Source organism: Terrapene carolina, unplaced genomic scaffold (assembly GCF_002925995.2).
Source record: "Terrapene carolina triunguis isolate 2854851 unplaced genomic scaffold, T_m_triunguis-2.0 Scaffold88, whole genome shotgun sequence".
Classification (NCBI taxonomy): domain Eukaryota; kingdom Metazoa; phylum Chordata; order Testudines; family Emydidae; genus Terrapene; species Terrapene triunguis.
The window spans coordinates 42855016-42926113 of NW_020664439.1; the positions used below are offsets into that span (position 1 = coordinate 42855016).

General features: G+C 43.9%; 2 protein-coding genes and 5 non-coding genes across 10 annotated transcripts; 1 reads left to right on the forward strand and 6 right to left on the reverse strand.

Annotated features, from left to right (window-relative positions):
- Positions 1–30509: 30509 nt before the first annotated feature.
- RFC4 (replication factor C subunit 4) lies at positions 30510–49273 on the forward strand. The gene is made up of 11 exons (XM_024205612.1): positions 30510–30583; positions 30941–31091; positions 32028–32106; positions 37995–38074; positions 40870–40989; positions 41882–42025; positions 42300–42420; positions 43792–43917; positions 45687–45767; positions 46989–47105; positions 48831–49273. The coding sequence occupies exons 2-11, from the start codon at positions 30958–30960 to the stop codon at positions 48924–48926; spliced, it is 1098 nt and encodes a 365-aa protein (XP_024061380.1). The 5' UTR covers positions 30510–30583; positions 30941–30957; the 3' UTR covers positions 48927–49273.
- Positions 49274–56952: 7679 nt separating this feature from the next.
- On the reverse strand, positions 56953–65497 carry EIF4A2 (eukaryotic translation initiation factor 4A2). Of its 4 annotated transcripts, none has more exons than XM_024205614.3 (11): positions 65423–65497; positions 64452–64497; positions 64228–64360; positions 63798–63937; positions 62152–62320; positions 61601–61710; positions 61059–61202; positions 60502–60639; positions 60048–60137; positions 59560–59639; positions 56953–57773 (listed from the first exon to the last, which is right to left on the reverse strand). In XM_024205614.3, the coding sequence occupies exons 1-11, from the start codon at positions 65449–65451 to the stop codon at positions 57629–57631; spliced, it is 1224 nt and encodes a 407-aa protein (XP_024061382.1). In that variant the 5' UTR covers positions 65452–65497; the 3' UTR covers positions 56953–57628. The 4 variants fall into 4 exon arrangements, 2 of the variants coding, with proteins under 2 accessions (XP_024061382.1, XP_024061383.1); XM_024205615.2 differs by having other exon boundaries at positions 57683–58728; XR_002908419.1 differs by having other exon boundaries at positions 57686–57773; positions 58625–59639.
- LOC112110558 lies at positions 60212–60339 on the reverse strand. The gene has a single exon (XR_002908421.1). It is a non-coding gene; the product is annotated as a small nucleolar RNA SNORA63 (small nucleolar RNA).
- Positions 60820–61000, reverse strand: LOC112110560. The gene has a single exon (XR_002908423.1). It is a non-coding gene; the product is annotated as a small nucleolar RNA SNORA81 (small nucleolar RNA).
- Positions 61425–61551, reverse strand: LOC112110559. The gene has a single exon (XR_002908422.1). It is a non-coding gene; the product is annotated as a small nucleolar RNA SNORA63 (small nucleolar RNA).
- LOC112110562 lies at positions 61804–61874 on the reverse strand. Its single transcript, XR_002908425.1, has one exon. It is a non-coding gene; the product is annotated as a small nucleolar RNA SNORD2 (small nucleolar RNA).
- LOC112110561 lies at positions 64015–64085 on the reverse strand. Its single transcript, XR_002908424.1, has one exon. It is a non-coding gene; the product is annotated as a small nucleolar RNA SNORD2 (small nucleolar RNA).
- Positions 65498–71098: the final 5601 nt, after the last annotated feature.

Here is a 71098-nt window from a genome sequence, read left to right on the forward strand (position 1 = left end):
CTGCACAGCATGATACTGTATTTATCTTCCTCAGAGGGAAGATGGACTGAGTTAAACCCGTGGTTCCAAACCTTAGGCCCAATTCTGATATGCTTTCCCGGTCATTCAGGATCTTGTCTACACAGCTAAAAGATGCAGTTACTTACGTGGTTCTGTATTTAAGCATTATACCACCAGCTCATGTCAATCTAAACTTCTATTACAGGGGGAGGCACAATATTCATATCCCAGTCTACCCCTCACCCAAGCCAAGAGGAGGCACTAATACAAATCTAAAAAAATTAAAACCTCCCCCCAAGCAGGGTTGTGAGGCCTGCCAGAGATTCCAGAAAGTCCACTAGTGCCACTGATTTTAGATGGAAGGCGCTCAGATACCACAGTGATGGGCAGCAATGTAAAAACCTAAGGGTACATCTACACTTCAAGCTGGAGGTGTGCTTCCCAGCTCGAGGAGACTTGCTCACCCAGTGTGCTAAAAACTGCCGTGCAGCCACAGCAGCGTGGGCGGTGAGATGGGCTAGCCGCCCAGAGGACCCACCTAGAGTTTCAGACAGGATCATACTTGGGAGGGACTAGCCCCTCCCGCCCCTTGCGCTGCCATCAATTTTTAGCAGGCTAGCTTGCTCAGAACAAGCATAGCTATGTCTCCTCAAGCAGGAAACTACACTTCCAGTTCTAAATGTAGCCATACCCTGAGATGGACAGACAGGCAGTGTACAGGTCTTTAAACCCTCTCAAAAAGCAAAGTTCAAGTCTGTGCATCCTGGTGCTAAGTGATCAAACTCATAATAGGGATTAACAGGATTTTTCCAGCCAACCCTGTTGTGCTAAAAAGTTATGCTTCCTAGAGGATACCTAGTCTGTAACACACCTGGCAGGAATTTAGCATCACATGGAGATTAGATCAATTTTTCTGTTTGAAATAACCTTTTCTCTGTACGTTATAAGATCAATAGGACAGCTTGTGTGTGGCATCAGCTTTGTTGTTAGCTTTCATGCAGCAAACACCAATATTGATCAATTTAGAAATGGAGCTCTCCGTTCCAAAGCGAAGTGTATTGTCTAATTGCGAACTTCAGACTCAAAGGGGGGGGGGGGAATATTTAAAATCCTCCTTTGTTGTGATCTGGAGAGTTATTGATTGGTTAAGAGGCAAACGCTTGAGGGAGTAATTATAACCACGGCAATCCCATGAGGATACTGACTCCAGAGGAAATATACATTTTTAGTAGTATTAAGGCTGTACATAAATGACTAGGTTTGGGAGAATTTGATTTTAATTTTTTTTTTATTTCAACACACAATATCAATGTTTATTTTGACGCATGTATATCTATTTAAATGTTCACAGTTGTGCAAAATTGGGGGGGGGTTAAATCAGACATTTAATGACAGTAGATGTGGAGACTCAAAAAGTTAATAGCTATAAAGCTTTAAAACACAAATTGTCAACATATACAAAGTAAATATCCTTAAATCAGACAGGTAAGAAAAAATGCTGCCTGAGAATGTATGTGCCTAGCTCTAAGTTTCCATCATCAATGAAAATAGTTCTGTTTTGTTTGTGTGTACGGTGAAATCAATGTTCATCAACATTTGCCAATAAAAATCTAACCTTTCCAAGCCTATAAATAATCAACAGACAGCAAATCCAAGTTTCTGGTTAATCATCAGGCCTCTGTCGCCCAGCCCTCCCGCCGCTTGTCTGCCTTTAGACTGCCAGTGCTTTCGTTTCTGTCCGGAAGGGGCCTTGCACATTGTGACCACTACCGAAACTGGTTTTTAATATTTATATCGCTGCAGCACCTATCATTGCAGTGGCTAGGCACTGTACAAACACAACAAAAAGATGGCCCTGCCCCAAAGAACTTACAGTTTAAGACAATAATAATAAAGTCACCATCCTAATGCTATTGAAAGGCAAACCATCTTCTGTTTTTAATTTTTGTGTACTTGTCATAGGCTAGGTCTACACTACAGCGGGGGTCCGACCTAAGATACGCAACTTCAGCTACGTGAATACCGTAGCTGAAGTTGCGTATTTTAGGTCGACTTACCTGGCTGTGAGGACGGGGGAAAGTCAACCGCTGCCGCGCTGCCGTCGACTCCGCTGCCGCCTCTTGCCGCGGTGGATTGCCGGAGTCGACGGCAGAGCGATCAGGGATCGATTTTATCGCGTCTTCACTAGACGCGATAAGTCGATCCCAGAAAACCGATTGCCTGCCGCCGGACCCTCCGGTAAGTGTAGATGTACCCTTAGTTACAAGTAACATCTAATTCACTAAAACAGAAAGGCATTAGATAGGGGGGAGGAGGGCAAAGACGGTCTCTCTTTTTCAATTTGCCTACTCCAGGCCTTTACAGCACCTTGTGCATAGTACGTTTCATTGTTTCCCAGTATAGCCAATGTCCTTGTTTGTGTGGGTCTTGCCAACAGCAGCAGGGGAAATCTTTTAAAGGAACCCCACCCACCCCCAACATGACTGTAAAACTTGAGAGGTGGGGCTCAGAGGCAGAGATAAGAAGCTACCTTTTAACCTTTTTAATTTTTAACGGCCTAGATTTGAAAGTGCCATCATATCAACTTTGTATTGATAAATTTCCTCGTTACAACAGTTTAATGAGAGCCCCAGTCACCTGGGCAGAGCCACATTTCAACTTATAAATAATTGTTGTATTTCAACTCACAAAGCATTATGTGAGCCAACTAACCCTCATGCCATCCGTGTCGAGTAGGCAAGGCTCCACTTGACAGATGAGAAGCGCGAAGGCGTTTACTGGCCCCAGGAGTAGCTCTTGGTGGCCAGGCATGGTATAATGTCTCAGTCTGGCACCCTCTGCCGACAGCTGCTCCAGTGGTCTCACCTCCCATGACAGGTCACAGATTAGCCCACCTCTTCTGGGGTAATAATAGCCACACCCAAACTCTACCCTTCCCAGCACCAGCCCTCTGCGTGCTCTTCACCCACCCTCTCCTGGGCTCAGCAGAGCTCCTCCTCATTCTGCCCCGAGCTTCTGCCGGAGGGCCTGGCTCCTCCCAAGCCACGGACTCTCCAGGCTTCTTCCCTGGAGTCTCCCTTCTCCCTGGCCTGCTTTAGGAGTCTCCCTTCAGGGCAGTGGTTCTCACGGGGCGCCCTGGGTGCTGCGAGCAGGTTTCAGGGGGGCCGCCAAGCAGGGCCCATGTTAGACTCGCTGGGGCCCAGGGCAGAAAGCCGGAGTTCCACCGCATGGGGCTGAAACCCGGGGCCCTGAGCCCTGCCACCTCGGGCTGAAGCAGAGGCCAGAGCAACTTACCTTCACAGCGCCCCCTGTGGGACGGGGCCGCGGGCAATGGCCTTGCTTGCTACCCCTTAACGCCAGCCCTGGCTTTTATATGCAGAAAACCGGTAACTGTGGCACAGGTGGGCCATGGAGTTTTTAATAGCAGGTTGGGGGGGGCTCAGAGGTTGAGAACCCCTGCTTTAGGGACATACCAGTTCTTTCCTGCAGGCCCTTCTATTGCTCCTTGCCCCTCTGACTGGGCCTTCTTCCACAGCCCAGCTTGCCATCTCTCAGGGTTTAATTCCCTTTTCAACCCCGCCCCCGTTAGGGCCTACTGCCCAAGGGTGTTCCCTTCCCCTGAAGGCCAGCTTTTCTTCCCAGCCTTCTCCTAGCCTGACCAGGATCCCCAGGGCTTATTCCTTGCCCCTGGGCTTCCTCCTCGCTATTCCTAGAGAGCGACTGCAAACTCTCTCCCTGCAGCCCCTTTTTAATAGTGAAGCAGACCTGACTAAATAACCTATAGCTACCAAAAACTATATTTATATTCTCTCGCTGCCCTGTGGCCAAGCCTCTTTCTGCTACAAACGTCCTCTCTTTATACTAACCAGCCTGCTCCTGCCCCGCTGGGCTTCATGGTCCGTTAAGCCTGGCTCCCGCTCCAGGTGCGGTCAGATAACATAACTGGCCTCTCGGGCCCATTCAGGGACTGTGTAGGGTACACACCCCATCCCAGAACCCAAAGACAAAGGGGTTACAAATCAAAATGTAGGCAAGTCATTTAGGTAGAAATATTCAAATGTGGGGGCTTCTAGTTAGGCATCTAAATTCAGCTTTAGGCAACTAGCGCAAGAGGCCTGACTTTCAAAGATGTGGGACGCTCAGAGTTCTACAATGGTACGGAGGGTCTTGATCTGGGACATCGTACAGAGTTAGGGAACACGTGGAAAGACAGAGAGAACAGATATTGAACAATGCAGAAATAGAAAGAAAGAAAAAAAAAAAGGAGTGAAGTCAGAAAGGGAAGATCTAACAAAAACCAAGGGGGAGACAGCACATTATGTTATTAAACAGAAAACAGATTGGTAATGTTACATTAAATTCAGTGCTTGATAAACAGTATACTACTGCTTTAGTCCTTTAAATTACAAGGGATGTGGCTGGATGGGAGGAGGCGTGGCCTGGGGGGCACGAGTATCTTTCATCCTGGCTAGTAGGTCTAATCTTTGAACTAGTAAGTGTCAGGTAAATTTCCCAAGCCCTGGTGTGTGCATGAATAGAAACTAGAAAGAGACCGTGACATTTATTTTTGGTTGTGTTCTTAATTGCATCAGTGTTCACACCTAGACTTGCTTTGGAAGTAAAGAGCCAATGCAATCACCTATTGCACCACCTGTCCCACAGCACACTCTCAAGCAATAGCTAGTGTCCATAACCATCTGATCCTGGCCCCACTGAGGCGAATGGCAAGACTCTTAAAGACTTCAGTGGGGCTAGGACTTGTCCCTCCCTACCAATCTTTCACTTTGCTAGCAGTGTAATGAACACCCAGTCTGGGGCTGTCTTGCTGCTGGGAATCTGCATATAACAAGAACCATGGGGCCTGGTTCCCCAGTGTCAGTCAGGAGTAACCCCATTGAACTGAATGGACTTACATCAATGTAAACCTGACATTAAGTTAGAGGAGAATCAGATCCCATTTGTCCAGCTGGCAGCGGTTGCTACAGCGTCTTGCATATCAGCATTGTTTGCATTGTATTTATGAATTGGCATAGCAGACTGCTGCTCCTGTATACAGAGCCAGCTGTACAGAATTCATTGCCCGAGCCAAACTGGAAATCGTGTGGCCCAGCCACTTGCAATAAGCAGTAGCTAAACGTTTTCCAGCCCCGAGTATCTTGTTTCCCTAGGCAACCGCCTAAGCTGCAGATATGTCAGAGCCAACCATGCTTGTATGAAATCTGTAACACAAAAGACTTAAATATGTGGATCAACGTTCTGAAAACTTTCATAATTATAGGTGCCCAGATATTATGGTGATGAAGGACATATTGGTAGGTAGATGGATAGACACGCTCTCATAGTCTCATTGGGGGTCTTTTCCAGGCTGAGTCAGGCCCACAATAGCATTTTTCATCCACACATCTCAACAACACCCCCGCCCCTGCATTTTAGCATTGGGTTAACTTTAGAGCAGAGAGATTACAATCAACATTTGAAAAGAAAAGAAAAAAAAAAAAAAGTGTCCACCGATTTTGGGAACCCAGCTTGAGAAACCATGCGCCTGACTTTCAGAGCCACCGAGTATTCACAAATCCAATGGAAACGGGATTATAAATGATTTATCCAAGGTCTCAATGCAAATCAGTGGCAGATCTGGGAATATAACATAAGTCTCTGGACTACCAAAGTGGCACATGCAGCGCACTGTCTCCCAAAGCTGTTTGGTGCTGTGGTTATGGGCCAAGTCAACTGTGTTCTAAATCCTAATGCTTGCCTTTGCCACGGGATAAAGGGCCCAATCTGGCTAGTTGCTGAGTGCCATCAACTCCCATTGTCTCGGACAGGATGGAAGGACTCTCGGCACCCTACAGGATCAGGCTCCAAGCTATGAAATGGTTATTGCCCAAACAATAAGTAATAAGATTCTGTATTATTTGCAGTGCCTACTAGGAGACCAGGGCCCCATTGTGCCAAGCTGGAAAAAGATTTCAAGCCTGAGAAAAGACAATGTATTGAGACTGTCCATGGCTGACTGATACAATTTGGCCAGATAGAAGAAGGCTGGAGAAAAATGTATAGTGGTTTTTAAAAAGCAAAAAACAGCGAGATGCTGTAAATCTCTACGTGCTTTTGGCAGAACATTTTAAGCAGATAATGTGTCAGCAGCAACGTTTTGGGTTTCCTCGGAGGTTCCCTCTGTGAGCTAGTTGTCCATTCTGTGGTTGCACGATCCAGGTCAGGAATTGTGGTAGGCTTCAGCATCACAGTTTGGGTTAATAAACGTGGGAGAGCCAGGAATGACTAGCAGGTCTCTGTTTAAGCTGCTGGATATGGTTAGCTATGCATTCATTGTAACAGAGTCCAGTGATTCCTATCATGCAGTCCTGAGAGAGCGCTATATTCCCTGTGGCATCCACATTCCTCAAAAGGCCTGGAATTGTTGTGACTGACCCTATAGCAGAGGAGCACTGCACATGGCTCCTTTTAGCCCTGAGGGCACAGCTCCATGTTCGCAATCAGAAGAGCAACATGGGATGGTCCTTCTCACCAGGGACTAAATGTGCTAGGCCTGATTTGCCTTTCAGTCACACGGGATGTGGATCAGGAGTCAGGGTCTCAAAATCATTGGAAATACTCTAGTGTAAATGAGAAGAATCAGGCCTGTTGTCAGTTGGGTGCTCCCCAGGGCGGTCAGCACCCAAACTTTAGGGCAGTTGTTATTTTAGAGAGAGGCGTTTTCAGGACCCCGCCAAAACAGATGTGTAGGAGGAGCTAGGCTGCTTTGGATTTTGCAATGCCTCAGCTGGTCCTGTTGAGCAAAATGGATGATGTTGGTCACTCAGCATCCACATGCATTTTATACACAGGCAGCTTGGCCTCCCTCTTGACCATATCAGCTGGGACCTGCAGTTTTTCACTGGCTAGGGAACGTCCTGCTAATAGCTGCGATGGATAGAGGTGGAAAGTGACTGTTTTGTATATTAAACTCTTGAGCTAACCATAGATTTAAGTGGTCTGCATATATCTACGTGGCACTTAACCTGTAATCCAGCACTGCCATCCGTGCTGGCTCTTCTGAGTAACACAGTTTCCAGCTCTGCTTCACTTTGCTGCTGGAAAAAATAGAGAAATTTCCCATTCCTGGGAACAAACAGAAAAAATTCTGCCTCTCCAAGGGAGGGGGGGTATGTTCCTGAGCTCTGTCATCTTTATAACTGTGCAACGCTCCTTCCCACTTTTATTCTCTTCCACCCCCTAGCATTCAAGAGATTTCTGTCACTGAGCGGGTGGAGAATCTGAACACATGATAGACAGACAACAGGGGCTCAACACAGAGCAATTGATTGTCCAGCAGATGATTTGGTTCTAGGCATGGTCACCCAAACCTTATAGTCCATAAGCGTCACAGTCTTGGGAGAAAGGAGTTTCCATTAGTGCTCCTAAAATCTGGTCCCTGCAGCTGTTGCCCAGGCCTAGAACTTCATTCTGTTTATTACATTGCAAGGAATATAGCAATAGAGGTCAGAGGCGGGATGTTCATCCCATCGACCATGTGTTCTTTGGATCTCCCTTTATTAAAAGGGTGTCATATCTACAATGTGGCCAGATGTCCCGATTTTATAAGGACAGTCCTGATATTTGGGGCTTTGTCTTATATAGGCGCCTATTACCACCACCACCACCCCCCCCCTTCTGATTTTTCACACTTGCTGTGTGGTCACCCTACAGATTTATTGCCTTCTGTAGGGCTGAGGGGCAGCTAGATGCCAGGAGGTGAGGGAGACAAAGGGTGTGCTTCTGATCTTAGTTACACCAGTGTAAATCCACCAAAATCAGCATAGGTACTTTGGATTTACACAGGTCTCACTGAGTTCAGAAGTTGGACATGGATCTCCAGTAATACACAGGAGCAGTCACTTCTCAAATGCACATCTCTTATTCTATTTGCAGACATAACATATTCTGCACTCAGTTAGCACATTGGATCAGAGGTACATGGATGGATCTCACACTGACCACCCCACACACTGTCATTCCCCCATCAGGTGGGCCTTCCACAGCAGAACCTGGTATGTGATCGTGAAGGTGCCTCTCCCCTTAGATGAGGCCAAGGAGTCTGTGTTTGCAACAAAATTCTGACTAATAAACCAGTTCCGGCTATCAGCTATAGCAGTATTCCCCTCCCCCATCCCTGGCCATTATTTGCAGGTTACTGTGGTCAGCAGTGTGGGTTCTGCTGTGCTAAGAAGTGGTATTTTCCCATCCATTCATTTTAAAGGGGGCTTTAAAAAAAAAAATAAACAAACCACAATGCCTCTTTCCCCCTCCTCTCCAGATACCTGCACTTCATTTCCAGGTACGTCCGTTTCTTTGCACATGGTGAGTCACATACAATAAAGAGTGATGCATCATATCAGGAATTTTGGTCCATCATTCTCTAGCACCATTTACTGTCTGTCTAGAGAGCGACATCACTGGATTGAACTCATAGTCCCCTGCCCAGAATGAAACAGACCCAATGGTGCAGTGTTATCCAGGTAGACAGAGCCCTAAGCTGGGAGCCTGGAGAACTAGGTTCTGTTCTCAGTTCTGCTAATGACTTTGGGCAAATCACGTCTTTCTGTACCTTAGCTTCCCCAACTGTAAAGTGGGGATGATAGAAAAGGCAGTGAAGCACTATGCCACTGTGAGATATGAGAGCTAAGTAGTATTGTATAACTCAAGCATTCATCTTTCCTTAACTAAGGTCTGAAGAGATGAATTCCTGCAGCCAATACATTTAAGGCTGAAATCGGAGAGAGGGAGCTCATTAATTGTGGTCACAAATGTTTTTAATAGTCATCAAAGAGCAGTGTGCAGAATGTCTCATTGTGGTTTGGATGCTGAGTCACCCATCAGGGCCTGCGTATTGGGGGCTAAGAGACTTCAAGCATGTCGGTAGAAAGGGCAGGAGAGCAGAGCCTCGCCACTAAACTACTCTTAGCTTACTTTCTACTCAGCAAGGCTGCAGCTCCTTCCACTGGCCCTACACTCTCTCCCCTCAGGGAGATGTCCTCTCAGGGGATTCCTTTGATACAGACTGTATTGGAAGGCAAGGAAAGGGATTAAATAAGAGATGAGCCGAGAGATGGAAAAAGGCTCTCCACCTAATGAGCTTTCAGGCATTTTGATTGAGTGCTAAGTGGCATATTTACAATGGGGCTGTTGCTTGAGCTTCTCTCAGACCCAGAGTTTGGAACTGACTGGAGCACTGGCACCATCTCTTTCTCACACTCCCATGGGTTTTAATTACCATTTATACCCAGACACAGGGATGTAGAATAATCACACCTACCCTCGCATCCACCAACCCCTAAACAAGCCTTGAGTTCCACCCGCCCCACCCTCCAGCTCACACTAATGAGCGACATTCAGTGCCCATAGCCCAAGAGAGTTTGCACAAGGTGGTCTCTCTCACCCCACCCATCCACAACTCCCCTCCTCTGGTCCAGACAAAGGTGAGAAAGGGAGGTGCTGGGAAGCTAGATCATCAAGTGAGCCTGTGGGCAGCTGATTTGCTCCAATGATTGTGACCCAAAGTGCAGAGTTTGCTTCCCAAACTGAGCCCCCCGGAGTTTGCACAGCCCCTTCCCGTAAGCTGGGAGCTCCTGCTTTCTACTGCATGAAAGCGTGGGTTCCTGTTCATCTCAAACCGACGCTTAGCAACAGAGCAAGGCAGACAGTTCCTCTCCATTCTTACCTTTATGGATTTTTTTTTTTTTTTTTATGTACATGATATTTCAGTAAGCACGACCATAAAACACTGAAACGGGCTGAGATGAAATTCTGAGCCTACAATGGTGAGTTGGAGGATTTGGCCAAGGTTCTATCAACCCCTTCCCTCCCCTCCCAGTTGAAGATATATGTCCAGCAATTGTAACCCAAGTGTGCAACTTAGGGTATCAAGTTACAGCCCCATCTGCTTTTAGGTGGCCAAAGAGCAGCACCGACCAGCACCACTTTTTTGCCCCTGTGTCTGGCAAAGCACCTTCCTCTCCAATACCAATCTTTATATCACAATTCACATGTACGTCACCTCCAAAACGATCATGGGGCTGCACCATAAATCCATTTGGAGGTAAAAGCTAGTGCAATCTATGGGAGCTCATGGTACCTCACCAGGAGCGCATTACACCAGTGCTCAGAGATTTCCACGGGCTGCCCATTGGTTTCTGGGTAACATTAAGGTCTAATTCCCTAAATAGCCTGGAGACGTCTTACCTGTGCCATGCTGCTGCAGCGGAGATCAGTGTGAGTGACCGGGAGTAGGAAAGATGGAGCTGCCAGCCAGGAGTTCTCTGTGTGGGCCCCTTGGTTTCCAAATTAATTCTGCCCATAGGCCCCAATCCTGCAATGCCTTGCACATAGGTGAACCCTCATGCTCACGTGCAAAGCATTGCAGGATATGGGCTATTGTCTGATATAGCTCAAATCTGTTGACTTACCAAAGCCCATCTGTGGGCATTTGGGAGAGCTGAAACAGTTGAGTGTGTCTGTGCTTGGCTCTGGTTTCGCTTGCTCGGGATGGGAGCTTTTAATTGGCACTACACCTACTAAGTCTTGCCTCTGTCATTATAGTCGTATTCTGTTTTTAGTTAATGGGAAAGGAGCCTACAGTGGCAGGGGTTCTTTACTGCTGTACTGTATTTAAATGTATATGAATAAAAGACATGAAAAAGGTACCGTATAGTACATGAAGGCGAGGTAATCTGGAACAAATATTAGTAAAAATGGTATATGAAGGAAAAAGGATCAGACTTTATTAATGTGAGACAGGAATGGTCCAATATCATAGGGCTGGAAGGGACCTTGAGAGGTCATCTAGTCCTGTCCCCTGCACTCATGGCAGGACTAAGTTATCTAGACCAGTGTTTCTCAAATTGGGGTCTGCGGACCCCTGGGGGTCCCCGAGGGTTCCCTGGGGGTCCGCAGGCCCTGCTGATCCACTCTTCCCCTTCCCTTCCAGGGCCTCCTGCACACTAAAAGTCTAGCGGCGCAGCAGGGCTGGGGCAAGTTTCCTATCAGTCCTGGCTCCGGGCCGCTCCCGGAAGCGGCCGGCATGTCCCTGTGGCCCCAGGGTGGGAGGAGCAGGGGTCTCCGCACGTTGCCGCCGCCCCCAGCGCCGACTCCGCAGCTCCAATTGGCCAGGAACTGTGGCTGCATGGGTGGTGCCTGTGGGCAGGGGCAGCGCGCGGAGACCCCCATGGCCAGAGGGATGTGCACCCAAACTCCCTCCCTCCCAGAGTCCGCACCCCCTCCCACACCCAAACTCCCTGCCCCAGCCTGATGAAAGTGAGTGAGGATGGGGGAGAGCGAGCGACTGAGGGAGAGGGGATGGAGTGAGCAGGGGGTGGGGCCTCAGAGAAGGGCATGGCAGGGGCATGGGCTCGGGGAAGGGGGCAGGGCAAGGGCTGAGCGGATTCAGGGTCCCCAAAAACGTTTAAATCAAAATGGGGATCCTTGGGTTACTAAAATTTGAGAACCGCTGACAGGTGTTTGTCTAACCTGCTCTTAAAAAAAATCTCCAATGATGGAGATTCCACAACCTCTCTAAGCAATTTATTCCAGTGCTTAACTATATGCAAATCAAATTATTCTAGGTTACTGTATAATCTATACATCACTCTTTCATACAAAGCTGCTTCAATTAGTGATGTGTCCCATTGGTTTATGCTAGGCTGTAAATCGGATTCCCAGAGTCCAGTTCCGCTCCTCTGTTGCTTTATAAAGAGTTAGTACCTTTTAAAATAGCTCTAGTTATTGGGCTGAAATATGCCAATTTAGATTACCAGGTTACATGGCTGTAAAGAAATCCCAATGGGAGATTTGGGAAGAGTGCTTGTTTATACCCGTCTCCTTGTGTTTTGAGTCAAGTCCTGCGGGGGAGAGGGGCCCCAAAGCCTAGCAGAAAAGTCACTTCTGTCAATGATAAACAGCACGTGTTTGTGGTGCATCCAATTCCCTGTGCCTGCACCCCAGGCACGCTAGTTCCAGCTCTGAGGGGTTCAGAAGGCCTGGAGAAGTGAAGGCTGCTAGGAAAGGCTTTCACTGCCAAAGACTTCTCTAGTGGTATATCTGCTGCATTGCCAGAGATCCATGCCACCTTCCAGCTCTATACCCTCACCCCCTCCCCTGCCCCAAGCCCTGTAGGGCCCCAACTGCCCAGGGAGTTCATACCAGTGGGCTACCAGGGAGGAGGGAAGTAGGTCCTCCCACTTGGACTGAATTCAGAGGGCATATGGGGTACTGCCCCCTACAGCTGCAAAGCCCTCACCTGCATGTCCCACTCCTCACTGCTTCCCTTCCCAGGATAGAGTCCCCATCCTCTAACTATGGCCGACATTCTTTGATCCTAGGGTGTATATATTTACATGTAACCATATTAAAATGCATCTCTCTAGTGTGGGTATGTGTCCTTGTGCTGTGATTTACACCTTCCAGCTCTAGTGTAGACATACCCGGTATTATTCACCACCTATAAGAAGCCATAGGGAGAGCTGTCGAGACTCCCTGGGCTGCAGCACCAGCAGTATGCAGAAAGCATCTCGCTCTGGGTCTTCTTTACATCAAATGCCCACAACTCCACCGCCAAGCTCTCTTGGCACCTGGCCCAAATCAGCACCTGGGGAGGCTGAGCCCAGGAGATTGGGGTCATGAGGGCAGGAAAGGGGAAGGGATTTGAAGAATTTATCTCCCACTGTCTGTTGTCAGACTGTTAAGTCAATCACAGCCTTGAGATCCATTTGGACTCTTCAGTGCTATTGGTGCCCAAATAACATCCCCTTCCACCTCTGACTGGCCAGAAGACTGTGCCCCATCCTACCGGACACAGACCTGGCCACAGTGATTTACACATTTGTGACCTCCAGATTCAAGTACTGCAACTTGTTATACCAGGGGATGAAGCCACATGCCCTGGAAAAGATTCAACTGGCTGCAAAATACAGGCCAGTGAGGGCACATGGCCCTAGCGCTCTGGTGTCTGTGCCAGCTCCCCACTGAGCACAGAGTGTAATTCGTGATCCTTCCTTTCATTCATTCAGATATTTCTATTGGATTGGCCCTGACTACCTGAGTGATCACCTCTCCTTATGCACCCACAACCTCCCTGACAGCCTACATGCCGCCGGGAAAATGAAACCATGATCGACTAGAGGAAGGTGTCTAAGTATGGGAGGCAGAACTTACACAGGGACCAGCGTATTCAGCTCATTGACACAGGAGAGAAAAGACTATGAGCATCACCAGGACTAAGCTCTGCCATTTAGCTTTCCCTCAGTAATTGCTTCACACACCAACAAACACCCACTCAGCCACAGAAACGGAAACAAAAACACCCAGAAACTAATCAACTATTTCTGCTATTGGCCGGAAAAGGGGGGCGAGACAGCGTGTGTGCTATTGCTAATACAATGTGAGGCCTATAGAAATAGGAAGATGGGCCTTGCCAGACTGGAGCAGACCCAAGGTCCATCCAGTTCAGTATCTGGTCTCTGCCAGGGGCCACGCCAGATGCTTTAGAGGAAAATAGAGTATAATCTGTTCTGTGTTTGTACAGCACCTAGCTCAATGCGGTCCTGGTCCATTGTCACCTTTGCTGTATGTGGTCCCAATTATATGGTTAAAATAAGCAATGAGGCATTTAGGGATGATCAGTCCCTATATGAGGGGAGTGGGTAAAACCCTCTCTAATGGTTCCTTGATGGCAGACAGGCACGTCTAATCTAAAAATTAGTGTTCTACCCTTTTTATAACGCCCCATATTTTACCATGCCTTGCTTGACTATTGTCAAGCCTATTTTTAGCCAATAGATTTTTGGGGCTACTTATAGAACATAAACAAGCAGCATCTTTACAGGCTACACCATGTTTGGGGTTCCTAAGAGTTATAGTAACACAATTCATAGCAAGAATATCCAGAGTGGTGGTTGTGAAGTTCTTGGCCTCAACGGCTTCCTATGGCCCTGAGTTCTGCAGTCTATCGCACACTGCATGAAAAAGCATTTACTTTTGTTGGGTTTGAATCTGCCACCTTTTAATGTCATTGAATGTCTCCTTGTTCTTGTGGTAGGAGATGGAGACAACATGCTGCAGAGTTACCATTTCCACTGGTTCTGGAAGCCGGTTAGCCTCTTTATTCCCCCCCTACATTCCCAGTCAAAATGACCATATAACCAGGGTCCTACCAAATTCATGGTCCATTGTGGTCAATGTCACTGTCATAGGATTTTTAAAATCATAAATTTCAGATATTTAAACCTGAAATTTCACGGTGTTGTAATTGTAGGGGTCCTGACCCAAAAAGAAGTTGTGTGTGTGAGTGGTGGGGGAAATCACAAGGTTATTTTAGGGGTGAAGGGTTTGCAGTACTACTACCCTTACTTTTGTGCTGCTGCCTGCAGAGCTGGGCCCTCAGTCAGCAGCCGCCACTCTCCGGCCACCCAGCTCTGAAGGCAGTAGCGCAGAAGTAGGGGTGGCATGGTATGGTATTGCCACCCTTACTTCTGCGCTGCTGCTCGTGGGGTGCTGCCTTCAGAGCTGGGTACCTGCCCAACGGCTGCTGCTCTCTGGCCTCCCAGCTCTGAAGGCAGCACAGAAGTAAGAGAGACAATATCACGACCCCCCTAAAATAACTTTGTGACCCCCTTACAACTCCCTTTTGGGTCAAGACCCCCAATTTGAGAAACGCTGGTCTCCCCCATGAAATCTGTATAGTATAGGGTAAAAGCACACACACACACACACACACAAAATCAAATTTTACAGGAGGAGACAAGATTTCACAGTTCGTGACGCATTTTTCATGGCCATGAATTTGGTAGGGCCCTACATATAAGTATCTTGGGTAGGTATGGAGAAGAACCCAGAACACTATTCCAGATCCATAGTTTTCAACAGTTCCACATGTTCTTTATTTCCGAGAGTGACTCAACAAAATGTATAAAGTGCATTTGTTTGTTTGAAGTACAAGGTGTTATTTAAAGTCCCATGAATTTGTACATTTTGGGAAATACAAAACAAGCATCTGCAGATTTTATTAGCTACACCGGTTATGTTTACAAGCTTTGCTTACTGTTCAGTTTTTAAAATGCCAGTGAATATCTTTTTAATAGCTCCCCTTCTGTCTTATAATGAGTTAATCTGATTTTGCAATTAAACAGGCCAACGCAGCACAATAGGAGAAAACAAAGAGTGACTGATCTGGGAATAAAAATCCCCACCACATTTTTGCAGATTTTGCAGGGAAACCCCTGCAGATTTAGCAAACATTTCTTTGCAGATTTCTATTATCCCTCTTCATGGGCAATGGAACAAAGGACACGCCCTCTGTCTGCATCAGAGAGCAAGGTGACGAAAACCGATGCTTTCTGGCTGATGCAAAAAGGTCAGTCATCACTAGTTGCTCACCGGGTCTAGAACAGATCCAAATAAGCGTACTTGAAATGAGATCCTGAATTGGATGAATGCTCTGAGATAGTCTCTGAGACCAACGGGAGAATGATCCATGGACATCGTGGTTTTCTTTGACTTGACTTCAGTGGGGAGTAACAAAGGGCTCAATCTGATACAGTGTGTTTAAGGAAGATTGCTTAAGAAGTTAGCATTAAGAGTGCTGTACACCGGACACAGATTAGCAATATTACTATGCTCTATGCAGAGCTGTGATATATATTAAGATAAGTGGTAGTTTCACAGCACAAGACAGATATTGTGACACCAGTATGTGCAAAATGAAATCATCAATCTCGGCCAAATTCCATCTTGGATTATTACATTCCGCTGACCTAATTTCCTCCTGCACATTCAAATGGATGCAGTATCCTCCTTCACTTCCTGTCCTACACTGTAGCATTGCATGGCCTTATGCTACAGCCAAATTTCACCCAACTGCCCTCTGGCGGGGATGGAACCCAGGTGACAGGAATTGACATCCTGTGGTGAATTCATAGACCTGGGAGTCAGGGGATCTCAGTTCTGTTCCTGGCTCTGCCACTGACTCTCAGGATAACCTCAGATAAGTTATGTCACCACTCTGAGCCTCAGTTTCCCCATCTGTAAAATGGATAATATTTACTTCACTGAGCCATGAGAGGGTACAATTAATATTTGTAAAGCACCCTGAGACTGCGGATGAAACCTGTGATATAAGTGCAGGTCCTTTTTTTTAATTTCATGTATAATTTATGTAGCGGGTTATACACATGTTAAGGTTTTAGATCAGTGCTTCCACTACATGAGAAGCTAACAAAGCAGCTCATTTTGACCTGGTCCTCATTTTCAGAGGCGATGAGCACCCACAACCTCACCTGAAGTCAAAGGGTGCTGTGGATGCTCAGTATCTCTGTAAACCAAGCCTCTATGGTATAGAGGGGTTTAATGGAAACATAGGGTACGAGTTCAGTTGTTTCCTGGTTAAGCTGATGACATCTGTCCTGGTGGCCTCGCCTCATTACAGAAGTCATTTTAAAGAATAACATCTTGTCACAAAAGTGGGACACTTGGTGGGTGTGCCCATCTGCATACCAATGCCCAGAGAGCTTTTTCCATTCACAGCAGAGCTGGGAACAAACTGCCAGGCGTGAGTGGGATTGTGGGGGCATGGAGGTTTATTCCTGTGGGTTTTGCAAGCCGGAAAAGTGAAAAAATTCCCACACACAGACACAGCCGCTGTCAGCCCCAGACCCCAAGCGTGGGTTCTTCTCTCCATCAGAACGAACAGCTTCTCACCCATCTACCCAAGGAACACAATCTTGCAAGGTCACAAGTGTCGCTCATGGAAAGTGTGTAATTTTTTATTTTATTTTTTTTTAAATCTATATCTGTTCTTGAAACAATTTCTGCAATGAGCTCTGGTGACATTTCCAGTGCTCTCTGGACCCTAAGGAGAAATGCTAGAAGAAAATATACAGAGTGCACCAGTTCTAGTAACCTTAGGCCCCTTTTTGTTCTCATCAATACCAGTGTAGAGCAAGAGTAACGCCACTGAAATTAGAGAAAGCACACTGGAGCTAAACAGAACAAACACAGAATCAGACATCTGTTGTTCAGCACTGAGAAAAAGATGCATTACAAGGTGCAGGTCACCAACAGGGTACATGCAGAGGTAAACTAGTCACGGTGCCCTACATATTTGGACACTGATCCTGCAATGGGCTTTAATGCATTGACTCTGTGCAGGTACGGGGCCAACTGCATGGAGCTCACAGAAGAATCAGGGCTTGTGTTTGGAAACACAGAATCCCTGGAACCAACACTTAGGAGACTTAAATCATCCTTTCAAGGCAGATAAGCCGATTTCCACGTAGGAGGTGACTTCTAACCATCAGCGAGGAGTATGGTTCTGAAACAGCCTTCCAATACGAGTTATGGGGGCAAAAAACCTAACTAGTTTTAAGATGGAGTTTAATAAATTCATGAATGGGATTACAGGATGGGATTTCCTGTGATATCGAGTCCTGTACCTGCTGACATAGAGAACAGGACTGGAAGGGATTTCCTATGTTCCTAGTTTCATATGCACGTGACACTCCCATATGAGACATTTAAAAGCTGAGGTCTTGTCTACTTTGCCTGGACATTAAAGATCCCATGGTACTTTTTGTAAGTAGAAGGAGCTAACTCATATCCAAGTTTCCTCTTCCGCCACTTCTCACTATTGTGCTGGTTGAGTGCTGTATTTCCACCCCAGAAATAGCTGCATTGTACCGGGGTTGAGTGTCAACAAGTGTGAATAGTGCTTTGGGTCTCTTTGGGATGAAAGGTGCTACAGAAGTAGCAAATACTATTAAGTGTATTCATAATGGTAGCTGTCCTGCTCTTGCATGGGATGGAAAGTTCTCAGAGCTTTGAGAGGTTCTCAGTGCACTGAGATTGCCCACAACCACCGCCATATAAAAAAGACTTTTTGATTTAATAAGCGGCTGCTGATTCAGCTAACATGACTCACATTAGAATATGTGATTCAGAAAAAACAGTGCATCAGAGGGTTATGAAAAATGTTTTTTAAAAAAAGATGGATTTTGTTTTTTGATCACTTCCATTTTTGTACAAATATATTTTGGTTACACTATTTTATATAAAATTTGCACTCTCTATGAAAACATTCAGATCAGATTTCCATGCCCTGAACTATTCAGAAGCAGAGAATTTAGCTCTAGTACTCAGAGAAAGGTTTAGAAATCTGAGTTTTATTCTCCCACAAGCACTGAGTTGCTGCATGATCTTGGGAAAACCACTGAATTTCTCTGCACCTGGGTAATATAGATGTAATACACCCCCAGCTGTTAGGAAACATGTGAAGATTAATTAGTGTTTGAGAAGGGCTTTGGATGAAGAGTGCAAAGCAATAGTCTTACCATTAATGGTCAAAGCAGGTTCCTACATTTCTGAAGTCCCCAAAATGAGGCTGACATACCTCTAATTTACATATTAGCAAATCTTGGCATTCATCTTCAGATGTATCAAAGGTTCTACTTTTGTGAGGGGAGGGGGAAGAATTAAGTGATAACATAGCAGATGGGGGTTTTCAAGTGAGCCTAAGGAGACAGGGGGAGGGGAGGGAATTGATCAGTGCTTAAATCCCATAAGCACCTTTGAAATCCCAGCCTTACAAAATAATATTTGCCTCAAAATTAATGCCAGAGTCTTTAATTGTATTTTTCTGATTGTAAGATTAATTATGTATTGTCTGAATTTGTGTCAGTTACATAGTAGCTTTCACATACATCTCTGTCTTCTTGGTCTAATTCCTGATCCTGCAAACTCTTCTGCAAGGCCAAACCCTAGCACCCCCATCAAGCCACAATGAAGCCAGGCACAGAGGCCCATCCATGTGGAACACATTACAGGACTGGGGCTTAAATTTATACATTTTAAAATAATATAAATTCTATATGTAAACTTGCCTAATGCAATAATCAGCACATGCCCACCACCAACCGTTTAGCTTCTACAAGTAGGGCCAACGAACACACAGAAATATTTGAATCTAAAGGGTTATTGTACATTACTTGAAAGCCATGCTTTGAAACCACCGTATTTTAGTGCAGATATTATACAAATTCAATGTGCTTTCAGTGTCCTTTGCATTCATAATACATAATCCATTACAGAAATTGACAGCTATAAAAATATGCCTCCATGCCTAGTCAATTAAAAAAGAAATGTTCTCTTTGCCTAGTTTAACTGTCACAATCAGCTTTTACTCAATTGTATGCCTCAAAATAAGGGTACAAAAAGCATACTCCACTGTCTTATTAACTTGATTATTTTCATCAGATAAAATTCATGTTTTGAAACATTGCAGGTGAAGTAGTTAATGGGCAGTTTCTTGCACTTGCTTGCTCATCATTGTCAACACCTGGATAGCAGGTTAAACCACCACTGCCTCTTAACGCAGAGTGCCCAAGGTTCAGTGCATCACAGGATTATTAATCCCTCAAAGATTAACAAAAGAAAAACTACCAGGCGCCTGGGATCGAAAACAGCTCTCATCCAACTGCCCTACGGTCTCCCAGAACCCTTCAAACTGCACTGACAGTAACAATACAGAAACACACTTTAACTGGCTGCAATTTTAGTTTCACAAGATAGCGCTGGGAAGACTAGCGCGATCCATTTTATAGAGAGCCCCTAACCCAGCCCCTATAGCATTTCATCCGCAGACATTACTACCCGTGTAGATGTAATGCAATTCAATTCACAATTAGCACATATGCATTTTTTAAAAAGCCCAAAGAATTGCACACTGGACAAATGCATTAACCAAAAGATTTTTTGATGGCAGGATTTTTGCAATTCACTGCTTGCTCCGAAATCCCCCGCAAGGTGCGTGTCACGCACAGCTGCCTCGCCTCCCAGCCTGTGGAGGAGGTGAAGGGAAGTGAGCCCAAAATCCATGCAAAAGGTAGGGGGGGGGGAAGAAAAGATACCTTACCCACATGAGTGATGACTGTGGCCAGTCGCTGGGTTAGCTCCTGATGTGACATCTCTTCTTCTTTTAACCAAAAAAGCATTTCACAGAAGCGCTGCACAGCATAAAAAAAAAATAAAAAATAAAAGGCAACTGGAGTGGGAGGCTACACACACAAAGCAAGTACCACTCCCAGGGTGGGATTCTTCCAAGCTCCTTACATCTCCTGAGCACTGGCCAGCTCCTGCAGTTTGCAACCCTGCATGCGTGGGAATAACCGCCTAGCAAAAGTTCTTTTACATGAAAGGTAACAAAATAAAAAAAGCAGCGTTAATTGCTTCTGGGTCCCCCCCCCCCTTAAGAATGAGGCAAGGAATAAAGAGACAAATCAGCAGCGAGATACCTGCCTCCAGGGAGGCTTGGGGATGATAATGCGTTGAGTCAGGAACAAATCCTGGAGCTATGGAATAGCGTAAAGAGGAGTGGCGCTTGCAAAGGGAAATCACACCATTGCAGCCTGAGGTCAGCGCTCTCCTTTCCCAGGCGTGGCTGGGAGGAGACTGAGAGCCCCTGGCGCTTCTCTGCCCCCACCCTCTCTACCTTTGGCAGTGAGAGATGTATGTCCATTTTAAGTCTCCTGCTTGGTTGACCTTAAAGCGCGCACACACACTGAGCCTAGGGAGTATGTTAAAATCCTCATCACGTCTCTTCAGGAAACATTGGACAAAGAGAGAGGTGCGGTGGGCTGTTTAAAACGTGAGATCATGCTATGGATCCGAATATTCCTCAGCCCGTGGGTTTGGCAGGATTTTTAAAGGCACCTTCACCATTGCAGAGAGTGAACAAAGCACCAGGTGAGGACAGGGGGCAGAAACTCAGCCCCTACCCCACCCTCCTGCGAGGTGATATTGACAAGCCCTGTGCCTTGGCTTTTCCTACCAAAATCCTCCATTGATCCAAACCAGCCCAATGTTATTCGCTGCTCAGGGAATTTTCCCTGGGGAGTGGGAGGTTAATCTCAAAAGGCCCTGGTTTTAGAACGAAAGAAAGAAAGATGTGAAATACCAGTTTACAATGGAGAAGCCGCTTCACATGCGAAATAAATATAAAACACCGAGGGAGCATTTACATTTGCTCTTCTGATGGCCGTGTAATGTTATCTCCCATCCTGAGACTTGCAGGCTGGTTTTGCCAGCATCTCCTGTTCCACATGTAGGTAGAGCCCTGCACAGATACAAAATGTGTATCCACATCTGATCTGCCGCATCCGTAGCTATAAAGCGGATATCCGCGGATTTGCAGGGCTCTACCTATATAGGCATTGGCTGGTATAAATAAACCAAACTGGTGCCTACAGGGGGCCAGCATCTTAAGTCCAGAAGCAAAGCTGAGACCTCTAGATGGTGCAAGGGCAAAGAAGCTGTCTAGTGGTGGACGATAATGAGCCCCCTGAGTGTCTAGCTGCCCTTTAGAGCTGCAGTAATGGATAGAGAAGCCTTCAGCAGTTTCTGGTTATGGAGCCCAGCTGCTAACCGAGAGGAGTAAAAAGGGGAAGCAATGGCCCAAAAGCCACAAAACATGATCCCCCTGCTGCAGGCAATACAAAGTCTGTGCAGGGAAGTTAGAACTCTCTCCCCTTCCAATCAGTACATTTTCCTCCTTCAAAGCCTGCCTAGAGATCAATGTAAATTGAATTTTACTGGGAAAATGGGACAGCTGAATCCAAATTTATTAGCTATTTAAAGATGGAAAATATGGAATGTGTTTCCTAGAGATGGGTCCCACTCACAAGGTGTGGCTGCAGATCACATTCCAGATTTTCCCAAAACTCAGGATTATTTGGATCCAGGGTTTTTGTTTGGACCCACCTCTTTGCAAACTGTTAGAACATGTAGGTAAAATGTGCCAATATCAGCTGCCACCTACCAGATCTCCCAACAGTCTTGGGTTTCGCAGGACTGTCCTGATTTGATCCCCAAACCCCTCTGTCCTGTCGAAGTAGCTCCTGTCCCCCAGGGCTGGCTGGGCTCGGCTCCCTGCTGTGGGCATTGCAACCGTTACCTGGCCCCTGCTGATGCACAGGGTCGCACTGCGGCTCAACTTTGGCCTGCCTCCCCATCTGGCCCCCTGGATGGGGAGGTAGCCAGGCCACATCTGATTAAGTGGGGTCACAACCTGGTGGAACAGGAACTGCAGGAGTTCCTGATATGGCATGAGCATGGGGTGGGCTTGTTCGCTCTTCAACTCCCCCTCTTTGGACCTTCCAACCACCAGGCATCCCACCCACACCAGGAACAGGGCCTGCTTTAGCCACTTGAAACATTGGGAGCAATGAAATACATCTACGTGAGCATACATGTCAGATTACAAAACCGTTCATGATTAATGTTTATTTGATGTCTTCATTTGCACAGCAGCTACAGTGTTAGGGTGACCAGATAGCAACTGTGAAAAAACGGGACAGCGGGTGGGGGGTAATAGGCACTTATATAAGAAAAAGTCCCACAAAACGGGACTGTCCCTTTAAAAGCGGGACATCTGGTCACCCTATACAGTGTTGCTAGGGGTTTTGCATACAGGTAAGAAGGCCCTGTCTCTGCTAATGGAATTTCTGTAACTGTGGCAGAAGTGGGGTGCTCTGTAATAATCTATGAATAGTGTCTTGTTGACGTGGTTATTGGGATATTTGCTCTATGAATATGTTGGGTTATTTTAATAGCAAGGTGTTGGAGAAACAAGCAGGGACCCAGACAATGGCTCAAGATAGCTACTCATTTGCCAACACTTAATGCAGGAGCCATTTGCCTTCATGTCCTATCTCCAACCCCCTATGGAGCTCACCAAACTGGTTTTGGGCAGCACGGTCCAAGCCCGGGAAATTGAGGAGAACAAAGGTCCTGATTCCTGACTAGTTTTAAAAGGACTCCATCAAGCAGGGAGGAGACACAGTTGTCAAGGACCTGTTTGGGAGAACAGACTGACAGCCAAAAGCACCCACCAGGGTGTCTGAAGAAACCAGGCCTTCCTAGGGTCCCTTCACAATGTAGAAGCACTTAGGTAAGACAGACTTGTGTGTAGACCTTTCATTGGTTTAAAATCCTTTTACTCTTATGTTCTGCTTTGTTCCCACTGTTAAGATTAAACAATACTTGGGTTTGAGAGGGCTGTCTGGGCACTGTATTGTTCACTGGTCACAGCTCCCAAAGGGAAGAATAGCAATAACGTACCCAGTCAGGCCTGATAGATAGACATGGGTGGTCCACAAGGTACTGTAGATCAGGGCCAGGTCTAAGAGTGGCAGCATCATAGGACTCCATGCCAGGAGGGGTGAAGGCACGGGGCCTGAAACCTGAGGGGCTGCATTGAGAGAGACCAGAGAGGAGTCAGAAGTGCAGCTGGCCCGGTATCATGACAGTAACTATCTCCATCCTTGGGTTGGTCATGGGGATTGAACCCTTCCGCACCAAAAAACACGGACTCCCCCTCTATGGGATAAAAGTCTTCTCTGGAAAGGATGGTTTAGCAGTGTCCATTATGATGATTTCTATGATAGTTGTGAGTAGATGCCCGACTGAGACTAGGGCACTCTTGTGCTAGATGCTGTACAAACACACAGAGACAATCCCTGTACGGGCTAGCAATCCACAGGGGTAGGGTTTCTTCACCCCCATTATACCTTTAATGGAAACACTATATACCAATGTAAATTTCCTAGATTTCAGAAAAACAGACTGAAGAGTGTAGGAAGAGAAAGATTAATATAGATTTTACTCTTAGGTTATTGGTCAATGGGCCAGATTCTTGATTTTGGATACACCTGTGCAAATCTGGAGTAATTCCGTTGAAGTGGATACTCTAGATTTATACCTGTGGAAATGAGATCAGAACCTGGCCTGTTTTGTTTATATACTGGAACAGAATTTTATAATCTGGACAACTCGGCTGATAAAATGATGTCCAAGAGGCAAAATAATTTGATTTCTCCATCCAATGATAGCCTGATCCATTAACAATTATCTATTAGCTCTAGAATGAAACAGATGAGGCCAAAGCATTGTAACCAGATTTAGTAAACAATGTGCCAATAAATTACACTTTGCACACAAGAAAGCTTTACAAACTCGTATGGCCTCACCAGATGGGTTTGAAAATGATTTTGACCTGCAGGTCACTAGGGTTACCAATTTTGGTTGGACATATCCCTGAAGGTTTCATCACATGACATAATCTTAAATTAAAGTTTAATCTTTAATTCTTGGAGACTCTAGGACAATCCTGGAGGGTTCGCAGCTCTACAGGTCAGCTGGGATTCTCATCATTTTGGTGAAACATTTTAAATACCTCCATCAAACGCTTAAGGAGAATGGACTCATTCAATTTATTCTAACAAGGCCTTGCTTTCTAGCACCTAGCTGGCTACCAACATTTTAAAGGGACCTCTCTCACACACACACATATACATATCCTTACCTATATCATTAATAACAATTTAGAGTATTGAAACTGGAAAATTTTTAAAAATCAATTTATTTAGATTCATCCCTCCATCGGTTCCCCCTCCTTCATGGAAGGTCAAGTTCCTGTTGCCACTTTCAAAGCCCTATGTAACTATGCCCTTCCATTAGTAGGCTCATCTGACCATTTGTTGGCTTCTCTGCAAATACCCCCATATGCATGGAATGCCTTTCCCGAACAAGGCCACTACCCCCTCTGCATTCTAGTCCCCCCTGGAGATGTGGTACCCTCAGATGACCAATCACGGCAAGATGGATAACAGAATAATTTATTAATTAACTACCTATATGTTGTACCTATTCCCCCAACCTCTATCTATAGACTGTGAGCTCCTCAGGTCAGGGACTGGGCCTTCTAGTCTGTCTGGGAAGCACCTGCCACATTGTGGCCACTACAGGAACTAAATAATTTTGACCTGACCAGTTAGCCAATGTCCAGGGTTTTACAGGTTGTTTCTGTTAGGGGGAGAAATTGATGATGAGTCAGCCATTTCTTTGATGCAAAAGAATGCACACAAAGTCCTATTTCCCTGAATGCAGTAAGAATCAACCAACAAGAGAAAGTTTCATTACTCAATATTCCAAGACTTTTTTGAGCCAGGACGCTACCCCAAAAGCTCTCTGCTAGCTTTCTCTCAGGGTCATGCTACAAGTGCTTCTTTGGCTGTCTTTGGCTTTTTGATACCTCCTCTGTCTGCTTCTGTGTTGTTTCTGGCTGCTTCTCCTCACACGCATACACAGCTCCACCAAACAATACCTAGCTCTCTGCATTTGTACTGAGTCTAGGGTGACCAGATAGCAAGTGTGAAAAATCAGGACAGGGGGTAGGGGATAATAGGAGCCCATATAAAAATAAGCCCCAAATATCGGGACTGTCCCTATAAAATCAGGACATCTGGTCACCCTAACTGAGTCCCAAGTGAAACCCCTCTGCCCACGTAGCTCAGCTCCTGATCCACCTTGTGTGTGACCTGTGTTTTAGGCAGTGGCTCTTCTGGTTTAATCTATTTTATTCCAAAAGGAGTTAAACTACTTCTTACATATATCCTGAATGAATGACAGGTATTACGCCCACCAGCTTAAATGAGGTTTCGCCAAACCGCCAGCATAACAATACTTTTCACCATGGTTTATACCATTCATTCACTGTTTGCACTTCCCTCAGCTTGGACATTGAAAAGTGAGTATCACTGTCTGGTCTCGTGCACTACCACATTGCTAAAAAATCTTGGTTTTCAGCACACAAAAGCTAAAATCTAAATAAACCTGTTTTCTTTTTTTTTTTTAATTCTATATAAACCTTTTTATTCACCTTCAGTTTTTCAAAAACCCCACGCCCATCTCTTTCCCTCTTTCTGGACAAAGCCTGAATTTTGGGCAAAACTATAGGACAGTGTCCCTTTAATTTTAAGGGCCAGGTTGAGTCCTAAAGACACAGCCATTGTACTGGTTATCTTAGGTACTTGTATAGCCCCTATAACCTGGGCATCTCAATATCTTGAATGTGGTTATCCTCACAATGCCCTTGTGAGATACGGATTTGTAACTGAGGCACAGAGAGGCTGTGTGTCTTGCCCGAAGTCACCTAGGAAGTCTGTGGCAGAGCAGGGGATTTAACACAGGTCTCTCAAGTGTCAGCACCCTAACTGCCGGACCATCCCTCCTCTCAGATGTAACAAGTGATCACCCTGAAGAAGGTACCTATAGGTTGTGACCTAGAGTCTCCTTTGTGCTGATTGGAGAAGTGCTGCATCTACCACCTGAAGGGAAATGTGACTGAGACTCAGGAGGGAGACCAGACTTCCTGGCTTGGCCTCTCTTTGTAGAGATAAGGGTTAAAAGACAAAGGCCTGAGGCAGCTACAGCTTATGAGCCCCAAGGAGACCAACCCAGGTGGTGTAAAAAGAGGAAGAGGCAGGGAGGACAGCTGGGGCTGTCAGGAATGGTTGAGTAAGTACAAGTGTTTGGAAGTTACTGGGTATCAGAACTGGCTGGAGAGCCAGAGTGGTGTGAAGGTTGCCTTCAATTGTGTTTGGGTGTCTATTCAGGCACACAACCAACATCAATTCCTTGGTGTTCACTATCTCATTGTTTTACATGTCTTTATAAATATGTATATGTGGTGTGGGAAATGTTTGATTGGAATGAGTTTGGAATGGCTGCAATCTCAAGGGTTAAGGCCACACGTGACTGATTGATCATCCCTACTGAATACCAATGAAACTTTTATGCCACATCACATCATAATGTATTCTGTTTATGCCACATCTTAGAGAATTGAACACATGTGTATAGTGCCTTAGTGAACAAGTCCAGCACATGTTGGAGCTTGACCAAATGATTAGAATTTAAAATTCATCTAACCTAGCTTTTCTACGCATCTGGGTGTTACAGTTGTATGTAAGGCCTACCCTCTCTTCTGTGCTGATAGGACTAGATAAAAATGTTGTCTATATCACTGGAAATCCTAGGCATCAGCTCTCTGTTCTTTAAGTTGGGGAGGGATAGCTCAGTGGTTTGAGCATTGGCCTGCTAAACCCAGGGTTATAAGCTCAATCCTTGAAGAGGAGATCTAGGGCAAAAATCTGTCTGGGGATTGGTCCTGCTTTGAGACTAGATGACTTCTTGAAGTCCCTTCCAACTCTGATATTCTATGATTCTAACTCTGGACATAAGATTGTCATAGGTCCAAGACAGAATATAGCAAAAGTTATTTTCAATTCCTGCTTTTACCTGATCCATAGCAAAGGGGGAAAGGGAACAGTTTGGAGTCAGGATTGTGGTTATTTTTGTTATATAGGAATAAAGGAATTGCCATATTGCATCAAACCTGAGGTTCATCTAGTCCATAAACTGGAATCTGTGAAGTAGCCCCATTGAGTAGACTGGATAGTATCATGCAGGTAGGTGCAAAATAAATGCAGTTTCATATAGTTACAGAAATAAAACTAGCTGAATGTAGTAAATTCTTTATGCATCCTGGGCATTTTTAATGTGCTTTTACCATAGTGTCAATGTACCAAATATAATCACCATATAGAGGGTATAAACAACACTATACTTACTATCAGAAAGAAAAAAGAGAACAATGTTAACCAGCTCAATAGCACCAAGCAACTTCAATTGTTACAAATATGAATATCTGTTGTTAGCAAGGCTGTGATCTGGATTTCAACTGATTTAGTAGTGGATGTAGCTACTGTGCCAGATAACAGGAAACGATTTATTTCAAATTGCCCAAACAAAATTATAGTCTTCTTTCCTCAGTAGAATAATTCACTTTCAGTTTAATGTCTTTCCTGCAGTGTCTTTTCTAATAACTGTTTTTTAGTTGCCATAGAGACTGTTTCCAGGTCTACTTTCCTCCTTTGTACAATTCCAATTCTGAATGATTACTTTTGTTGCCACCCAGGCCACTTGCTGTCTTGTGCCTTGTTTTCAGCAATATCTTGGTGTGAGTAGTAAAACAATACATCTGCAATCAACCTTAAAGCCGCCCATTCAATCACAACAGCAACTGACTCTCTAGGTATAATATATCACAGCCTGTGAGCTAATCAATATGTAACAGCTGCATTGTTTGATCAATATATGCACAGCTCAGATATGTGGAAGCATAAAATGAAGCCATCAACAGCACCAAAACGTGGGTATATGTAATGACTAACAAGAATGCTGGGATGCATTTTTGTCCTTAAAGGGGCACTGCCATATCAATTTACAAATTATTTGTCTGATAAATTTTCCTCCTAATTCTGTTGTACTTTTAGATTACTAGAACAGATTTTTTTTTTTAATTGTCAGTTTGTTTTGTGCATTTGGTAGCATTTTGTGTATAATCTGTCCATGAGTTTTCACTGTTATCTGTGTGGGTCTTTCACAGAGCAGCAGTATAGAAGGTTATTAAATAAATAAATGATTGTAAAATCACACATAATCAGAGGCACATAGGGCCAGGCATAAGACCTAATATACATTTTAGCTCACTTTCTTTAAATGGACAGTATTTCAAGTTGATAGCGTCCCCTTGTAAGAAACAGCATTTTATCCCCATTGTAGTTGCAGTCTTTGTTTACATTTTTTATTTTATATTTTCAACTGAGATCATCCTTTTAAATCAAAATTAGAGTGTTTTTTTCATAGGAAACTGTGCAAAAAGTGATATTCCACTCATGGTAAATTTTGATAATATGTTTATTATGAATGCTTGCATAGTGCCCATCAAAACAGGATCCATGATACAGGATGCAATGCACAATACAACTTTCTCCATAGCAGGCCCCCACTTTTGAAATGTGCTCCCAATGGAAAAACAATTAATCACAAGCCTGGCCTTGCCCATACATTACGAGAGGATGCACCACCGTTCTGTGGCAACATCCTAGTATCATACAGAAGTGTCCCTTTGTGCCAAGGAGGCCTGGGTGTTAATGTCATAGCATGATGTGGGTGTGAGCCTATGTGTCATGCTGCAGACCCACTGAGGCACGGCCCCACCATGGCATGTGGAGAGAAAATGCCCTTCTAGGGGAAGCTGGGCCCACTGCAGCCCCAAGTAGGAACGTGCCCTTTCAGCAGGATGGTGTGTGGCACTGCACAGGAGCGTGCCTTTGCTGTAACAAGATGGCATTGCTCAAACACTGCTCATGTAATAATAATACCTATTTCTTATATTAGAGAAACAAGGTGGGTGAGGTAATATCTTTTATTGGATCAACAGCTGTTGGTGAGAGAGACAAACTTTTGAGCCACACAGAGCTCTTCTTCAGGTCTGGGAAAGGTACTTCCCAGCATCACAGCTAAATGCATGGTGCAACCAGGGCCGGCGCTTTCATTTAGGCGACCTAGGCGGTCGCCTAGGGCACCAGGATTTGGGGGGCGGCATTTTGCCACCTTTGGTGGCAATTCGGCGGCGGGAGGGTCCTTCCACGCTCCGGGTCTTCGGCGGCAATTCTGGTGCCGGTCCTTCACTCGCTCCGGGACCCGCCGCCGAAGTGCCCCGAAGACCGGGAGCGTGGAAGGACCCCCCGCCGCAGAATTGCCGACGACGACTGGGAGCGCGGAAGGACCCCCGCCTAGGGCGCCAAAAACCCTGGCGCCGCTCCTGGGTGCAACAGATTGTTTAGCATAAGTAGTTAGCACGTATTCAAAGGGATCATGCAAGGCAGAGTGGTCCGTGAATACCCCTGCAGTCGTGCAAAAAAAAAGGGGTAAGTGGGTTACAGATTGTTGTGATATGCCACCATCCGGAGTCTCTGCTCAGGCCATGATTTTTAGCGTCTAGCAGGCACTAATGCTTGTCTCTCTCACTAACGGAAGTTGGTCCAATAAAAGAAAATTATCTCACCACCTAGTCTCTCTAACCACACTGCATATTTCTATTCTAGCACTTTTCATCAGTGGCTCTCAAAGCGCTTCACAGTCTTTAATGTATGTATCCCCACAACTGGCTGTGAGGTAGGGAAGCATTATTACCCCCGCTGTACACATGGGGGAGGGGGCAGGTGCCTCTGCCTTGCCCCAGGTCACACACGGCGCAGGCGGGCATTGAATCCCGTGGGTCTCCCACCTCTTTCCCCTTCCCCATGTTACATCGTGTGCCCCCTCCCCAATGCCCTCATGTAGAAGACACGCCTGACAGGGCAGTAGGGTGACCAGACAGCAAATGTGAAAAATCGGGACAGGGGGTGGGGGATAATAGGAGCCTATATAAGAAAAAGCCCCAAAAATCAGGACTATCCCTATAAAATCGGGACATCTGGTCACCCTACAGGGCGGTAGCAGGAAGGAGACCAAAGCCCCAACACCCGCCACACCATCTTCGCAACGTCTCCTTCAGGCAAAAACACCAGGGCCCCCTGACCCGCCATATTTAGTCAGCTTGGCGCTACGCGCATGCGCACCGCACGCGCCGACGCTGCCCTCCGCCATGTTGGTTGAAGGCAATCAGGGACAGCGCCTGAGGCCATCCAATCACGTACCGTAGCTGCGTCGCCCTGGCCTAAACCAATCACCCGGCGCCGCGGCTCAATCGCTATGGTTACTTCTCCCCGCACTCTCGGGCGGAAGCGGAAGCGGCCCCACCCCCGTATAAAAATAAGCGCGGGTTGGCGGGAGTTGGGCTGCTGCTGTAGGGGTAGGTCCTCTGCCCTGGGCCGTCGGTTACTGGCGTGGGCGGCCTCAGAGGGGGGGGCTGAGCGGGTCGCTTGGGGTGGCCACTTTTCCTCCTGGGAGGGAATCCGAGGGGCCGCCCCCTCCCACCGGGGTGGGTGAGGGGCAGTGGCGGGCCCGGGGCCTGTCCCCCTCCTTGGTGGTGGGGTGGACGCGGGGCTGCCTCCTGCCTTCATCCCGTTCGCAGCCCCTTCCTCCTGCCCGTCTCCTCAGGGCGTGGGGGCGGGGCTCCGGGGCGCTGCTCTAGGGGCCGTGGGGGTGCGTGCGTGTGTGTGTGTGTGTGGGGGAGGGGGTGACGAAGTGCCCGGTGCTCTCGTTGCAGGGTGACAAGCAGCAGCTATGCAGGCGTTTCTGAAAGGCCCGTCCTCCATCAGCACCAAAGCGCCAGCCTCCAAGGAGCGAGGGACGGCCGCCGCCGCGGGAGCCAGCGGCGAGGGCAAGAGACTCAAACCCATCCCTTGGGTGGAGAAATAGTAAGAGCTTTTCGGCGGAGGCGGGGTCTGATTTGCAGCAGCTGCTGGTAGCGAATGGTCTCTGCGGGGCTGAGAGTCCTTTCCCCCTGAGGGAGTGGGGGGGAAGGGGCCCCCGAAGTGTGCAGCGCAGAGTGTGTAGCTGCACTAGAGCTGTTGTGTTGAGTATGGAAGAATGTAGCTGTGAGGTATCTGCGCTTGCTTCTGAGAAAAAAGGACTGGAAAAACTGGGAATCTATTTTCATTCTTCCACACTCCGTGACATTCATGGGAAATCTTCCTCAATGTAGAAACGGTGCTTCCCCCCGCCCCTCCCCCTCCCCCGGTCAGTGTTGCAAGTTGAAAATCGAGCCCAGTTCTCTGTGCTTCTCAAATCATCAGAAACTCTTCGGTCCGAATGTAAATGAATAACTAGGTAGAATCCACCTTGCCTACCTGCAAGTGTGTGTCTGTGTAGTGCTGATGGGCGTAAAAGGTTTTATCAGTGCAGTCAGTGCCTTTGATACACGGAGCAGTAAGGTGGGTGGTGGTGGGTTTTTGTTTTTGTTTTTTTGCACATGCACTCATGTTGCTCTTACCATAACTGCATTTTATCAAGACACAAACTATGCAGTGTTTTTTTAATAAGGTTTTGCACCAGCCTTCCAAGCAGCAAAGCTGTTCTAGATTCTAAAATGTAGTTGTGCTTCTGAAAGTACTTCTGTGTACAGTATAGATAGACTGGCATCTACCTGAGAAACTGGGTAACTTTAGCATTTTTGTGCAAGATGCTACACAGTTTAGAGGCATTGCACGCAATTGCCCAGTCACTGTCTTACAAAGCTTTTCATCCCCCCCCCCCCCCCCGAAACCTATAAGGAAAACATTCATTTTGGGGTGAAAGTGATATTGAGAATTTTTAGCAGATACTAAAATGCACTTAACTGTGTTTTCGTCTAGTCGTCCGAAGTGTGTGGATGAAGTTGCATTCCAAGAGGAAGTTGTTGCTGTGCTGAAAAAATCCTTAGAGGGAGCTGATGTGAGTGTAACACAGGCATTTAATCAATCATAGCATGTTCAAGACAAAATTCTGATGTTCTCTGCTGCTACAGAACCTAGTTTTATGTGCTGCTGACTTACGAGTATCGTACTCAGTCGGTATCAATAGCTTGCTGTAAAATTGGGAGGGCGTGTCTAGTGGGGTGACCGTCCCCAACCCCACCATCAGAGGCTTGCTGTGTGAAAGGGGTCACCAAAACAAAACATTTGAGAACCGCTGAAGTAGAATATGCTTATAAAATTTGAGGCGATACCAAGCTAGGAGGGGTTGAGAGCACTTTGAAGGACAGATTTAAAATTCAAAATGATCAAGATCAATTCTTCAATTTGTCAGAATTCAACAAGGTGAAATTCAATAAAGACAAATGCAAAATACTTCACTTAGGAAGGAAAAATCAAATGCCCAACTACAAAATGGGGAATATCTGTCTGTGGTAGTACTGCTGAAACGGATCTGGGAATTATAGTGGACCACAAACTGAATATGAAGGTCAGTGTGATACAGCTGCAAAAAAGGCTGCTAATAAGCCCCAGAATCTTAACAGGATTGTTGTATGTAAGACATAGGAGGTAATTGTTCTGCTGTATTCCGCACTGGTGAGGCCCCAGCTGGGCTCCACGGTTTAGGAATGATGTGAACAAATTGGAAAGAGTCCAGAGGAAAGCAACGAAAATGATAAAAGGTTTAGAAAAGCTGACCTATGAGGAAAGGTTTAAAAACTGGGCATATTTAGTCTTGAGAAGAGAAGACTGAGGGGGGGACCTGATAAGTCTTCCGGTATTATAAAGAGGATTGTGATCAATGTTCTCCATGTCCAGTGAAGATAGGACAAGAAGTAATGGACTTAACTTGCAGCAAGGGAGATTTAGGTTAGATATTAGGAAAAAAAATTCTAATTATGATGGCTTCTTGAGGTCCCTTCCAACCCTATATTTCTATGATTCTGTGTTTCTGACATTTTCAGCTTTCTAGCAATTCTAAAATCAGCAGCTCTGTGGTGTAACTTGGAAGCTTTACTGATTGGTGCTCTCCCATCAGTTTCTGTCATCATAATCGTACAGTAACTCCTCACTTAACATTGTAGTTACGTTCCTGAAAAACGCGACTTTAAGCAAAACGATGTTAAGCGAATCCAATTTCCCCGTAAGAATTAATGTAAATGAGGGGGTTAGGTTTCACGGAATTTTTTTTCACCAGACAAAAGACTACACACACAGTATAAGTTTTAAACAAACAATTTAATACTGGTATACAGTGATGATGATTGTGAAGCTTGGTTGAGGTGGAGGAGTCAGAGGGTGGGATATTTCCCAGGGAATGCCTTACTGCTAAATGATGAACGAGCAATTGGCTGAGCCCTCAAGGGTTAACGCTCACACTCTACAAGGCAGCAGGAATGGAGGGAGGGGAGACAGCATTGCAGACAGACACACACCATGTGTGTTGTGCATTTCTCCTTTAAGTACAGGGCCTTGTTCATTAGATCAGCTTGCTGAGACTGCAGCTACTGCCAGCAAGCTCCCTCCGTCCTGAGCCCTGTCATGTCTTTCTCCCTCCCTTCCCCCGCTCTAGGTAAGATGGGGTGAGCAGGGGGAAGGGGGACACCCTGACATTAGCCCCCCTCTTCCTCCCCTCCCCCCGACCCCACCCCGCACAGCAAGCAGGAGTCTCAGGGAGCAGCTTCAAGGCAAAGGGCAGGAGCAGCATATGGCAGTGGGGGGAGGGACAGCTGCAATTGCTAGCCTGCTGGGCAGCTGCTGCACAGGGAACTTAGGGGAGCGGGGAGCTGATGGGGGGGGGGGGGGCGCTGCTGGTCCACCCTAGTTCCAAGCCCCCACCAGCTAGCTGCAACGGGCTGCTCTTCCTGCAAGCATTGGACAAAGCAGGTGGCTGCCAAATGACATTGGAAGGGAGCATTGCACAACTTTAAACGAACATGTTCCCTAATTGATCAGCAACGTAACAAGGAAACAGCGTTAACCAGGACAACTTTAAGTGAGGAGTTACTGTACAAGATTGGAAGAACATCAGCTACCTTGATGTTCTTACCTAGCTATATTCTGTACTGTTGAACGTTAAACTTTAAAACATTTGCTGCAGAGGGAAAAGCAGTTTACTTTAAAACAAACCTTGTATAAATATACTTCTAGTAATTTTTAATTTATTAGCCTCCCTTAGAAGCATTAAGTATAGTTTTACTAAAACCACTTAAATAGCAAAGGAAGCTTAAAGGTATTGACATCTTACTGAAGTATAGATCTAGAATAAATTGTGAGAAAAGAGAGAGCAGTTCTTGAGGGTTTTTTAAAACACAAGTAGTTAAACAGAAGTAACTTGTAAGGTGCTGTGAAGAGTATCCATTTGAATTTGCATGTATGTCACATTGCTGAGGTTAGCTACAAAATGCTGTGATGTTCTATATGAACAATTGCCATTTTTCTTCTACCTGGTGTTTCAGGAAACAAGTAAAAAAGAATATAAAAGTGTAGTCAGCAGGGCGCTGTATGTCTGGGCTTTGGGTCTGGGATAGTCTCATCCTCCCCACACAGACAACCTTTTCCTGCCTCAGTGAAGTTCTAGATAAAGATCACTTAGAATTGAGGATAATTTCATTTTTATGATCCACTAATGATTCTTAAATGACTGACCGAGATATTGGTTTGAAGTTGTCTTTTATGATGTGGACCTATTCCCTAGGAATTATACTGAATAAAATGTTTTCTGCATTTTTCCAAAAGGTTTTGAATTGTAATGACTTTTCCCTTGGGTGCTATTTGAATTGGCAACGTGGAGGGTGAAAGCTTTTATATCCTATTTCATTCCCTTTCACTGTCTAGAATTCCATTCTTGGCCAATTTTATAAATATTTCTGAAATGATCAATTTAATCCATGTCATATGACATCCTATTTTTTTGAAAATAAATAAATTGTAAACTATTTGTGCTGCTTAATTTGTTTTACAATTGTGTAAAACCAGTGTGATGGACTAAAGAAGTATGTTCTTTAATACATGCCAGTAACTCATACTTTCAGGTGAGTATAGTTAATGCCCTTCAAATCTAGTAGTAATTCTACCATATTTTAGTAAATATACTCAATACAATTGTAATGTTATTTAGGACCTATTAATGTTAATGAGAAATGAAATGCTGTCACTTCTTGTTATAATACTGATACTGCAGTGCATAATGTTACTTAGGTGGTGGGTTGGGCAGTTCTATTTTGAGCAATGCTATTTAAATCCTTTATGGCTTTTTGACCAGCTAGGTTTCTGGGATTATGATCCTAGTACATCAGTGTTGAAAGGCTGAAGTATAACTCCTATTTATAGTTATAGGTTTTATATTTTGTTGTAGTTGCACTGCTTAAAACCAGTAAACCATTAGAGGGCAAAATCAGCTTTAGTTTCAGAATTAACAAAACTTGGCAGTTCTTACTTTGAACTGTTCACTTCTCTAAAATAAACAAAGATATAACACTGCAATAAAAGACTCTTCTGAATTATTTAAACCAAAGCCTGAGACTGCTGATGTTTGTTCCAGACTGGATCCCAGTGAATTCGGAGGCATGCCTCTCAAATGACTTTCCTGGCCACATACGGCTGTTACTCTCTCCATCCCATGCTGCCAGTCAGTACTGCTGTGTGGTGGATACAAGAATAACTAGATGAGGAGTCCTCAAACTTAATGTGGACTGCGTCTAAATAACAAAATGGTTTTGTGGGCCACTTCCCTTCCCATTTGCTGTCACATAACATAATCTGTGGTAAAGTTGACTACTTCCCAGATATGTGGTTTTTCAGTAATGAGAACTGGCGCCATGTGACTAGCCAGCACTTTATAGACCACCAGTGGTCTCTGAATCCATTTGAGAGCTAAGTCAGACATACCCCCCCAGCAACCTCAATTTATAGCGACCTGCAGAGGGCTGAGCCTAACTAGTTGTGGTGCATGCACTTTGTTTCTATCTTCGAGGACTTGAGTAGTTTCTTTGCCATCATTGCAGTGCCTGGCCTGGGTAAGAATAATTAATATAAGCCATAATATTCTGGCATGCTCAGTGCTCTAACTGGGTCTCTGGAGGCTGCTTATTAGAAGGCTCATCGTAGAGCTGCCAGCCATTTCAGTTTTCATCTCCTCTTGTCCAGCTCTTTAGAACATGCTGTGAGAGAAACTTTCTGAAACAGACTTAGGGTTTGCATTATGATATGTAGCTGTAACCTTCCCATAATCAGGATAAGATGCCTACAGCTTACCACTGGCAAGTGTTGAAAACTGTGTGGTTGGATCAAGTTACAGTTCTGACAAAAATACTGCCATTAAGTTATATAAAGGATTAGATATACTTTGTAAGGCAGAAGTGTAAATGCTGGTGGTGATTTTGATGTGAAAATGAATCACAAACAGTCTAGAGTATGGATTTAGTATATTTAAGTGGAATTAGTCAAACGTGGAATCTCATTAAAACTCTTACTAAAGCCTATTCACAGGACTAGCAGGGAATGGATTAGTGATTTGGGGTCAAGTTATTGTGTACATCTCCAACACACAGCTCTGCAAAGTGTCTGCCTGCCAATACAGTGCTCTTGTCTAATGTGTCGTCTGCTATTCGCTTATGAGAACTAACACTCACGATATTTCCCCTTCCCAGTACAATCCTAAAACATTCTGGAGGATGTTGACAATTATGGTAGATGATCAAACATATAAAAAGGGTGTTTAGTCTTAAATTTGAGCTAAGCTTAAGCTGTTAATTACTTAGTATATATTGTGTTTATGTATAACCTCTGGAATCCGTCAGACATAACTTCTAGACAGTGTCCTTTTTAGAGGAGATGAGGGGTTACATGTTTCATGCTCAGTTTTATTTATATATAAAAATGTACTGTATCTTTAAAAAAGCGTCCCCTCCTAAAAAGTTTTAACATGATATCTGAATTCAACCTATAAAATTAGTTGTTTTTCATATACACTGAAGCGCTTGAAGCTTTATATAAATGTCTATATTTAAATACATGGTTTTACTGTGTGTAGATCTATTATCACTACATAGAAGACTTGCTGTGTACTTATTTCAGTCTACATATTAGCCATTAGAAGAGAGAAATGACTGTTACTAAATAGGTTTACCAAATCCCCTGCTCGGTAGTTGGCAGGAATACTTATTTACCCTGTAAATCTTCATTGCTGCTTTGTATTTTTTTTGTTTTTGTTTTTACTGTTTCCTTTCTATCTGCAGTAGCTTCTATACTTTAATTATGGGAATTTCAAATCTTTCTTTTAACTGTTAAACATTTTTAGTTCTGTGGAATAGATTTCTTTGTTACAAAGAAATCTATCTTTAAAAAAAAAAAAAAAGAAAAGAAAATGTATTTGGGACTACAAATATCAAGTCTGACTGAGAAGCTCAGCCTTTTGTTGTTTGCTGTGGGCTGGAAGGGACTCTTGTGTCCTAGGGCAAAAAAACCTGCATAAGTGCATAAAACAAGCAGCCCATGGTAGCTACATTCCAGGTAGAGTCATTGCAAACCTCCCCCGTACTGCCATAGCAGTGGGCCTCAGTCCTGACCTGGAGGCACTGTATCCAAGTACCCCCCTGAGTGAGGATATCCGTTTTGATAGAACGTGTGTTAGTTCACATGGCCTTATCAATAACAGGGGGTGGCTTGTGTTCTTTTGACTGTTACCTACTATGCCTAATGACCTAGATGTTGAAAGGCTTTGTATAGCACAGCCATCCAGTCCCATTTCTCTCTACGCTTTGTTGGGAGTTCAATAGTAGAGTAAGGGTGAAGTGAAATTTCTGTACATTAAATATTTTGAATTAATGACTTGTGCTGTAAATCACCCCTTTTCTGCGACTACAGCTTCCCAATCTCTTGTTTTATGGCCCACCTGGAACAGGAAAGACTTCTACTATTTTGGCATTAGCCAGAGAACTCTATGGGTAAGTTGGAATTTAACTGCATTTATGTAAGTGTTCCAAAAGCTTGCTGTCCTGTGACACTTTTAGTCACTACCTGCTCCAGTTTTTGTGGTGTTCTAGTCTATAAGAATCTAACTTTGAGTTGAGCCTTCTCTTTGGTGCTTGTGTATTCCAAACTTGTAATTCTTGGTGATAACAGATTTCCCTCCCCACAATATTACATTTAACCCTAAACCTCTTAAGTAAAACATCTGATGCTATATTAAGGGAGAGAGCAGGGATGGGAGTTTCTTTGCGGTGATCCACTTCTGTCTGGAAATCCTCCTCACTTTGAAAGATTTTCTCATACCTGTGTACACTTGTCTGTTACACCACTCTGTGTTCACACCAGGGTTTTTTTTACTGTCTGATCATGTCATTGGACTCTGACTATGCTCTCTATTGATGAAGCCTCAGTCAGTGCTGTGATTCAAATCATGCAACCATGCCCCTTTAACAATGGTGAACCTATGTGGCTTCTTCATTTTATTGTTTTCTGATTTAACATTCTGTATAAACCCTAGTGAAACTGAAGATTTATTTATTTATTTTTAATGTTTACACACAGGTAAAAACAGAAATCCTTAGTATTAAAATGCACTACAAGTTCTAATCTGTAGATCTCAATGCACTTAACAAAAATGGATAAATGTTGTTGTTGTTGTTGTTCTTGCCATTGTACAGCTGGGGAAACTAAGGTGCAGGTTGTGGCTTGCCTGGGAGTCTGAGGTAGAAATAGAACCCACGTCTACTGATTCCCAGTCACTGTACCACAGTTGCCTTGCCTTCTCTTCCCTACCCCACCCCACCCCATGCTCCCTATCTCATAGGGTGTTGTGAAACTTTTATTGAGCTAAACTCTTAATGGGGTGACTATGGGAAAGATCTGAGGGTGGGGAAGAGGAGGAGGGTAATTGCTTTTGAACATTTTTTTAAAAACTTGTGATACAGCAGATAATGTGGCATGTTCTCTTTTTCCTTAAATCCTGTGTACATTAATTGATTCCTTTTTTGTGGCTTTTGTGTGATAGGATGATTTTTTTGAAAGGGTTATAACTAAAATAAGAGGCTTGGCTGACCTGCGTTCAAATCTAATGCCACAGGAATCTTAACTACACCTCTACTTCGATATAACGCTGTCCTCGGGAGCCAAAAAATCTTACCGCGTTATAGGTGAAACCGCGTTATATCGAACTTGCTTTGATCCGCTGGAGTGCGCAACCCCGCCTCCCCCGGAGCACTGCTTTACCGCGTTATATCAGAATTCGTGTTATGTCGGGTTATATCGGGGTAGAGGTGTAGTTGAATTCTTGTGTGAGTTAAATAGCATCTTTTGTTCTTCTTTTTATTTATCCAAATTCCACGGTGTAGGAGGAGAAAGAACTACCAATAATCTAAGTTAACACTAGGAAGAAGACTCCTAATTAGTATTCAAACTCTTTCTGAAGCATAGATGTTTCAGGTTCTGGAACCTTACAACTGTTAATCTTTCTTGGCTAAAGTGGCCTGTTGTGACTGATGTCCTGTTTTAGTTGCACTTTCTGTATCAAATTAAATCTTCTAGCAGCATAGCTCCTGGAAGCATGACAGCTGCAGAGCACTGTTGCTGGCTGCAACAGAGGATTTTACAAGTTACTGTACAATTTGATTTACAGAATATTTGTGGAAATAGACATGGCACCGAAAAATCAAGTGTCCTTGACCTTGAATGCTCGCTCAATGTTTTTGCCTGGAGCAGCAGTGTGACTTCATGTTTCAGTTTTTCCATAGTCTAGGGGACAAGGTTCTTGGTATAAATAGGGCTTCTGTTTTCAGATTTTTGGGGTTTATTAGCAATTTGAGTTTTATGTAGATGTCCAGAAAGCACAGATTTTGGGGCTCTTTGTATATTCTGTAACAAACAATCTTTATAATGATTCCTAGTGCGCTTTAACGTATTACTGTTTCAAACACTGTTATTTTGAAGCACACTAGGGAACCTTTAGTGCGCACCAGCAGGGTCTACACAGACCAATTAATGCACAACATATTAGTGTGCTTTAGAAATCACAACCCCAGTCCTCATTAATGCTGCATGTAGATGAGACCTTAGATACAAGTGACCATTTCAGATGGTTTTTGGTGTTTACCGTGTAAACACAAATTTCATTTTTTGTATGGGGGGGAGTTTATTGGTGCGTGTTAAAACTGAAAATCAGAAGCCCTCGGTATAAACTAGATTATGGCATTCTAGACCTTTGCAGGACCAGAATTTTAATGAACTCTTAACATATACTCTGCCGTTAGCAAAATAGTTACTGTAAAGCAGCATTAATAAGAATATTACAGATTAAAATCCTCACAAACCTGAATGATTACCGGGGAACTTGTAGATTCTAATGCCAGAAGAGACCACTGTGATCATCTAGTCTGACCTCCTGTGTAACACAGTCCATAGAACTTCTTCCCCAAAATAATTGTTAGAGCATACTTTTTAGAAGAACATCCAATCTTAATTTTAAAATTCAGTGATGGAGAATCCACCACAACCCTTGGTAAATTGTTTCAGTGATTAATTACTCTCACCATTAAAAATATTTACCTTATTTCCAGTCTGAATTTGTCTCGCTTCAACTTCCAGCCATTAGATTGTGTTATACCTTTCTTTGCTGGATTGAAGAGCCTATTATTAAATATTCCCCATGTAGATGTTTAGAGACTGTAATCGAGTCACTTGCTTGTTAATAAGGCATTACAAGAGTTAGCGGCTCATGCAACATGTTTTGAACTCTTCACAGACCCGAATTGTTCCGACAGAGAGTTCTTGAGTTAAATGCTTCTGATGAACGTGGAATACAAGTGATTCGAGAGAAAGTGAAGACATTTGCTCAGCTAACTGTGTCTGGAAGTCGTTCAGAGTAAGCAAGAGATTAAAGCCAACTATCTGATGGATTGTATTTCTCAATGAAGTGTCAGATTTATTTAGGTTAATTTTAACTGCAGATTTAAGCTTTGAGTCACTATAGAATAACTGAAATTAGAGCAAAACTGCAGGCCAAAGGGTCTTCCCCTTGATACCCATGTGCAACTTGCCCTAAAGTCACCGGGGAGAATTTGTATGGAGAGTGGATGCAATTCCAAAAAAACTAGTCTTGTAGATTTGGTAATTCAGTGTATGTGACAGCAAATGTTGAATGAGTGAATAACTAGTGTAGGAACAAATTTTATACATTGTGATTTAAAAAATCACAAGCTATCTCAGACAAAATCTGTGTCAGTTGATAATTAGTTAAGGAGATTCTGGGGCTGGGGAGAGGCCCATATGGATGAGGGAGCAGAAGAGAGTGTGATTAACTAGAGATAACAGAAACCCAAGACTAGCTGGAAGGAGAAATCATCCCATATCATGTACTGAGATAAGCCTGCCATTGTAATCTGTAAATTTTAGAAGATCCCATAGGGATTAAGGAAGCCTGCAAAAGAAGGAATTGCATAAACTATTATAGGAAGCAATTGAAAGCATGAATAAGAATTTCAGCAGAGGAATCTTGCAGTGTTCTCAAGTGTCAGGCTTGGAGATCAGAAAGTATTTGTGAAAATATTAATTGCCCCTCCTTATAACTGCTAGTCCTTTGGCAAATGGTAGATAAGCGAAAGGTAATACATACCACTTTACATCTGCTCGTCTAATATTACCTATCGATAGTGGTAGTACTGTGCAACAAGCTTTGACTTTTAAATATTAATGCACGTTATACTTGAAAACAATGAACTCCGTTTTAATTGGATGATGGGCATTTATTTTTTTAGTGGTAAGGTTTGTCCTCCTTTTAAGATTGTGATCCTGGATGAAGCAGACTCCATGACTTCAGCCGCTCAGGCAGCCTTGAGACGCACTATGGAGAAAGAATCTAAAACAACACGCTTCTGCCTTATTTGTAATTACATCAGCAGGTTTGTGTGGTTTTCTTTGCCTTCCCAGGTTTTGTCTCTACTACTGCAAACCTTTGTATTTAACTTGTAGTTTGAGAGGAGTTAGCTCTCCAGCTGTGGAAATACAAGATCTAACAAATCTGAAGGGTTTAATCTGTAATTCATTTTTTATCACTAAGGTGTTGCAATTTGAAACTCTATTTTGCTTTACTGCTGTAGTAATCTAAGCTGATAGATTCCTGAGGAGTTCTCTGCACAGACTCATCAATATTTTTTCCTTCCTCCTTTCTTCTAGAATAATTGAACCCTTAACATCTCGATGCTCCAAATTCCGTTTCAAGCCCCTGACTGATAAAATCCAACAGCAGAGACTATGGGCTGTTTCTGAAAAGGAAAATGTGAAAGTTAGCAATGAGGTAGCTTTATGGTCACTGTATAGATTCGTTGCTTTATTGAGTGCATAATTACATTGCAGTGAAAGGAGTAAATAGGCACTACCCATGCCCGTTCTGCTTGGTTATAGCTATTACTAAACATAGTACATGAGCTAATTTTAGTATTATCCTAACTACACACATGGGGTAACTGTTTCAATGACCAAGGTCAGAGAAAAGTCTGTCAGAACAAGGATTAGAACAGTCTGAGTTTCTGGCTCTATGCTCAGTCCACTAAAGTGAAGCCATGTTACAACCTAAAATGGTCACAATATCAATATGAAGTTGTTAATTTTAAATAGAAAATACAGGATGAATGCGTATTGATGAATACATCCTGGATTTCACTTCTGACTATTCAAGCTTTGTATTTCCCATGTGAATTTTTTATACTAGCTAACATAGGTAACATCCAAAGAATTACTACTACTCCTATCTGACCTATAGCTCCACTATACTTGGTTTAGAAACCTTCATAAATTTGCTTCAAAATGAAAACCCTCTGAATTCACTTAAATTCATGCAGAACTATAGTTTTAGAATATCAAGAACAAATTACCTGGTATAATAAGCACTCTTTCCTTAACACTAGTTTTCTGCTCAAGCTGACTATACAGCCAGTTGATGTCATGCTTGTTACATCCTTGTATTGAAGCAAATGTTGGTTAAGGTGAACATATGTCTGGAATAGATACTGGATTTGATTTGACTACTCTGGGGGAGTGTGTGCAGCAGGGAATATGCTCCAACACATGCAAGTGAAGACTAAACCTTACTGTTGTGCCCATGAGTAAGCATTAGGTATAATTCTTTGCACTGAGTGGAAAATTCAGTTCTCTTGTGCAGCAGCTCTCTTAACTTGAGAGACAGATGGTTAAAAAGGGGATAGGGCATGGGAGGAGACTAGTCTGAGACATGTATTAAGCATGATCCCTACCATGCAAAAGAGGTGTTTAATTGTCCATTTCCCTCTTTGGCCTCACTTCAGCTACAAGACAGGAGTAACTTGCAGGGTGCTCAGCCCTCTATTCATTAATACAAGATCAGGTTTTCCTGATGATTGCTTTCGACTGTGAGCTTGTAGACACAGCATTCTGCTTACCTTACGTGCGAAGTGCAAGATCAATCCCACAGTGCATCTTTGTTACACTGCATTTATATTAGAAGCTGTATCACATACATCTCTGGTATTTATATGAAATGTTAAAGGTTGCTTTGTGACTTCCTGCATACTACTTTCTGTCTGCAGCCTTGGGCGTCACATGATATTTTTTTAATCACTTTTGCCCACAAAGTGTACTTGATTTTTAACTAACAATTAAAATATAATTTGCTTTTCTCACTATTCCTCAGGCAATGTCTTGTCTTGTTCAAGTGACAGAAGGAGACTTAAGAAAAGCAATCACATTTCTTCAAAGTGCTACTCGATTAACAGGTGGGAAAGAGATCACAGAGAAGGTTGTCACCGAAATTGCAGGGGTAGGCTATCATAATGATACATGGTTTTGTTTAGTTTTTCCTGTGACAGTGTGGTTATGGTCAGAAAAGTGACTATGTAAACTTGTTGATTTCAGTAACTGATTTTACTCCTATTTGTCCCTTATGTAAGATTCTACACTTAATATGCAAAATTAATTTAATTATGAAGAATGTTGCAAAATTCTTAGTCTACAGTTGTCAAATGACAAGTACCTGCATTTAGTGGTAACTTCAGGGATATTGTGCAAACAGAAAAATTAAGTATTTTTCACTTAAGTGTTAGATTATTACCTTTAGATTATTAAAACTGAATTTTTAAATACAAATTACTTTAATCAATTATGCACTTTTATTTTTTGCGCATCATTTAGGTTGGGCATTTGAACTAATAATTGCACTTTCAGGTTCTCATGCAGTAGCACAGTGCTGCAAAGTTTGGTTTGGAAATACTGCAGGGGAATGGCTCAAAGAACCATTCTAGTTCTTGTTTAACTTACACAAGCTGACAGTGTCCCTGTAAATACCTGTGGCTTTTGCTCTGTAGCAATTTATTTCTCTAGGATAACTAGCTAGGTAATGCTGACAGGAACAGTAGAAACTTGAGGGAAGACCAGCTTACTTAAATTTCAGTATGAAAGTGTTGCTATGGCAAAATGACACATTTCCTCAAGCAAGGAATCTTAGAATAAGAGCAGAGAGGAGCTGAGATATTCATATTAGACACTTGGTATTTGTGTTATATGTGCTACCCTCCTAGCACAATTTCACTAGCCCTTCTGGAGCCATGCATTTTTGTCTTTTGAGAGGAAGGGAACAGAACTGCTTTCTGTGCATGTTTTTCAAGTAGTGTTTAAATAAATCTTTTTTTTCCTCCGGTCAACTTCATAGAAGATAATTAGTTTTTTTATATCTCCAGCTATGCAAAAATGGCTGAACTTTCACTTTCAACTTCCACTTTCAAAATAACATCCAGCTGAAATTGATGATAGGGGAAAACCCTCCAATTAATGTTTGTGCTCCTGTGAGCATAAAGCTTCATTACAACATAATCTGCTAAAAATCAGAGGAACCTAATTTGCATCTAAGTAATATATTTAAGATCTTGTTCATATATTACTGTTGCAGACTAGTGGTAGCCTTGGTACTGGAGTCTTCCAAAGAAATTCCATTAGTGAAGAAAAAAGTGTGCCGTTTCAGTCTGCAGGAATAATGTGTCCAAAGGAAAAAGCTAACAGTGCTTTCTGAGTTAAATGACTTAATCTGTTGTAACAGTTCTCCTCTCTTCTGATTTGCTGATTGATCATCTAGTTGCTTCAGGCTAATTTTAATTGCTTGTTTTCACACATCCATGCTGATTAACATGGTAGAAACTAATTTGCTGTTCTGCTAGACCATAGGACCCTAGAGAAATGTATAAAGACTGATCCATTTGTTAATAGGTGCTCCACGTAGTCACACTAAAATATCAACAACAAAATACCAGTATCAATGCATACTTATCCCCATCTCATATGATCTTAATATCAAACCTATTTGTTTGCTCAACCTTTGCCTGAGAGAAGCTGGTGGGGGGTGGGGAAACATTTTATCTATGTAAGGACAGTTCTGGTAACTAGCTGTAGCTTGTTTGAGTCTATACTTACTGTTCTGGTGGTGACCTTGGGTCATGGCTTAGTCAGCTGTTAACTTTTTCAAACTTTTTAAGTTGTAAATGCACCCAGAGACCTGGACAGTATGTGCATGCTTTGTATTTGTCACTTCTGTTGTAGGTTGTCCCTAAGGAAACAATTGATGGACTGCTATCTGCCTGTCAAAGTGGCTCTTTTGAAAAACTGGAAACTGTAGTTAAGGTAGAGTTGCTCACATGTTTTCTCTCATTCTGTAGTGTGAATTCAAAACCATTTACGTGTGAGGTTTTGGTTTTTAAATGATGTGCTGTTGGCTCTGAGCTAGCTGTAGGGGATAAACTTAAATAATAGCACTCCTGTTAGCAGGTTGAAATTGAAGACTATTTGCTGAGGCCAATTATGGTGCAAATGTAATACAAGCTTCCTGACATTAGTCAGTCCAGTGACCTAAGCCTTGATCTGAAGGAGAGCACCTTTTTTAAGGTGACAAGAAATCTTTCCCTGCTAACTTGACTATGGACTTCTCCTGAGTTAAACTGAATATATGAAGGTGTCCTGCTCGGTTGTGGAGAATAAGAATTTTTGTGAGGCAAACTCAGCTCTTCTTGGATCTCCTGTGAGACCACTGTCTGTCTGCTGAAGACTGTGTACCCAAAAAGGGTAATGGTCTGAAGTGTCCCTAGCCTTTGTTTGCCAGAAGCTGGAAATGGGCGACAGGGGATAGATGACTTGATTACTTGTTCTGTTCATTCCCTCTGAAGCACCTGGTGTTGGCCACTGTTGGAAGACAGGATACTGGGCTAGATGGACCTTTGGTCTGACCCAGTATGGCCATTCTGAAATCTATGATTTCAGCAAATTCGTCTTCTGCTGATTGCCACAAACACTTTTTAGACATCACTATCTCATTCATATCTTCTAGAAATAGTATTTAGTGTGTACCGCAAGAATTGCTGGTGTAAATGTCTAATCTGTGGAGAGTACCTTCAGTGTTTCATTTTCTCTATGGGTAAGCCTAGCTGGCAAACTGCAGTGAATGCACTAGAATACACTTCACTAGAAGAAAAAACAAACGATCTGTATATCGGTTAAGATAAAAAATAAATCTAACTCTGCTAGGTCATGTATTTTTAAAGTAGATTTTAGTTCCGCAGCACTTTGAGGTAGAAGTCACATTTAAAGGGGGCCCAGTCACTAGGCAGTCCATGATCGAGGGAGGGTGTGTCATAGGAATGGCAGGAGTATGACAAGGGAGGGGGTCCCCTTTTCTCTTTATTATGCATCTCCTTAATAGACTTCACAGCTTCGAAATGGTCTTAATGATTTGATCGTGTCACTTTAAATGATACTTGTCCCCACCCTCATGTCATCTACTACTACTACTTAAAAGCTTTAAATTCAGACTAATGCTACCTTGTTTCCGTTCCTCCTTTCCTGTTACAGAATCTGATAAATGAAGGGTATGCTGCTGCTCAGCTTGTAAACCAGCTTCATGATGATATTGTTGAGAGCGAGGATCTCACTGACAAGCAGAAATCTATTATTGCAGAGAAACTCGCTGTAAGTCTCCATTCACTTGATTTCATCTATTAGTGCAGCAGTTAACTAGTACTGGTACTTCTCCCCATGCTTCCTTTCCCCCGCCCCTCCCCCAAAATACTTAACTCTGAGTTGATCCTGTGTGCACCACAGCTGTTTGCGTCTCATTCAGTATCATGTTGTACATAAATACTGTCAGCCTGGAGCTTACCAAATTGCATTAGGCTGAAAAGGTGTTGAGGTGCTGGTTGATGTCCATGAATTCTTAATTTGGTCAAATTGGTACATTTTTCCCTAAAAAGTTTGGCGTGTTTAGACGCATTGAGAGGACATAAATGTGCAAGTTAAGTAGCCATCTCGGTAGGAATGTAAATGAACAGGAGACTTTCCTGTGTTATGGCAACTTGAGATATCTTGTGCCCCTTCTTGATTATAAAAAGGCTAAACTACTTCTCATGAGACAAATATTGAGCTAATCATTTCTTCAAATATACCTCTTGAGAAATCCCCAAATAGAGATTTCTCTCTACAGTAGATGAATGAGAAGAGACCAAGGTAAAGGATGTCTTTTTAAACTTTCTGTTGATTTGGACCGAATGCCTCTTCCCTTGGGTTGATTATCTCCTGCGTCAGTTCCCCAGAAACTACATAAGTTGTGGCTTGCTCTCTTGCCTAACAGGGAACCCTGCATGGGTTCGTGGCCGTGCAGCAGCCTATTGAGTGCCATGCAGGCGTTCAGGGAACCCGCCTGGCCGGGACTTGCTGCAGCTGGGGGAGGGGTGCCCCTCCCCTGGCCCCAAATCAACCCTGGCCTGGACCTGCTGGGGAAGGGGCACCTCTCCTGCAGCCCCAGCTCTCCCCACCAGCCCAGGTGCTGTTGCAGGGAGAGAGAGCTGGGGGGAGTTCTCTCTCCACTGTAGCCCCAGGGCCGCCTGAACCCCAAACCCCTCATCCCTGGCCCCACCCCAGAGCCCACACCCCCAGCTGGTGACCTCACACCCCAGCCCTGAGCCCCCTCCCACACACCAAACCCCTCGGCCCCACCCCCGCCACATGAATTTTATGTGCATCAATATGGAGGTGATGTATCATAACAAAATTGGTGCACATAACAAAATTCATTCCACACGTGTGGGAAAAATTAGAGGGAACACTGGTTCAAAGTTCTGTGTTCCCCTTGCTACAGTTGATGAAGATGCACCTGTGGCAGTGTGGGGACTGTTCATGGGAACCCCAGAATCTGAATTTGAGTTGTAGTAAGGGCCTTTTTGTTAACTTTTTAAAAAGCTCTTTGCTGTAAGAGGGAGGAAAAGTGCTGAGGTTCTTGGCATCTTCCACCACAGACCTCAAACCTTTACAAATTATCAGTAGCATTGAGAAACTTAACTTTTAGAGTATCAGACGGGTAGCCGTGTTAGTCTGGATCTGTAAAAAGCAACAGAGGGTCCTGTGGCACCTTTAAGACTAACAGATGTATTGGAGCATAAGCTTTCGTGGGTGAATGCCCACTTCTTCTGTCTGCCCACTGTTGCCTAGGTGATGGGATGGTGCAGGAAACACAGGTGCAGCTCCACTTCAAGCTACAAATCTTCACATTGATGAATCTCAGTAGAAATGCCAGTTCTCAGTGGGAAAACTTATCTGACTTTTTGCATAGCTACTACCTCTCCAAACTTAGTGTCAAAGCACTGAAAACCTCTGTCCAATTTTAAAGGGATTGTTTATAACTTGTCTCTCTATTTGCAGGAGGTAGACAAATGCTTGACAGATGGTGCAGATGAGTACTTGCAATTGATCAGTCTCTGTGCCGTTGTGATGCAGCAGCTAACTCAGAATGGCTAGTTCTTCAGGGAGAAATTGTGCCAGCTTAATTTCTCAGTTCTGATCTTCAGATTGCTTTATTGATGTTACTGCTCTCTCAAAACAGCAATCTGTACATTTATTTTTGTGGTTTTGTAATAGACTGCCAAACAACTGAAAAACTCATTCTAGGAACTGAACACTTGCTATTTTGACATAATCAAGGCTTCACACTTGTAGCTACACCTCACAACTCAGAGGGCTTGAAAGAAACAGCTGGATGAAGAATGAGCAGGGGCTGGATGCCACTAATTGAGCTCTAGTACTTGCTGTCATCTCATAGTGGTGGGGGTCTTGGAAATTAAAAAAAATAAAACTTTTTCAAAATATGGTGTGTGGAGTGTTTGTACAGTGTTTGGAAGATAGTGCAGATTTCTAACTCATCATAGCAGCTAAAGATGCTGTAGGGTATTAATTACATCAGTCACTTCATTATACACTTGAATGGTGGGGTGCTGGTCTGACACACCACTATGCAAACTTCTTAAATGTTACTTAAACTGTTTACCAACAGTGACAGAAACAAAAGTCTTAAATACAATAATGTTTAGTTTTCTTCTGTATTGAGAAGACAACTGCCCCCTCTAATTTTTTTAAAACCCTGCACCCTGAGGGAAGGAGTAGATGCCCCTTTAATAGAGTTGAAGAGAGACCTACCACTTGAAAACATAACTCTGTGGGGTGAAATTATACATTTTCTTGTATAAAATACTTTTAATATTAAAATCTCTAACCCTTATGAACTCCTTACATGCTGCTTTGTTACATGTTTAATTTGAGGCTACCCAAAAGTACCTTATATATAATCAGTGATTCTCAAACTTTTTTTGTGTGGACCATTTGAAAATTGCTGAGGGTCTTGGACCACTTAATGATCTTTCCAAATGTTGTTTGTGCCATTAGCTAACTCTTGAAAAGCGCTTTGGATAAAGGTGCTATATTTTAAAAAAACTTAATGTTTTTTGTTCTACAAATAAAGGCACACAACTCATATTTTAATATCTGTAGTCTTACATTTCTAATGGGATGGATGTGCCTTCTCTCCCCTGCCGCAGCAGCGCTGGGGTTGGGAAGGAGGGGGGGTTTTCCCCTGCCACAGTAGCCACAGAGCTGAGGCTGGGAAGGAGGGGGGGGGATCTCTCCCTGGCAGCCACAGCCCTTAAGCTGGGGAAAGTTGCATCTTTCTCTGGCTGCTGCAGCCCTGCACATCCCAAATTCCCCCCACCCTGTCTTCTCACCCCACTGCCCCCTCCCAGGCCACCACCTCACACCTGAGCAGCTCCACTAATTAGGTGGGTGGCCCTTCATTCTTTTGTGTGCAGCTGCCCAAGTGTGCACCTTAGAGGGAACTATCTGCAGACCACCTGAATGGAGCTCATGGATAGGGTGACCAGATGTCCTGTTTTTAAAGGGACAGTCCTGTTTTTTGGGACCTTTTTTTAATATAGGTGCCTATTACCCCCCCCACCCCGTGTCCCGTTCTTTCACAGTTGCAATCTGGTAACCCTACTCATGGACCATTGGTGGTCCACGGACCACAGTTTGAGAACCTCTGGTCTATACGAATACCCTTTTTAAAAGAATCAAATGAAAGCTTTTCCTTAAGTATACAAAGTAAGTGCATTGGGGTGTATACTTAAGTCTTTCTTTCAATAGTGTACAAAATTAATTCTGGTGGAGTATGGGCTGGATATTTAAAAGTATGTAAGAACCTAAAGATGCAGCTAGGTGCCTACTAGGATTTTCAGAAATGTCTGGCTCCCATAAAACCTCCCAACCTCAGACTATTTTCAGTGTTGAGAGTAAAATTTCATCGCTACACTACTTTTACATGTAGAAGCCCTCCATATTTTAATTTCAGGAGTCAGTCAGATAGGGTAAACTAGAAGCTTAAAATATAAGAGCCTAATTGTCTTCAGTTATCATAGAATATCAGGGTTGGAAAGGACCTCAGGAGGTCATCTAGTCTAACCCCCTGCTCAAAGCAGAACCAATCCCCACCTAAATCATCCTAGCCAGGGCTTCATCAAGCCTGACCTTAAAAACCTCTAAGGAAGGAGATTCCACCACCTCCCTAGGTAACCCATTCCAATGCTTCACCACCCTCCTAGTGAAAATTTTTTTCCTAATATCCACCCTAAACCTCCCCCACTGCAACTTGAGACCGTTACCCCTTGTTCTGTCATCAGGTACCACTGAACAGTCTAGATCCATCCTCTTTGGAACCCCCCTTCGGATAGTTGAAAGCAGCTATCAAATCCCCCCTCATTCTTCTCTTCTGCAGATTAAACAATCCCAGTTCCCTCCGCCTCCTCCTAAGTCATGTGCTCCAGCCCTCTAATCATTTTTGTTGCCCTCTGCTGGACTCTTTCCAATTTTTCCACATCCTTGTAGTGTGGGACCAAAAACTGGACACAGTACACCAGATGAGGCCTCACCAATGCCAAATAGAGGGGAATGATCACGTCCCTCGATCTGCTGGCAATGCCCCTACTTATACAGCCCAAAATGCTGTTAGCCTTCTTGGCAACAAGGGCATAGTGTTGGCTTATATCCAGCTTCTCATCCACTGTAACCCCTAGGTCCTTTTCTGCAGAACTGCTGCCTACCCATTCGGTCTGTAGCAGTGCATGGGATTCTTCCGTCCTAAGTGCAGGATTCTGCACTTGTCCTTGTTGAACCTCATCAGATTTCTTTTGGCCCAATCCTTTAATTTGTCTAGGTCCCACTGTATCCTATCCCTACCCTCCAGTATATCTATCACTCCTCCCAGTTTAGTGTCATCTGCAAACTTGCTGAGGGTGCAGTCCACGCCATCCTCCAGATCATTAATGAAGATATTGAACAAAACCAGCCCCAGGTCCGACTCTTGTGGCACTCCACTTGATACCAGCTGCCAACTAGACATGGAGCCATTGATTACTACCCATTGAGCCTGATGATCTAGCCAGCTTTCTATCCACCTTAAAGTCCATTCATCCAGCCTATACTTCTTTAACTTGCTGGCAAGAATACTGTGGGAGACTGTATCAAAAGCTTTGCTAAAGTCAAAGAATAACATCCACTGCTTTCCCCTCATCCACAGACCCAGTTATCTCATCATAGAAGGCAATTAGGTTAGTCAGGCATGACTTGCCCTTGGTGAAACCATGCTGACTGTTCCTGATCACTTTCCTCTCCTCTAAGTGTATCAGAATTGATTCCTTGAGGACCTGCTCCATGATTTTTCCAGGGACGGAGGTGAGGCTGACTGGCCTGTAGTTCCCCGGATCATCCTTCTTCCCTTTTTTAAAGATGGGCACTACATTAGCCTTTTTCCAGTCCTCCAGGACCTCCCCCAATCGCCATGAGTTTTCAAAGATAATGGCCAATGGCTCTGCAATCACATCCACTAATTCCTTTAACACCCTTGGATGCAGTGCATCTGGCCCCATGGACTTGTGCTCGTCCAGCTTTTCTAAATAGTCCTGAACCACTTCTTTCTCCACAGAGGGCTGGTCACCTCCTCCCCATGCTGTGTTGCCCAGTGGAGTAGTCTGGGAGCTGACCTTGTTTGTGAAGACAGAGACAAAAAAAGCATTGAGTACATTAGCTTTTTCCACACCCTCTGTCACTAGGTTACCTCCCTCATTCAGTAAGGGGCCCACACTTTCCTTGACTTCCTTCTTGTTGCTAACGTACCTGAAGAAACTCTTCTTGTTACTCTTAACATCTCTTACTAGCTGCAACTCCAAGTGTGATTTGGCCTTCCTGATTTCACTCCTGCATGCCTGAGCAATATTTTTATACTCCTCCCTGGTCATTTATCCAATCTTCCACTTCTTGAAAGCTTCTTTTTTGTGTTTAAGATCAGCAAGGATTTTACTGTTAAGCCAAGCTGATTGCCTGCCATATTTACTTTTCTTTTTACACATCGGGATGGTTTGTTCCTGCAACCTCAATAAGGATTCTTTAAAATACAGCCAGCTCTCCTGGACTCCTTTCCCCCTCATGTTATTCTCCCAGGGGATCCTGCCCATCAGTTCCCTGAGGGAGTCAAAGTCTGCTTTTCTGAAGTCCAGGGTCTGTATTTTGCTGCTCTCCTTTCTTCCTTGTGGCAGGATCCTGAACTCCACCATCTCATGGTCACTGCCTCCCAGGTTCCCCATCCACTTTTGCTTCCCCTACTAATTCTTCCCTGTTCGTGAGCAGCAGGCTCAAGAAGAGCTCTGCCCCTAGTTGGTTCCTCCAGCACTTGCACCCTACACTTTCCAAAAACTTCCTGGATTGTGTGTGCACTACTGTATTGCTCTCCCAGCAGATATCGGGGTGATTGAAGTCCCCCAGGAGAAGCAGGGCTTGTGATCTAGTAACTTCTGTTAGTTTCTGGAAGAAAGCCTCGTTCACCTCATCTCCCTGGTCTGGTGGTCTATAGCAGACTCCCACCACGACATCACCCTTGTTGTGCACACTTCTAAACTTAAGCCAGAGATGCTTATGTTTTTCTGCAGTTTCATACTGGAGCTCTGAGCAGTCACACTGCTCTTACATACAATGCAACTCCTCCACTTTGTCTGCCCTGCCTGAACAGTTTCTATCCATCCATGACAGTACTCTAGTCTAACATTTTTGCTTGTGGGGGAGGGATAGCTCAGTGGTTTGAGCATTGGCCTGCTAAACCCAGGATTATGAGTTCAATCGTTGAGGGGGCCATTTAGGGAACTGGGGTAAAAATCTGTCTGGGGATTGGTCCTGCTCTGAGCAGGGGGTTGGACTAGATCAGTGGTTCCCAAACTTCAACAACCTGTGAACCCCTTTCACTAGCACGTCAAGTCTCACGAACCCCCTCTTAAAAATGAATATTTGCAGGGATTTTCTCCTTTACCTGAGTATAAATTATAAAAGCAGTGATCTTGGAAATATAAAATTTGTTTTTATGACATGATTATTACACACTATTTATTATTAATTATTATTTATCATTACAGTATTTTTATTACACTATGAAAACGGCAACACTCTTCCAAGATCTCACTTTCGTAGCTTGTATCACTTTGAATAAGCCTGTTATAAGACAAGGCTCCTATGTTTCATCAAGGAGTATCAGATGTGAAAGAGCATGAAGGTATTTAAGAAGCCAACTCAGAGTTCCTCCTACACAAGCATTCAGGTCTTGAGCAGTGTAGGCAAACAACGCACTTTACAACAAAGCTTAAACTTGTTCTTCATAATTTAAAAACAATACTAGCTGCCTATTTAATTTTAAAAACAGCAAAAAATATCCACCTCCCTTTCCATTTCTTATAAGGAGTCTTGAAGTTTAAAGCTCCTCAGTATGATAGATATGCTTGCTTTGATCTGCTTAGCTCTTGGCAGTCCAAGGGCTCCGGGCTGCTGGCCTCGCGATGCTCGGGGTCCCTATGGACAGCTCTGTCCGCCATTAGGGAATTTTTTCCTGAGAACCCCCTGTAACATTTCGCGAACCCCCAGGGGTTCACGAACCCCAGTTTGGGAACCACTGGACTAGATGACCTACTGAGGTCCTTTCCAACCCTGATATTCTATGATTCTATGTGATTTATTCAACCAGGTCTGTTATTCCAATCACATAATTCCTTGACTGTACCAGGACTTCCAGTTCTCCCTGCTTGTTTCCCAGGCTTCTTGCATTGGTGTAGAGGCAGTTGATAACTTGCTGATTGTCCTGCTTTCCCAGTGTGAGGCAGGAGTCCTCCCCTCTTGGGCTCTCCTGCTCGTGCTTCCTCCTGGCATCCCACTTACCTTAGGGCTTTGATCTTCTTCCCCCGGTGAACCTAGTTTAAAGCCGGCCTGCTTGCAAAGATGCTCTTCCCTCTTTTCATTAAGTGGAGTCTTGGAATGCCACCCCATGGTCAAAGAATCATATAGTGTTTTAGCTGGGCGGGGCCCGGGATGGTGGAGGGTAGGGGGGGGGGGGGGGTGTGAGGTAAAATCTTATTGGATCAACTTTTCTGGTGATGTGCTTGTGAGGTTACAGAGCTCTTCTGCAGGTCTGGGCTCTTTGTAAGATCAAAAGCTTGACTCACCAACAGAAGTTAGTCCAATAAGTTACTGCTTCATTCTCTTCAGGGTATTTTGGCTAATAAAGCCTGAATGAGAACATCTCAACCAGTGGGTGTAAAGATAAGAATTATAATTTCCTATTCTCAAGTAGTTATTTAGATTCTGGCTAAAGGATGGTAGATCTCTAGCAAGACAAACTGGGCTATTCCAGGGTGGCAATATAATAAAGAATGGGGCCCTAGGCCCTGAAGAGCTTATGAGAATGGAAAGGGGTATGATAAGCTGCATAAACAAGGTGATAGTAGCAACTGTTAGTTGACTTGTTTTCGGTGTGGCTTATACCAGGGGAAAGTGGTGGGGGAGTAAAATTGAGTGTTGGAGAGGGTTAAAACTAGCAGCTAATCACTGCAACACTTGCAAGTTCAATGTCCACATGCCTGGGTCTGCAGCGTCTCACCTTGCTGTATGCTTTCCCCTTGCCTGGAGAGTTCTATATCCAAGGGGCCTATATTACTCCCTGCTTCTACTAGCTGTTGGAGAGTAAGTTACAAGTTCAACCAGAAGCAGCCCACAGCTTTTTGAGGGGACTTGAGGCTGTAACAAACCCCAATTCCACAGATAGGATAAGTATGGGACAATGCCAAACAACTTTATGGTTTTCATAAAAAATTTGACTAGAAATTGTCACTATGCAACAGGAAGGAATAGGGTTCTCATTGTGATTACAATTACCTTCTTGCTTACTGACTGCTCAAACAGAGTCATCTGAGTATGTAGTGCAGTGGTAAGAATGAGTTAAGAGTAACAGTGCTAGTTTTAGTCAATATGCCTCTTAAAGCAACATTCATGTAAGATATGTGTGGAGACTGAAGCCCATGCCCAGCTGCCACTTCTAATCCTGAGCCCTGTCAGCCCTCAAGCTTTGGCCCCAGTAAATCTAACAGCAGCCCTGGCAACTCCATCACAACCAAAGGTTGTCATTACCATAGACCAGTGGTTCCCAAACTGGTGTTTGTGAAATGTTACAGGGATTCTCAGAAAAAAATTCCCTAATGGTGGTCAGAGCTGTCCCTTGGGACCCTGGGCAGCACAGGGCCAGCAGCCTAGAGCCACTGGACTTCCAGGAGCTAAGCAGATCAAAGCAAGCATATCTATCACACTGATGAGATTTAAACTTAAACTCTTTATAAGAAATGGAAAGGGAGGTGGGTATTTTTTGCTGTTTTTAAAATTAAATAGGCAGCTAGTATTTTGTTTTAAATTATGAACAAGTTTAAGCTTTGTTGTAATGTGCATTGTTTGCCTGGACTGCTCAAGACCTGAATGCTTGTGTAGGAGGAACTCTGAGTGGGCTTCTTAAATACCTTCATGATGTTTCACATCTGATACTCCTTGATGAAACATAAGAGCCTTATCTTATAACAGGCTTATTCAAAGTGATACAAGCTACAGAAGTGAGATATTAGAAGTGTCACCATTTTTATAATGTAATAAAAATACTGTAATGATAGTATGAAATATAAAATTTGTTTTTGACATGCATGTTACCCAGATCACTGCTTTTATAATTTATACTCCGATAAAGGAGAAAATCCCTGGAAATATTTTTTTTAGGAGGGGGTTTGCAAGACTTTCGCATAAATGTAGAAATTCCCTGTAGATAAGTCCTAAGCTTTCCCCTCTCCCTGCCCCATGCAGTTAGCAGGCTAGTTACTGGCTTAACTGTTCATGGGCTATTGGGCTTCTTTACTAGCAAGTGATTTAAAAAAAAAAAAAACCACACACATGCTTTAATCTGGTTCTCAGGCCACTTATAGAGCCTTCTACTAGCTGCAGAAAGAATGGTTATGATAACCAGTATTGGTGATTATACTCAAATGCCAAACTTGAAGAGAAATAAGATTAGTGTAACACTGGTAGTCTGATCAAAATGAAACATTACCTCCACTCAATGAAAGACACTTTCAGTCAAAAACAACTTTTACACTTTAAAAGTGAATATAGAAGTTTTTTATTGAACATTCAAACTTCATTAAGACATGTGCAATATGGCCATTTTACTGGGTTTAACCCTAACTAAGACAATAGTATGATTGCTTGCTTGCTGGGGCTTAACAGGGTCCAGATCACACTTACCACTAATTAAATATTTTATTGAATAAATACATAAACAAAAATGCATTTGAATACTCTATATAAAAAGTTTATATATTTTTAAAGGCCTTTCCAATTCAATCTAAAGTAGAAGTAAAAAACATACAATAAAGGAAGGTATGCTAGTTTAACATAATTGGCTGACTTTATACAGCACTTATATCTTTTAGTCCATAAGTAAATTATCAAATGATAAAGAACATCTAATACAACCACTTCTACTGAACTAGGAAATAAATTTCTAAGAAAGAAAAAGTGTACAGACCCCATGACTTTCCACCCAACCCCAACAGTCTAACCCTAAAGTGGATAAAGCCAATGGCTTTCACCACGGGAGCTCACGACAAAATGTCGCTTCGCTGATCAAAAAAAAAAAATCTGTATTTCGGATCCGTTATGAGCATTGAGACGAGATTCAGTGTATCCCCAAAGAAAAGCACAATGCACGTTGTGAATCGCCTATTCAGCAACAGCGAGCACTGCATTCAAAAAAGCTCTCATCCCAGGGATTAAATGAGATCAGCCACATTCATAGGCATCTCCTCCACTGTAGTATTGTAGAAAGTCTCAATATCCCGAAGAATTCTTTTGTCCTCTTCGGTAACAAAGTTTATAGCCACACCTTTCCTGCCAAAACGACCACCTCGTCCAATTCTGCATACAGAATAGAAGACATTTAAACATGTTTTTCTAAAAGGTTCAAATTCCTAGAGGAGGGTGAGACATTTTATGGCCAGTATTATACAGGACATCAGACTAGATGATCACAATGGTCCCTTCTGGCCTTATCTGCCAAAGGCCAGTTTATCCTTATTTACAGTACTAGGTGCTAGTCAAAGTGGTATTTTGACAAGAAAAATTAGCTGTTAGTGCCAACCTTAAGAAATATCCAACCTATGGAGAGCAGTGGAGAAAAAGATTACTGTTTTGACTGCAAAATAATTTCAGTGTAGCTCTTTTTGGTGTTGTGATATGAAGTGCAAAATCATTTCAACCCTCCCACTCTTGCATCTTTTGAGAATGGCTAGCAATGAGACTTACACATCCAGCCACCCTCATCCATTTCCCAAGCATGGGCAGAGCTTGGTCAGCCTAGCGCACAGGTAAATGTTCAAGAATGCTAAAATAAATATTTAAGTCAGCAACAGATGTACTCCAATTACATTCTGTAATGCAGAACAGTAAATGTTACTATTTCATTGTGAAAACATCAAATTTTTAGTATTTAAGATGTTGTTTTCAGTGGGAAAACTTATCAGTTTGACAAGGAAACCCAAGACAAGATTCAATATAAAGCTAAAAATCACTGCTTTTGTATAAGTTTTAGGTAAGAGACAGATTACACCACCACATTAGTTTTAATGAGTTGACAGCCCACCAACACAGTTCTGCCTTCCTTCATGGAAAACTGGACAATGTGAAACCTTTTCTGTAAGAGCTAAAATACATGACAAAACAAAGCGAATAATCATGACAAAAGAAAAAACAAATATATAAATACCAACTCGCTCTTTATTCAAACAGTGTGCCGCTTACGAATCCACGTCCTAAATTAGGTCAACGCCGTTTCTGAGCACCATCTTGTGTCATCAACTGCTGCTATCGACTCCTGTATTTTTTTACATCAAGTAACAGAGTACAATTTACTTCATTTAAGGACAAAGCCACTAGAAGTATTTAACTAGAGCTAGGGAAACAAAACTGAAATTGCTACCAGAAAGGAGAAAAACAACAAAATAAAAACACCACAGAAGAAAGAATCCCACTGTAAGAGGAACCACCAAGAACAAACAATGAAGGCACAAAACAGCACAATTAGACCTCTCAGGAAGTCAACGCAGTCTTACTATCCCAGCTGAAGTTGCTAACAATATGGAAGCCTACTAACTGAACAGCAGCAGCAATCCAGGAAAAATTAGCTATGGCCTAAAGCAGATGTGGTGGACAAATCAATAACTAGACTTGGCATGAACACTGCAATTAGAAAATATTTTTTGCAGTTTCTGAGACTCCACAAGATATACTGCAGAAGATACTAATTCAGCAGCAGATGCCAACTGGACAACACCTCAGCAATGAATGTATCAGGCAACAATGCCAAGACAGACTAAGACATTTAAGTTTTCCCACTGCTTTGTTTCATTGACTAACCAAGAAGCTCTGCCCCTCCCCCATTTCAGAAATGTTATGGAAACAGCTGTACCAGTCAGTGCTTAGTGTTCAATATTTTAGATGGGTACACCCTTCCTGGTATGGTTGGATATGCACACTATTCCAGTCCCCCCCACTGAGTGGACTAAGAAAACCCAGAGCAGTGGGTGGGTTTGTCCAAGTTATACAGATAGAAATATGTAGAAAATAGGATGCAAGTTCTTGTGATTTAGTCTGAAGCAGTGAAAATAGGAGAAACATTCAATGACATAACACTGCAGCAACTAACCTGTGAATGTAGTTTTCACGATTGGTCGGCAGGTCGTAATTTATAACCAACGAAACCTGTTGCACATCAATGCCACGAGCCTGGAAGCCAATACAAACTCTTTAATACAAGCCCATACATTTTAGAGTAAGAAATTTACTCATTTTGTTGACCACATTATAGTGATGAACTACAACCGTGTAGCCCATAGTGGAGTGTAGTCTTTACTCTTCCAAGAGCTTGAGTGGTTCGGTTACAGTAACCTTCACCAAGTCAAGAAGCTTTTGGCAGCAAGTGTGAACATGCTAAACTAAAACACTGGAGGTGCAGTATTAAGGTAATTGAGATGTTTGGGGGCATGGATCGGTGTTCACATCGCACTCCCATCAGTACTTGGCCCAAGCTGGGGAAGCGAATGATCCAACCAGTGGACCAAATTCGGTGATGAATTCTGGTCACATGCCACCTGATGCACGTTACGCATATGCGAAGATGATTGGGATAGTTACCAACAAATCAGTAGTAATCAAGACACGGCTTGATCCTGATCTAAACTCTCTCATGATAACATCTCGTTCCTTCTGGTCCATGTCACCATGCTGGAGAAATCAAAAATGAGAACTTTTACAATCTCAGTATTCCAGAACAGAAAAATCTATTTCTTATTTTAAATGTGTATGAGACCAAGCGTCCCCATCTGCTATGGGATCGAGGCAGGCAGGGATAGTATGAAACATTTTGCTTTGAGCAGGGGGAACGACAATACAGCACTTCACAGCTACATTGTAACTTAACCTGCTTCTCACTTTAAACAGCACCAGTTTTGGTGCCTAGAACTAGAGTTTCTGAATCTGTTAGACACTTTAGCGGGAATGATTCTATCATTGCACAAGTGAAATGGAGATTAATGTATTTAAAGACAAGCATGAAATGTCTTAGATAAAATGAAGCATCAACTCTCACCAGAGCAGAGACCGTGAAGTCCCTCGCATGCATTTTCTCTGTAAGCCAATCCACTTTTCTCCTTGTATTCAGGAAAATAACAGCCTGTGTAATGGTCAGTGTCTCATACAAGTCACAGAGAGTATCCAGCTTCCATTCCTAAATAAATTTGCATATATTTAGGAAAAAGTGCCAGGTAATTAGTTACTAAAAAAAAAAAATCTTTTAATATGGCAGGGCAAGAACTACAGAAAACCCCATTATTAAATTAACATTTCAGTATATAGAATTATGTAGGTACAACATGAAAAATAAGCATTACATGCAAGTTTCAACATAGATTATTGCACCAAATCCTAAGACATAGGACACTGGACATTAAGAAAGAGGTCCACCCAAGTCATTTTGGATCTAGTGCACATTTATTCTTCTTCTTATGTGTACTCTGCTAGCATTACTACGAAAACCAAGGCTCAGCCCTGGTTTCTGTAATTTTAGCACAGTGCTTGAACAAGAAGGTGGAAAGACAAGAGATCTTCTAAATACTTCTAGCCAAAGGAAATAAAGTTAGCACCTACCTCTCTTTCAACATTAATATAGAATTGTTTGATACCCTCAAGGGTCAATTCTTCTTTCTTCACCAGAATACGTATAGGATCTCTCATGAACTTTTTGGTCACTTCCAACACATCCATTGGCATTGTGGCTGACAGCAATACAACCTAAGAGATACAGTACAAACGGAGAAGAAATGCTTCTAAAATTGTAAGAAAAACTACCAATATTCAGAGGTACTGTACTAACCCTAAATGAGTGTACCACCACCAACATCCAAGAGAGCACTTTGTGCAGTGAGCACTCAAAAACAGAGACCATAGTTAAATAGGATTATCAATTGATTAATATTGAAATGAATCTAACACAGGTAAGTGAAGACAGATTAAATGTACGAGACCAAGCGTCCCTGTCTACTGTGGGAATCAAGGCAGACAGGGATAGTATGACACAATTAATTTGAGCAGGGGGAACGACAATACAGCACTGACAGCTACATTGTAACTTATCCTGCATTTCTTAACTCAAGCTGTTCATCTTAGTTATAACTAAATTCTGATTTTACCTGAATATTTGTGCTTAACTTTTGAAAAATTTCATAAATTTGATCTTTAAATCCACGGCTCAACATTTCATCTGCTTCATCCAAAACAAACATCTTGATCCATTTAGGTGCTAGGAGAGAGGGAGAAGTGTTTCATAAAGCATGCTAAGGAGAATGTTTAGTGCATCTGAAATGGCTGTGAATCACTACCTCTTCCTTGATACGAGTGATCAGTATAAACTTTTATCATCATTTCTAAGTCAGTCCCGAAAGATGGTAAAACATCACTTCACTCCCCTTTTAAGTTTCACATCCTGCAAGTTATGTATCTAATGCAAAGTTTCAAACATTCTTAACTTCTCCTCCAACTGCTGAACAGTAATATTTTTAAGTGGAATGTTCAGGTATATCTATTGCCTTTAATACGTATTTCTTCCACAATTATTTACTTGGAAAGTTGAACCCCAGAAATTACAAAGCCTGATTTCTGTATTGTCAATTGAAACCATCATGCAGCTTCCACATGTGAATATACTGGTTGCTAAAGTAGTGAAACTAAATTCAGTACTTACAAAGATATCGTCTGTTTAACATATCAAACACCCGACCTGGAGTTCCAACCACAATGTGTGGAGCCTCAGCCTGAAGCTTCTGCATCTCATTACGAACATTCGTGCCACCAATACAAGCATGGCAAGTTGCACCCATATAGTCTCCAAGAGCCAAGATTACCTTTTGTATCTAAAATAAAAATCCTTTAGTCAGTACTTCCAGTATGTTAACTGGATTTTTTTTTAAAGTTGCAAAACAGTAATTTCTATAATTCACTATTCAGTTCTGAACAAGGACCATGCACTTGTCTGGTATGGAAACTGGGTCAAAGTTGCTGCTAATCTCCCCAAAATGTAAATTAGTCACTAAAGAACAAAGCCCACCAATGGCATCAACATGGTAATTTCTTGGGTTGATTTATTTAAGCTAGTTCTTTTCTTCTTACCAAGAGAAGAGTCAGTCCCATTATCAAATGAATCCTAGATCTTTTCCTTAAGATATCATAAGGAATTTTCCTTTAGAGGCCAAACTGCAAAGTGTCGGCAGAGTTGAAAAAAAACTATCACTGGTGTTGTGCACTAGCAGAACAGCTTGCAAATAAGTTACGACATTTTGTCGTCAGGCAATCAGAGTACACAACTATGCAGTAAAGTTTAAACACAGATTTATTAGGCAAGAATCAAATATCCTCAGTGTTAAGGCCAAATGATATATGTAGCATCACCTGCAAAAATGCCCAATTCTGTTCCCAGTGAAGTCTCACTTTGCTACTGTCTTCACTGAGAGTATAGAAATAGGATTAGTAAACAATCTAATGAGAGATCCACTAAACTAGAACTGATCTAATACCACAATTTTTCCTAGATTCCAAAACCAAAATACTTTTGGTATTTTGACTGTTATAAAAGGTATCACCTCTGGACAATTTCCCCCCCACCCCTGGAAGCACAGTTGACTCTAATCTTTGGTCTGAGAAAGTAAAAATAGTCTCACTTAAAAAGTGCTAAGCAAATTTTATATAGTATAAAACCAAACTGCAAAACGTTTTATAAAGTCTGATATCTACACTTTCACGTATCACATCATTAAACCTTAAATCAATGGATTCTTAGAGCCACTTTAACAGTACAGGAATAAATGCAGCCTGGTGCTCCATTAAAGCAGCTCCATTTTAAGCAGAAAAAAGTACTGAACCTTTGAGGCAAAGTAAACATGCAACATAGCATGGGTCAGATAAATACACCACAAGACAATGAACTGATCACATGTGCACTGCAGTTTTCATGTTGCACAACTGCACACAAGTTTGAGTTGTTTTCAAAAAGTGCATTTTGTTTCCACTCAGAACATACTGTTTTAAGATCATTTTTAAGATTTCACCATTTGCTGGGAGATGTCCTTTCAGAACTACACAGCATATCAGCTGTTACCTGCACCTTATCCCAGCATCACCTCCAAACAAGTCACATCTGAACTCCCTTCATGTGGGTAGGGAAAACCTAAAACAGAAGCTATTCTGTTTCCCCATTACACTCAAAGTGGCAAGGATTCTGAATGGATATTAGTTACAGACCCCTTTAAAAAGTCTGTTAACTGTCCTACACAGTTGTGAAACCTGAAACCTATGCAATGTGCAAGCAGCTTTTTTTAACTACACTATCAATACCTGTTGAGCCAGTTCTCTGGTAGGGGCCAATACTAGTGCTTGGGTCTCCTTGAGATCAATCTCCAATTGCTGCAGGATGGAAATAGCAAATGTGGCTGTCTTGCCAGTACCTGACTGAGCTTGAGCAATCACATCATACCCTAAAAAAAGTAGGATATATATTTACTGCTCCCACACAAGTCATTCATATTTAGTTTAATTCTATTGCTTTTGAAATAAGTGATCAGCAATTAAAAGCTCTCTCCATTTCAGGTCAGTCCCGAAAGATGGTATACCATCATCTCACTTGTTCAAGCAAGGGTTAAAAGTAAGCATCAGCACCACACTTTAAAAATAACTACATAGTACATACATTTAAAAAGATCTCTTTTCTAGTTAACTTGTGTTGTCACCTTTAGCAGACAGATGCAGTACTTTTGTGCTTGCCTACCTTTGATACATGGAATAATAGCTCTCTGTTGAATAGCTGAAGGCTTCTCAAAACCATAAGCATAAATACCCCTGAGAAGGGATTCTTTTAAATTCATATCATCAAAATTGTCAACAATTTCATTCCAATTGCTCTGTAAGGAAGGAAGCAAAAAGCAGATTACATCACGGATTACCTACCTCCATATTGGATTTGAGTCTAAAGGGTATTATGCAGTTGCTTACCTCAATGATACCATCAGGGTCCATTCCCTCTGGGCCGCCATGGTCTCTGTTGCCAAGAAAAAGCAGGCTGTTAACACTCTTTGCAACTAACAACTTGCATGAAGAACAAGACCGCAGTATCTTAGATAGCATTAGCACGGCCCACACCAAACTGGAACTTGAACCAGTGATGGATTACTCTAGACAATGCTTTGGTATTGTCCCAGCATGAGAACTAGTCTCCCCTCATTAGCATGGATGCCATTACTCCCAACTTTCTGTGCCAGGCTCCGTCACCATTCATAACCCCTAAGCCACAGTGCAAGATCAGCAAAACAGGGCAGAGACTACAGCTCCCAGCATGCAGCACTCCCCTGGCAGCGAAAAAACTCAGCTCTAAGAGCGTTGCCTGCTGGGCGCTGTAGCCCCCGCCGGGGAGAAGGCAAAAGAGCGGCCCCATGTGGGCCACCTCGTCTGTAGAACAGGGAGTGAAGGGTTTTCTCCGGCTTCTATGCGGCGCCCCTCCTCCCTCAGCCAGGACTAGCCAACTCTCGCGAGAGCTCCACCCCTGGGATACGCTAAACAGGCGGAGGAACGCGCCCAGCAAACGCCTTCAGCGCCGCGCCCCTCCCGCTCCGCGTGAAAATGGACTCGCCTGAAGCCGGGCCCATGAAACGCCGGAGTGAACCAACGGGACACCGGGGGGGAGGGGGTTCAAAGTTAAAGCGTCATGGCCGGCTCCTCTCGGAGCTAAATCATGCTGGGCCGCACGGGTGGTGGGTCCCCGCAACGGACAAGCTGCGGGAAGAACTTGCCTATCAGGGGACAACTGGACGGAACCATCTGGGATAATATTTCCCACCAACGGCAACGAGCCGGCATCACACGCCCCACCTCCTCCCGCGTTAATCTCTCTGCCCCTTAAAATCGCCTCAAGAGACAAAAACGCCACTAAGGCCCCAACTAGCCCCCCATCTCTCAGCCCCCAATACCTGCTATAGTCCGTGGAACCACCTGACATGTTCCAGTCGCCAGCCCCCACTTGTGTTCTGTCCTCAACTGAAAAGGCAGCGCCTTCGCGGCGCCCGGTTTATATACCCATGCAGCCGCCGGGACTCAAGCCGCCTTTCGCCGCGGAGGGATCTGTATATCGTCCCACAGTCCAAGCCACAAATATGCTCCTTTTAGGGTACGCCCGTGTCACGGATGTCCCCACTCAAACTGGGCATGATATTTCCTGTGGGGTTCGTAAGGCTGCCAGGGCCAGAAGAGCGGGCGGAGATTGGAACTATTTTGTGTGCCGCGAAGGCGGAAGGATATTGCAGCAGTTGGAGATGTGACAGTGTCCTGCTCCTTCCTTCTCCTGCTCGTGCCCCCACCACTCGCACACGGGGTTTCCCTGCCCGGCCCCTGCTGCAGGGTGGCGACAGAGACTCAGATCGGGAGGGGGGAGGGGAGAGACTGAGTGGGGCAGGGGGCTGGGTCGTCGGAGCGGGGGAGCTCTCCCAGGAAGAGCGGGAGAAAAGGGGAGCTCGGCGAGGGGCCAGAGGAGGGGACAGGGCAGCTGAGGCCCGAGGAAGGGGCAGAGAAAGAGGGAAGGGAATTTAGGGAGCGAAGTGGGGTCCCACCAGGAGCTGGGGAGGGGCCCCCACCAGGAGATGGGGAGGGGGCAGCTGAGGGAATGGGAGAAAAGGGGGCACCAGGTGAGGAGAGTTAAAGGATCAAAGCCTGAGCATCACCTGTGAGGAAGGCAGGGTTATCACAAGGCAGGATTTTATCACCAGGCTTGCCATGTTGGTGTCAAACCCAGGCTCCAGGAGTCATGGGATTATGTGAAACTCTCCGCTTTCTTTCATTTACACCCCCTGCCCCTACATACACACACACACCAAAAAAAGTAAGCTTCTAGCCCTTGTGTTGTGGGGAAAAAGTTGGAAAACCGCCCTGGGAAAGTCTCCAAAACAAGACGGACAGCAAAAGAACCGCAAATAGAGTCAAAAGAAAAATCCCTTTGGTGATTTTTAACTCGATTTTGGGATGGGGGGGGATTCATACTTTTGAATGTCTGGAGTGGGCAATACTGGAGAGGGACAAGGGGAAGGAGAAGCTGTGGCGCTCTGGAGAAAGGGATGTGTGGAAGCAGCTCAGGGAACGGGGTGCAGGAGTGAGGTGGAATAGGGGAGAAGATAGAACCTAGGGGAGACGGTTGCAGATAGGGAGAGGTTGCTGTCTATATTGTTTGGCTAGAAGGTGATTTCTACTGCCATACTGCTGTTTAATTTCATGTGCTCAGATACTGTAGTGATGGGTGCTGTATAAAAACCCAGATAGGTTAAATAGATTAGCTTCACACACTTTTACTGGTGGGCAGCATCGAGATTTATGTTTGGTTGGTTTGTTTTTGAGGTAGCAGAAACTGGCTGAGGGGATTGTAAAGGAGAGTTAAAACGTGGGTAATGTATTCTAGATCAGTGGTTCTCAACCAGGGGTCCGAGGCTCCCGGGGGGAGAGGGGGCGTGTGTAAGTTTCAGGGGGCTGCCAAGCATGGACAGCGTTAGACTCGCTGGGGCCCAGGGTAGATAGCTGAAGCCCCACCATATGGGGCTGAAGTCTGGGCCTGAGCCCCATCACCTGGGGCTGAAGCTGAAGCCTGAGCAATATAGTTTTGCGTGGGCCTCATGGCATGAGGCCCCAGGGTATTGCTCTGCTTGCTATCCCCTAACGCTGGACCTGGCTTTTATATGCAGAAAACCAGTTATTGTGGCACAGGTGGGCCGTGGAGTTTTATAGCATTTTGAAGGGGGCTTAGAAAGAAAAAGGTTGAGAGCCCCTGTTCTAGATGAAGGTATATTTGGGGGATGTTTGTGTGGGAGTTAACCCATGCAGTTGCTAGGATTGATGCAGATTTATTCGTATGTGATGGAAAAATTGTGTTGTGACAGATTGCAATTGACAGTCTGACAATGTGAATACTAAATTGTGTCAGGAAATAGCGTTTTGATGACACACTAAAATAAAACAAGATACATTAAATAAGTCAATTTTTATTGTGCAAGCTAGATCAGAATGGTCAATGGTATTATGCTAGTTATGGGGTCACAGTGTGGGGTGTCATGAGCTGTCAGCCTTCACCCCAAACCCTGTTTCACCTCCAATATTTATAGTGTTAAATATAAAAAAATGTGTTTTTTTAATTTATAAGGGGAGTCGCACTCTTAGGCTTTCTGTTTGAAAGGTGTTCCAATACAAAAGTTTGAGAATCATTGTGCTAGTTCATGGGGAACCGCGGCCAATGGGAACTTCAGGGGAGGTACCCGCAGGCAAGGGCAGCGCGCGGAGCCCTCTGCCCCCACTCCCCCCTGGCCGCAGGGACATGGTGCCAGCCGCTTCCGGGAGCGGTGCGGGGCCAGGGCAGGCAGGGAGCCTGCCTTAGCCCCGCTGTGGGCTGCTGCCACCCCGGAGCTGCTCCAGGTAAGTGGCGCCGGTCTGGAGCCCGCTCCCCAGACCCCTCCTGCACCCCACCCCCAGCCCTGAGCCCCTTGCCGCACCCCTCCTGCACCCCAACCCCCTGCCCTGAGCCCCCTGCTGCACCCCAACCCCTGCCCTGAGCCCCCTGCTGCACCCCACACCCCTCCTGCACCACAACCCCCTGTCCTGAGCCCCCTGCCTCATGCCTCCTGCATCCCAACCCCCTGCCCTGAGCCCCCTCCTGCACCCTGCACCCCAACCCATTGCCCTGAGCCCCTTCCCACACCCCGCACTCCCTCCTGCACCCCAACCCCCTGCCCCAGCCCTACCTTCATGGCCCTGCATGCAATTTCCCCACCTAGATGTGGCCCTCAGGCCAAAAAGTTTGCCCACCCCTGTGCTAGTTGCTTTCATACCAATGAAAAAGTATTGCTGTATTTACTAGACTTATCAGGTTTATTATAATTGTTTCATACTATTATTTGTGTATACAAATGATATAACATACTAATCCCATTTGTGTATATTTGGGGAGGGTGAGTGGGGTTGAGTGTGGCAATTTGAGAATTTGTCTCCATAGTGAGCATCTGTGCGCAAGTGCAGGTGATGTTTTGAAAATCCAGCCTTTTGCTTTTAAGATATGAATATGTGTAAAATATCCCTCAGAGGATTCAATTTGGAAAGAGACCAAATATACACTGGTTCCGCAATGGCAGCACCTGCAGGGGCAGTATGACCTGATGAAATGGACAGAATTTTAGGTGACAAGGCGAGGAAGGTAATATCTTTAATCAGGTCAACTTCTTGACAAGCTTTTGAGTTTACACATATTTTGAGTGTCAGGAAGTCCCAAGTTATATATTCCCAGCTCTCTTATTGATGCACTGTAGAGATCTTAAAAGCCTGTTTTATGGAGTGTTCTGCATTTAGTGAGGAAAATTGCACATGTGTGACAATGGAACTGTACAATAAGGGTAACACTCATCTGTGCGAGAGAGAGAATTTTATCAGGGGCCAGACTGAGAGTGGAATTAAATCCCCTACGAACTAAGAATCATCACAAACCTCACCACCTTCCACTCCGAGTGCAAGGTGCATTTTTTTGACCTTGTCTTCTCTAACATAAACACATAGCAATATGTATGTTTAAATAACAAAACACCCCCTTCTCCCTCCCCAAATATTATTAAAACAAGACACTCCATTGCATGTGGAAGTATTTCTTCCCACAATACACAGCCTGTGGAACTCTTTGCCAGAGGATGTTGTGAAGGCCAAGACTATAAACATAAGGAAGTACTTCTTCATACAACGCACAGTCAACCTGCTGAACTTGTTGCCAGGGGATGTTGTGAAAGCCAAAAGCATAACTGGGTTCAAAAAAGAATTAGATAAGTTCATGGAGGCTAGGTCTATCAGTGGCTATTAGCCAGGCTGAGCAGGGGTGCAAAACCATGCTCTGAAGTGTCCCTAGCCTCTGTTTGCCAGAAGCTGGGCATGGACAAAAGGGGATGATCACTTAATGATTACTAAGGCTACGTTTTAGTCACAGGTATTTTTAGTAAAAGTCATGGACAGGTCACCGGCCGTAAACAAAAATTCACGGGCCAGTGACCTGTCCATGACTTTTACTAAAAATACCCGCCCTGACTAAAACTTGGGCAGGGGAGGGGGTTGCGAGTGCTCTGGGGAGGGCAGTCCAGGGTTGCTGCAGGTGCTGGGGGAGGTGGCCCAGGACCCCCGCTGGTACTGGGGGCGGGGAAAGTTGGCGGGGCTGGCAGGGGCTTCCTACCCAGCTCTGCATCCCTGCAGCTCCTAGGCAGCGGAGGGAGGGGCCAGGGCAGGGGCTCTGCTGCTCCTGCCACAAGCGCTGGCTGCCGCAGTTCCCATTGGCTGGGAACTGCAGCCAATGGGAGCTGCAGGGGTGGGGCCTGTGGGCACAGGCAGTGTGCGACATGGAGACCCCCCGCCCCTCTGCCGCCTAGGAGCTGCTGGGGGGCCATGCCAGTGGCAGCCAGGGAGCCCCCCACCCTGAGGTAAGTGCCCCCCCCGTGCTCCCCAACCCCCTAGCCCTGAGCCCCCTCCCACACACCCAAACTGCTGCTGCTGGCCATGGGACTGCCCAGCTTGGGCTGAACAAGAAGTAGGAGTGAGTGGATTTGTAGGCTCTAAAGTTTTACATTGTTTTATTTTTAATGCAGTTTTTTGTACATAATTCTACATTTGTAAGATCCACTTTCATGATAAAGAGATTGCACTACAGTACTTGTATTAGGTGAATTGAAAAATACTATTTTTTTTACAGTGCAAATATTTGTAATTAAGAATAAAGTGAGCACTGTACACTTTGTATCTGTGTTGTAATTGAAATCAATGTATTTAAAAATGTAGAAAGCATCCAAAAATATTTAAATAAACCATATTCCATTATTGTTGAACAGGGTGGGGCTGTTGTGTTGTAGGCAGGCTGCTGGGGTTAGAGTGCTGAATCAGGGTTACACAGCACATACACACTCAGGAAACTGCATTCTTGTCTGCTGGCTGTTGGTGTCTGGGCTGTGAGCCACAGCATCAGAGCATTTAAGGCACCTAAGATTACAGTGCAGGTGATGACAACCTCTTACTGGTCTTGGTTGAACCCTGAAACATTCCACAGACACAATTAGATTTGTAGTTAGAGCTAATGGACTGTTAGATAAAGCTAAAAAATACTGAACATGCAATTTCTTTCAATTTAATTAGATAAATCTAAATATACAGACTGTACATTTATGATGTAAGGAAACCACAAACCTATATATTTTAATGTTATAATCCTGTGACCGCTCTGGATAGCACTTTCAACTCCGACGCACTAGCCAGGTACACAGGAAAAGCCCTGGGAAATTTTGAATTTCATTTCCTGTTTGGTCAGCGTGGCGAACTCAGCAGCACAGGTGACCATGCAGTCCCAGAATTGCAAACGAGCTCCAGCATGGACCAAACGGGAGACACTGGATCTGATTGCTGAATGGGGAGAAGAATCTGTGCAGGCCGAACTCCAATCAAAAAGAAGAAATGCTAATATATGTACCAAAATCGCCCAGGGCATGGTGGAGAGAGGCTACAACAGGGACACATAGCAGTGCCGTGTGAAAGTTTAAGGAGCTCAGGCAAGCCTACCAAAAGACAAAGGAGGCAAACGGTCGCTCCGGGTCACA

What these genes read in the sequence shown, in the direction of transcription:
- EIF4A2 (XM_024205614.3), bottom strand. Translation starts at nt 65,451, where the DNA reads ATGTCAGGTGGTTCCACGGACTATAGCAG. An exon ending in GGTTCCACGGACTATAGCAG is followed by an intron (nt 64,498 to 65,422) that starts GTATTGGGGGCT and finishes TCTTGGCAACAG; the next exon opens with AGACCATGGCGGCCCAGAGG. An exon ending in ACCCTGATGGTATCATTGAG is followed by an intron (nt 64,361 to 64,451) that starts GTAAGCAACTGC and finishes CCTTCCTTACAG; the next exon opens with AGCAATTGGAATGAAATTGT.
- RFC4 (XM_024205612.1), top strand. Translation starts at nt 30,958, where the DNA reads ATGCAGGCGTTTCTGAAAGGCCCGTCCTCCATCAGCACCAAAGCGCCA. An exon ending in TTAGCCAGAGAACTCTATGG is followed by an intron (nt 38,075 to 40,869) that starts GTAAGTTGGAAT and finishes AACTCTTCACAG; the next exon opens with ACCCGAATTGTTCCGACAGA. An exon ending in ATTTGTAATTACATCAGCAG is followed by an intron (nt 42,026 to 42,299) that starts GTTTGTGTGGTT and finishes CCTTTCTTCTAG; the next exon opens with AATAATTGAACCCTTAACAT.